The following is a 72,089-nucleotide window of genomic DNA, read 5'->3' as shown; positions in this document are numbered from 1 at the left end:
TCAAAATAGACAGAATTTCACTCTTCTACATGCATAATGCTTGTCATTTGAACCAATTTCTGTTTGAAATAAATATAAAATAACTCTTTGTTAAGGATCACCTTCCTTTGTTACTTGCTATGGCTTAGGATAGCTAGAATCTATGAATTTATGTGGAGTGTTTCTGTAAATGAAGTAATATATTTGTAGTGTAGTAAAATATAAATATATGCTCACTATTGGTAACATTTGAGCCACAGTGTAACTGACAATTGTCAGAGTAAGAAGCTCATTGTAATTCTAATCACATACAAAGCTTGTTACATTCTCCAAACAATGTGTGAATTGAGCAGTAACATTTGTACAATCTGTGACCAATAAGTAACAGCTGATCAATGTTCTGGGCACATTACATTAACCATTCAGGGATTTGTTATTTCTTTTACATTATTCTTTGATCTCCATGACACATAAGACCATGAAGAGAGAAAAAAAAAACCTTTGAGAACAGTTGGCATAGATATGTCATTAAGAAGACATATGATACAAATCCCTAATTGCACAGTAATGATCTTATACAACAATCAGAATATACAGTTCTCTTTTCTTGTTAAGTGACAGGAAAGATTTAATTGGATTCTAAATTTTGGTTTTGATTACTAAAAAGTTGAAGAAAAAAGTAAAAATTTTTTAAAGTGAATGACTTTTTCATCTTTGCTCCAGAGCTTAGTTTTTTTCTTGGATTATTTGTGAGTACATGCTACTTTTAGTTTCAATCAAGTCTGTGTAATTTTCTTGGGGGTTCATTCTTTGACAAAATTTGCTGACAAGTCCTCATCCAAAACCCCTCCCCCCCAAAAAAAAATATTATTCATAAAATTCAGTTCCAGATATTCAAGTGATATTCATTTAAAATAATTTCCAGATATTTTGTCATTCAAGAGAATCAAGACTTTTGATAAGAAATAAGATGAAATCAAACTCAGGATTCAGGAACCATTCTCAATAACTACAGACCCCTGTTAATAATGTAAAATGGAAGAGAAGAAATGAAGGATTCCACGAACCAATAATTTTATGAGAAAAATATTGTTAAAATCGTCTGTGATGAACAACATTGGGGAAAAACACATTTATAAAAATTACAGTAACAGATTTATTGAATATGCATTTCTAATTATGTTAATCCAAGTTGATTAAAAACACACAACAAAATTCCTTAATTCTTTGAGACACACAAGCAAGACGTCATTGCATCAAATTATTTGGCAGGAGAGCAGGGATTATCGATGAGGAAAGTCAACATATTTAACTGGAAGTTGCCAATTTCTTAAAGTCAGTCCAGGTATTTCACAACATCCTCTTATCATCTTTGACCACATTTTCTTGTCTTGGTCCATTGTCTTGAGGGGTTGTTATCCTCCCATTCCTGCTGGTTCTCATTGATCAACCCAAACCGCATCATGGTGCTCAATCTGCAGAGTCATGTCAGGGTGTATCAATGAAGAGATGACCCGTCAGTATACCTGGGGAGTTTTTCATGGAGCACATTGCTCGTTACAAGCTACTGAAATCCTTTCATCTGATTGGCTGATTAATGAAGAGATGACCTATCAGTTATACTTGGGGAGTTTTTCATGGAGCACATTGTCAGTTACAAGCTTCTGAAGTCCTGTTCTGATTAATGAAGAGTTGGCCTGTCAGTTATGCCTTATGACTTATAAGCTACTGAAATCTATACACATGATTGGTTGAGAGCAAACTTGTCAGTGAAAATAATTGACATGTTTCAGGAAACACTTAGTCCTGAAAGGAAGGTATTTGTTGGAGACTTGACGTGACTGTCTGCTTCAAACCTGCTGGAGGTCACTATCCCCTTTCTACCCTACCTGTCTATCTTGACCTCAACATCATAACGTATACCATGTTCTGGTTGTGAATAAAAATCCTCTTTTGCCTGTCAGAATCAGATTGTTCATTTGGGCGATTTAAACTTTATCCTCCTATAACTATATCCTTAAATTTTGTCTAATCATATTCATTTATTTATCTATTTAGTATTTATGTATTTATTTTATTTGTATCATTTTTATGGGGGAAGGGGGTGACAGACACCAAATTGCATTACACTAAGATGAAGGTCTATCTAGCTGGAACATGAAGTTGATGCAACTGTACTATTTCAATTCTTGAGAACATTTAGTATTCAGTATAACCAGATCACTCTTATAATCTTGGAAATGAATTGGTAAAATCTAAAGAAAAGGCTTAGCATCTTCTTCAATAAAAGTCATTGATGATAGCTAAAATACAATCTCAACTTGTTGAAAGTGTAGCAAGGTCTTTTTGCCCTGGCCAGGCTGAAGTCGCAGGGGAACATATGTACTAATGTGATAAAAACCAGAGGCAGAAAAACAATTCAACCTGGACATCTTCCAAAAGCTGGCATTCAATCATGTAAACATGTCTTACAGCACCAAACTTTTGGGAAACTTCTTCAGTCTTTAAGAAGATGACGCTGATGCTCTCTGATGAATCATGGAGTTTACTTCAACCAACTGTGCACTCAGCATGGTCATGTGGGTGTGATCATGTGACACATCACATGACCTCACAAACCACAGACCTGTGCTTTGACAATTGACTACTGGGAAGCTTAACAGGTGAATTAGGTAGATGATCAACCAATCAGGTGACTCGATGTGAAAGCAGAAGAGAGAGGTTACCATGACAAATCTGTGGTCAACCACAAACAGCATTGAAAAAGAGGGGTTTTCATCAAAAATTTCAATCAACAGGGAGGCCTACACATGTACATCATCTAGTTAAACACTTAGGGAGAGGTCATGTAAAGACTGATGTCATGGTAATTGGTGATGCATCAAACCACAATAGATGTCCAGAAGAAGGTTGAGGGAATTGTCCAGGAGGGGTCTCCTAACAAGGGCAAGACAGAGACAATGAGCTCAAGGATTTTAGAACAATCACTGTTACCATCATCATAGTCATCATCATAATCATCATAGTCATCATCATCATCGAGTATTGATCTCTCTTTCATTCTTATAACAGATATTAAAGGAAGATGAATTTTTGTCAACAATACATAAAATATAGGACATATTGTTTCACCTCTAAGGCCAATCAAGAACTAAATAAGTAACATGAAAACATTGAAATTGTGTCATGTGAGAGTCAAAAAACCTTTTCCTGATTTTGGAGGAATGTGACTTGTAACTTCAGTATGAGAGGGCATCAACTTAATTTGCCTCTTGATACTCTGAGCTGTTGTACAGTCATCATATCATAAATGGTTTATTAGAGGTTTTTCATTGCATGATTAACCACCTAATGGAATTTACAGTTCCCCTTTCTCTGATTTAATATTCAGAGTGACAGCAATGCTGTAGGCCAATTGACTTTCTGCCAACATACCTACATGGCAAAGAGATATTATTCCAGACTTGAGTATGATCAATTCAAAGACAAATTTATTGGGCCTGAATATTGGCCTTATTTTCTCAATCTTTGAGGAGCAAGACCAAACTGATCTCATTTTGGAGAGAATATATACCATTAACTTCCTACTGCACCCTTTCCATTGTTCATCTCATTCAAACCAGCTTTAGAACTTTCAATTAATTAATCACTCTTTATTGGCATCTCAACTAAGCATTGCATTCAAACAAGCTTTAGAACTTTCAATTTTGCATAGATATGACATTCAGACATAAGTTATTATGTTTCTCTATAAAGGTACTTCTATTTACCAAAATAAAAAAGAGGTTCAAATACAAGCTCCTAAGACAATATGCTTAGTTGAGATGCCAACAAAGAGTGATTAATTAATACAATTTTACGGAACATTATTTCAAAAGACCTTTCTCCTTCATCTTCCCTTCTTGACTAACTTAAAGGAGAATGAAACTCTTGGAGCAAGTTAGCTTTTGTGAAAGCAGAAAAATCAAAGAATAAGATCAACAAAAGTTTAAGTAAAATAGGACTAGCAATAGAGGAGTTATGAGCATTTGAATGTCGAGATCACTAATGCTATGGAGATCCTCCCATTGGCAATGCGACCAAGATCTATGATGTCACAGATGAACAACTCTCCCCTTTTGGACACTGAAAATATACCTCAAACCATCTCTTTTTGCTCATTCTAATCATATGACAAACGATTCATCAATGATATAATTTTGTGAAACCTCTGTACTTGTCCTCTCATAAAGAGAACACCTCACCTTGTGATAGACTATAAAAGTGAGAATATAAGTAAAATAAGTATTAAAGTAATGAGGGAGTTGTACGTGTGTGACATCACAGATATTGGTCGCATTGCCAATGGGAGGATCTACATGGCATTAGTGATCTCAATATTCAAATGCTTATAACTTTCTTATTATTCATTCAATCTTCCTCAAACTTTCAACAATATGTTTCTTTGAGTTTTCTCTTTGATATGGATTCAGCTGGTTTCAAGGGTTTCATTCTCCTTTAACCTGGTCAGCAATATGTTTTGCACCTCAAACTGCTAACAGACATGTACCTCTCTATTTCTATGGTTGCAACACTTTCAAAGCACAATATATTACAAGAAACATGGTTGTGGTAGTAAAACAGGTTATATTGATGAAATGTAGGCTAAAAATCGTAATTAATATCAACAAGAATTTCAAGAATTGAAATGACTCGACCCCTCCTACTGCACCGAATCATTTATCTAAGCTTGGTCAGACTGTCTGGGTTTGGCACCATGAAACTACTAACAGACAAGGGGCCGGTCGCAAAAGGAGTTGCAATCAATTACAACACCAGAAATCAATTGTAACTTGATTTCCACCCAATCAGAAGTGAGTATTTGGGACTTGCAACTGATTTCTAACACCAATCTCTCTTCAAGGGGGCCCAAGACTTGCTCCATTTCTCGGGATGCAGTCTGAGATATCTCTCTCAGACCACAATTAAAACATGGATGCGGTCAGAAAGGAGTTTCATTTCACAAGATATCACTCAAGACTTCCTCCATGTTCACCCTGATCTTGTATGACTAAACCTCAGTGAGGTCTACCGTACTATGAAAGATCCACTCCTACAAGAAGGTGTGAAGACCAACAACCAAACAGCTAGAAACTCTTTAGTTTTTCATTCTCACATTTTCCATTTCTTAAATGTCAAATTGCATCTAAATTTTAGATGTTCTGAATAGTATTTTTCTACATATATATTCAGTGTATATCAAAAAAGAAAGGATTAGTAAAGAATAATGTAAAGCAAAGTTTAGTAAGATATTTTCTTGCAAAGTACTAAGAGAAAGACAGACAAAAATTTGGCAGAAACAAAGGTTCACTTTGAGAGACATCAATGTAAATGTAGCATCTTTAGAAAATCACACTTTTGACTGAGCAATCAGTATATAGTGCCTTTTATTTACATTTAATTATGTTTTCATGTAATTTTACCAAGTGATTTTCGATTACCAATGAAGTAAAAATTATTCATTTGTATCATACATGTCCTACTATTATTTTCATATCTGAATTCTATAACTGTACATTCTCCTCATATCTCAGGGGCTTAAAACTGCAAGCTCATGACAGGCCTGTCCAATTAATAATTAAAGAGTTATTTCAGTCTCAAGATCATCTGGGTTTACAGGACCCTTGCATGCCTTGATGATTCACCCCATACAGTCAGGGAATCCCCTAACCCTACCCAACCACATATGTCTCACATAACACGATCACACCTAAGCTTGTTAACCACAGGTTGTGGGGTGTGAAACACTGGCCATGTCTGAACAACCTGCTGAAATATCAGATCACGGTTTGTGGTCAGGTTTAAAGTCTTCTTTGATTTGAAGTTGGACTTATGAATTCTTGGATATTGCTTTGTTTGTATTAATCTGTTACACTCAAAATCCTAGTTAAGTTTTGATGTCTATGAAATAAGTGTGTGTTAAATTAAAGCCGAGAAAAACCAATTTCGCAGCAAAAGGACAACAGAATTGACCGATAATGACGTATATGTCAAATATGCTTGTGGAATTATAGACTGCAACTGCAAGTATTTAATTTGTTTTCAAAGAAAAAAAACATTATAAAAGAGGATAATAGCAACACATTTGATAATTAAATCCCATTTTAAAATACATATCTTTGAGGGATAAGTGACATTTTGTATATCTGATTTTTGGTAGCTACAATTTTCAGTAGCTATTTAACTTCAAAGGGAAAAGCAAAAGGAATGAATAACTAGGAACTATTATAATTTTTTTTTCATAACTGACCTTGGTGGGGATATATTTGTAAACCTATACAAAGTAGAAGAGGTCCTGTCAAAACTCCACAAAGATATCTTGCAAATATAAATTTTTGCTTTATTTCTTTTAACAAGTGACTGTATCATCAAAATATTCCAGCTGCTTCAAGTATTTCTGCCCACTGACTGACCGATATATTGGTCTGCCAACTGATTGACCAATGTATTGGTCATCTACCACTTCAGCCCCTCAACGGCACCAGTAACCTGCCTCTGTCTTTACGGTGACATACACACTTCCTGATCTTGGTCCAGCACGGAAATTACCTTAAACTTTTTGCCAGGTTTCCTTACGTTTTCAGCAGAATTATAACTGGGTGGTTTTACTTAAATTGGTTAACGAGTTTGTTATTCACTTACATCTTGAAATTGCCGATGTAATCAGAGAGAGGTGTACTCTGAAATGATGCTCTTTTCTTATTCAAAGAAATGACGTAAAAATCTCAAGTGTTGCATATCATTAGATTCACCTCAACTTCTGGTATACCTTTCCTTTTACTGAAAACAACTTGATTTTGCTGACTGTGAAAATACTGATAAGAGTCTTTTTGAGGAAAAATAAAATTAAGAGCAACTCCTTTTTCGACTGAAGGATTTGTATCTTAACCAATATTGAAGTTAAATCTTACGCAAATGATGATCAAATGGACTTTACTTGGGTATTGACACTTCTGAAAGTGAATTATGTTTTAATTAAAACAAAACCATCATATGAGAGTCTTCCAAGAATTCCTCTTATGTATCTTTCAGTCCTGTAATCATAATAACCAACATAAAAAATTCTATTTTAACAAATGGTAAATCAGTTTAAATTTTTATATTCATTTAAATGCTATTTATTTAATTTTTCTACTTTTATTCCATCCATTTTGTTTGAGGGGATGTGTTACAAACCTATCACATTCTTGGCTCGTTGACCCATGTTGATTGCACTGACATGGTTGACATTTATATGTTACATCGTACTGTGTTCTACATGGACATCTGAATGACGTACTGTTACATGATGTGTAGTTTAGTGTGTCTGAGTAACATGGGCAACCTGTAAAATACAAAAGAAAAGAAAAGAATAAGTGAATATTGTAAAATTTACATCTATCATTCATGATGTGCTCATATGCAAGAGTTAACATCCCGACAGGTTACATTTTTGTGGCAGCTGTGGGATTTTTTACAATTCAAATTTATTTTTCATACTTTATATGTGGCAGCGGTGGGATATGAACTCTACAGAATGTAGTGCTTGACTTTCCTTCTTACAAAATGGTGTACTTATTATCCGCTTTTATTATAAATAGTAATATCACTGAATAAACATTATTACTTAATACAAATAATGAAACAAAAAACAATATATGAATTCAAATGGACAAAACTAAGAGGTTAATATATTTCTTTAAAAATTTAAATTCATGTTCAAATCACATGTTCGTGTTGGCCTTGCCTTCATACCCATTCAGAAGTATGCAATGAATTGAGGAATGGAGAAAGAATATAGAGTGTAATCTAAGATGTACTGTTTCAGATTAAGATGGATTGAACCTGAAAGAATATGACTGGAATCTTCCAAAGATACCGGCATGTATGAATTATCATCAAGCCGATGAGTCTTGGCATCGGCCAACCGAAATGCACCCAAAAAGAGGGAACTCTATCTTCATACCTTTCATCCATTCACCCAAACATCCAGTAAATTGCATTGTTATGAGCAGATAGATTTAGTTTCATTACAACAGGGCAACTTCCATATTTCACAATCCTTGCTACATTCATTCCCAGTAATGAATCCTGCTTGCTGTAATTTAAGTTCTTCCCCAGATTCTTGCCTTACGGTCTTGTCTTTGCTCCAACTCTCATCATCTTCATAAGATTTATTTTTCCATCCAATGATCCAATCTCAGACTTCTTTACAGAGTGATTTTCAACCCTGCATATTCAATTTGCTTATTTACTGATTGTAAATCTTCATTCACTGAAGGTAATATAGTATATTGCCCAGAGCATGGAGCTTTGGCCCTTCAGGACTTCTTAATCAAGCTATTGTTTGTCTATGTTTCCTCATTTAGCTTCTTACAAAGAGCAAGTTATTCTTTAAAATATAATTCCCTGCTTAATCTCTAATAAACTTTCATTCTTTACAAGATATTGCAATTTTTTTGTCTTATTGCCATCTCTTAAAAAAAATCATCTTTCATTCATTTCATTTCAAATAATCATATTTTTGTTTACTCAAGTATTGTTCATCACTTTTACCTTGTTCTGTTTAATTCCTTATCTTCTCCCATATCTCTCTCCATCTCCCTCCCCCACTCTCTCTCTCTTACAATTATTATTGTTACAATTCCCCCTTCCTTAAATTCAAGTCTAACACATGATCTCTCCTATTTCTTCTTCTGCTTTACTCATCCTCTTTTTTTTTTTTTATCTATTTTTACCATTTCAAAGCTTCTATCTCTCTCTCTACCCTTCCTTGGTGTCACAGCATCCCATCATTCTGGGAAATGGGATTATATCTTGAAACAAGATTTAAGAGACGTCTTGCGTACGACATTCTCTACCAGCATTTTAGCACTGGGTGCATACTCTGTTCAATTCATTATGCATATTGTCTGGCTATAGAGTAAGCCTGAAATTCAGACATGCTGGCACTCATCACTATTTTGCTACTTTATGGATTAGTAGAGAGCATATATATTCAATCTTTCATTTGATACATCAGGAATGCAGGTTAATGTAAGATATTATGAAAGTGGCAATGAAAATCATGATTTAATACACTCCACAATCAACCCTTGATGGACTAGGCAAAATTTAACACTCAGGTCCTGGGCCAAAGGAAAAATTACAAATGTTTGAAAATCGACTGCATTGACAATGTTCTGCCTTCAATCCTTTCAATTATATTGACCACTTCTTGCCACGTCAGAAGTACCTTTTTTCTGTCTGCTTCTTTCTTGAACTCAGATTAATCTTAGTAATATAACCAAGACAGCAGGTTACCATCAAATAGCGACCATGATGATCAACTTCATAGACAATTACCCTGATCCCTTGATCCCCTAATGACCACGTAGGATTAAATATTTAATGTGAATGGCACCATCATTGCCAGGACTGTGGTTTAGACCCTGTTTCATCCCATTTAAATGAAACCTCAATCAAAGTGTTGGATAATTGTCAAAATTTGTGACCACAAAAACAGAATATGTCGAGAAAAAATGTAACTAGTAAATAACTTTGGGTTTGGTGAAATATTACAAGAATTCTGGCATGCATGTTTGCTTCAGTGTGGATTTGAAGTGCATGTAAGGAACAGGGGGCCGTTTCATAAAGCTATTCGTAAGTTAAGAGCGACTTTAAGAATGACTGGTGAACCTTTCTTACGCGGTAACCATCGCCAATGAATATACCATTACCACAAGAAAGGATCACCGGTCATTCTTAAAGTAACTTACGAACAGCTTCATGAAACACCCACCAGGAGTATTAGATTTTCATGCAAGGATCCTTCACTCAACAATGACACCAGAAAACTAGCAATAAGATTGATTGACAAAGGATATTGTCAAAAAAGGAACATAAAATTCATTAAAATGAATCCTGAACATATTCTCATTGACTATACAAAGCAAAATTATTTGTGTCAAACTTTGGTAAATGGTAATACAAATTGCTGTTTTTGGTAGCATTTTAGCCTACAGTATTTACAATTTGGGTCCTATGTCACTTTAAAAATTTGTGTTAACGTAGGCCCAGCTTACGACCCCCTCCCCCCATCTTTCTGCCATACAAACATTAGAGATGTTTAAACATATAAATTCATGTAAGTTGTACTAGATATCCTAATGATGGTCGATAAAAATGCAGAACATCTCTCTTTGGTTTCCGCTCCATGTCAAATGGGATATCTTAAATGGAATTGGTTGTCATGTTCTTTGAAAGCATTGAAGTGAGATCTTGGGGGTTGTTAATATGTGGTTTTGCAGTATGTACTTTAGATGGAACATGTAAGCCTAGTTGGTTTATAGGGATATGAGAAAAGTTCATTAATCATCCTGTAGACTGTAACATCTCAATTTATTATCATATGTTTTTATCAAATTAGTAAATTTCTTTTAGTAAGGTTGACAAAACATGGTAGGAAAAAACAATTATATATACACAACCATTTACAATTCATCCTCGATTTTTGTGTGTGCAATACTGTCAAATATTTGCATCTTTCTCTAGATTTATCAATCATAAGTAAATCTATTTTGCTGCTTGACTAGAAAGTTTAATGTAGTACTGCTGACAACAAAAATATAGGTCCTACTACTTTTAAGCTGACGTGAAGCACTTGGCAACAGAATTATGTTAATAATGGGCACACATGAAAACATTCATCAAGCATAACCGGCCAAAGATGCAGCAGCTATGTACTGTATTTTCAAGTTGTTTTAATTAATGTGAAGAGGTGATTTTAAAATGTTTTGTATTCTATTTTCATTTCATTTTCAGTTTTCTACTCCACCGGTTCTGAATGTTAATGCCACTGAAGATGCCACCGAAGTATCGTCGTAAGACATACACCAAGATAGAGAAACAAATCCTCATGGAGCTGATTGAACCAAACCTTCCAGCCATCACCGACAAACGCCGCGAAGGAAAGGTCCTCTTCAACCACGACCGAGCCTGGCGAGAGATCGCGCTCCTCTTCAATGCTCATCGCGACACGGTGACGGTGAGGACAGCCACTGATCTGAGAGGGGCATGGAAGTATGTGACCCAGGTTCAGTTCCCAAAGCTACCTCCTATGCAGATTGTGATGGAGTATTTGAATGGTAGAAAGAGATTGGTGAACTATCGGGCGCTTCTTCTGGATGCTTCACACTGGAAGATGGAAGATGGAGCAGGTAGGATACCTCTAAAACCTCTTATTACCCATTCCCTTGTCCATAAAGACCACCTATCTCAATAAAGATCATGGGGGAGGGTCCCTTGAATATAATTTCTTATTGGATCACATGCTGACAAACTTGTGGAACCTTGCAGATTTATGTTTACGTCTGGGACAATTTTTCACCAAATGAAATCATCCATAAAAATACTGATTGCCTATTTATGGTTCAATACTTTGGAAGCTCATGTTAAACATGAATTAGAAAAAATATGGGTTTGTTGGGGAACATTGGATGATTTTGTGTAACTGATTAGTAAGATCAATCATATGATCATCAGATCATGTTGTTGGCCCTTCTGCTTGTGAATGTGTTGCATGAAATATCCATCCCATGCTTTCATGACATCTGGGGCTGTGTCATGAATCTGTTTGTTAATTTACGCATGACTTTACAAATGACAAGAGTATGAAGTGCCACAATCTAAGCAAAAAGTATTTTTTATTTACTGATTGATGAACACAGTAAGACACTTGTAATAATCTTATGTAAATTGTGGCAAATGATATACTTGCATGAGCAATGTGTTTGATTGTTATTAATTATATATTTGATTCAACTTTTAAAAGGTAATGTGATTCAAATGATTGAAACCCTGCCTAGCTTGCCATATATTCCAATCAATCATAAAGTCATGCATTCATTTTACTAACAGCTTGTGATACAGCTCCTTGTTCTTATTTTTTTCATTTCTATGAAATTATTATAAGTAGTCTTTTTAATAGAATGTTCATTTCAAGCATTTTATAATAGACTTTTTGAATCAAACATTACTGAAATATATTCATCAAATCATTGATAGATCAACCTGCAACATTTTTCCTTTGTAATCTTAAACAAATAATAAGAAATTGCTTCCAGAAATGAATATGCTCTATTATTCATAATCAAATCAATGCTTTTATTTCAATTCTAGATCCACTAAATAGAAATATCCATTCATTCGATTTGAGTACGAAAATGTATTAAAAAAAATAAGTAATTTTAATTTGTAGTTTTAAGACACCTTAATGGATACAATAATCCCTGTATAAGTGAAAAATTACACAAGTTTAAAATTATATTAAGATCCCTCTGCCTAGTGACTTTAAATCAGTTTGATTAATTTTCTCAATCCTAATTAAAAATCACTTATAATAATAATCTGAAAGAATTATTTATAAATAGAATTTGTATTACCTGGGGCTGTTTTCCATTTCCATTTATGATTTGTCATATTTTGTTTAACATGCATGAATTCACCCTGCCCTTAACTTCCCCCTTGACTATCCTGAATTCAGGAGTGTCTATGCCTCTCACAGACCTCCCACCGGTCAAGGTACGAGGGAAACGCACCGTCTACAAACTCTACGAGAAGGAACTACTTCTGGAGCTGGTCACCAACCGTTGGTCAGATGTGATGTTGACTGGTCCAGAGCTGACCTGTGAGCTGCGTCGAGATGGAGCATGGCAAGAGATTCATGATAACTATAATGAGGACCCAAGAGCTGTTACTCAAAGGTAGGGGGATTCTTTTAAATCTTATTCAACTGTAAGGGATATTCATCACCAGATTCTAGTTTCTTTCATCTTTCAAATATACAGCTATATATATTTATATTTAAAAAATTTCCTGCAAATTAGAAATAATAACCCACTGCCTGTGTAAAATACTCATTCACTCTGTTCTGAAAGCTACCATTCGATTTCAGCTGTTCTGATAATTAGGAATAAATAAATTTCATTCAAGATATTAAAGAATTTCATGCTAAATTATGTCATCACTAGATAATGTATATCTCAATTCATATCTTTCATTTTTAGAACCATCTCAGATTTGTGTTACAGCTGAAAGATGAAACATGAAATGCCATCACTAAATAAGTTTGATCACGATTCCTATCTGCCATATTTAGAACCAACCCAGATTTTTGTTTCTGAAGGAATAAGAAATGTGAAATGTCATCATTAAACAAGTCTGATCTTTAAATCCTACTTTCCACTTTTAGAACCATCCGAGATCTGCGTTACTGTTGGAAGTACATGGTGCAGCAGGGCCGTCAGGTAGAGGCTAAACTGAAGGCACAACAACCTGGCGATCCTCCTTTCATTCCTTCTCCTACCGAGGCTGTCTACCTGAGGGTTCGTCAACTAGAACTGGACTGTGGCAGTCGATTCCTACCCTTCTACCTGCAGAGCCCTCCTCATCAGCCAGATGACATGTCACCAAACCCTGATGAAAGTCCATCTGGGCAAGGTCAACCACTGCAGAGCCCACAGCAAGGACAGGGTCGTGGGAGAGGGCGCCGCAGCAATGCAGCCAGACAGGAGGCTGCAAGGCAGGAGGCAGCAAGACAAGAGCAGGCCAGACAAGAAGCAAGACAGGCTGCACAACAGGCTGTCCAGATGCATCAGGATGCTGCTGCAGCTGCTGTACAACAACAACAGCAACAGCAGCAGCAACAACAACAGCAGCAGCAGCAACAACAACAGCAGCAGCAGCAACAACAGCCACAACAACAGCAACAACAGCAGCAACAACAACAGCAGCAACAGCAATCACAGCATCAGGAAACCCAAGCACCACACCAGGGATCAGCTCTCCAGCACCAAGGAACTACAGGACAACAGCCACACCAATCTCCTGTAGTCTCTCAACACCAACCCCCAGTGGTGTCCCAGCATCAGGAGCAGACTCCACAACAACCACATCCGGCCCTCGCACTCCTCCACCAGGGTCAAGCACCTCAGCCAGGACTTCATCATGGATCATCACCTCACCAAGTTCCTGTGCCACACCAAGGGCAGAGTCCTCAAGCTCTGCAGCATCCTGGACCGCTGCAGGTTCCGCTGGCTCAGCAAGGTCTGGCTCTTATCCAAGGTCTTGCCCTACACCATGCTACTAGACCTCAACACACTGGATCCTAAAGCCTTATTCTCTTCCTTCTCTTCTCTCTTTCTCTCTATTCTCTCCTGTCCACCTTTTGCTGTAGTTGTACAGTGAGTATCACAACATTCTTCTATTCCTCTTCCAGTTGGTTTGTTTGTTTTGTTTTTTAGTTCAAAGACCTTGATAATATTGATCCCTGGGCATCAAATGATGCCACATGCCCACATCCCTTTGTGTTTATTCTTAGATAACAAATGTTTCTTGCCTGTATTCTTGCTTTTTATATGTTTCTTAGTAGAATATACAATAGTGTAGGAAATAAGATGACTCCAATAATTACATGGAGTGTAATGATCACACTAAATCATTTGATCAGAAACCAGATTTTATCAAAAGAAAATTTTTATTAATTTTTACACTGCCTTTAAGACATATCACTGACCCCCTCCCATGCACTATTGTTTTTGTCAAGTTTTGAGGTAGGTTGTGATCTTTTAAATTTGTAAGAATAAAAATCACAATAAAAATAACCTCCATGTTATTGCCAGAGGGTGATGTCAATGTCATAGGAATCAGCAGGTGATGACTCCATGATGGTGATTTCTTTTGATTATAAATGTATTGTATATATTTATATGGTGCTTTTTAGCTGCTGTACATATATGCTAAGAAGCTTGTAGGAGTAGAAGCTGTGACCTTGTAAACTGCTGTATCATAGCTAATTATGATCAAACAGTTGAAATACTACTCAATGTTATCATGACATTAATTAAATGTCTTTTAAGTTTTTGTATGTTTGTAGCATTGTGTACATGTAGTTCACTTAAGTGCCAAAAAGTTTCTGGCATATTCCATTTATGTCAATTATATCATGTTTTAGTGTATAATTTTGATGATTCTTTAACAAGTTATGACAACCATGTCTTATGAATGGTTGGTAGATTAGAACAGTTGATAATTTTGTACCATATTTATGTTTTTATTGATCAGAGGGATAATGCAACTCCATAATCAAAAGCTTTTACCTCTGTTTATATTGCATTGTGAAACATTTGCCATGTTTTAATGTAAAAAAAATAATGAACATCTCATCTTAAATTTGCCTCCTTTTACAAAAGCAATTGTTATGTTGTTATAGTAAGCATAGGATAGAGCCTTGCTGTACTTAATGTGTAACCATTTCAAATATTTGTTCTGCAACATTTAATAAGTTATATGGTACATCTATCTTTTCTGCAGTTGAGATATATATTCCATCATGTGTATAATGTGGTAGTTGACATGTACAGTCAATATTGAAAGAATGGACATGGTATTAGTCTATTTGTTAGTTTGTTTTGCTGAAATTCTGAAAGATGGCTCTGTGAAAGTTTTGATGGAAGAAAATGTAAATATTATTCAAATAATCAACCAAAGAAAGCAATTAATATTCCTAGATTAAAAAAAAAAACTAAACCCCCTCTGCATATCATGTATTAATGTATACACGTATCTATTCGTTGTTGTTACTAAATCAACATATATGCGATGTTAATATAGCTGGAAAATCCTTTATATATTCCATTTTATTGTGGTGCCATAAGCAATCATGAAGTGCATGGAGGACAGGAATATTGGGCTAAGTAAAAGAAAAAAAATACCATATTGCAAAATCAAATTCATTCAAAATGCTATCTCAAATGCAGAATTACCCATTGATTACACCAGTTTCTAATAATATCAATCTCAAGTATTATACCATGCAAGATAATAGTGCCAAAACATAAAAATTACAATTTTTCGAGACATTTATATACACTTACAAAAACTTTTTTGTCTGCATGGTTCTATTATCAATATTTAAAAAAAGAGGTAAAGTTTGTAGGTTCACTGTGAGCATGAAGGTAGACATGCTGTGAGGCTCTTGCTAAAAATTGTTACTGAGGGCCTTTAGGATCCATTCTCATGAAAACTCTGCAATTACCAATACCACTGATTTATGATGAGATGCTGTATGAGGCATCATTTGTAATTTATTACCAATCTATTGGCAAATTCTATTATTCATTCATAATTCATATAAACTTCTAAATTTATTTATAGATCGAGATCAGAATATGAAATTTGCAAATATTTAAAATAATGGTTTGCATAAATTAATAATTGTAGAAGTTAATGATAAATTTACAGAATAAAATTTTATTCAGCATATCGATGTAAATCAGGGATGTAAGAGTTGGTTCTTACAAAGACCATTTCATGAAACTAGGTAGGCCTACTGATGCTCTATGCTAGGGCATTATCTCTGGTTATATAAGTAAGAAAGCAACTGGTTCTCTATATCTGAAACACCTAAATCACTTCTGATTTGAATTGTAACTAACTTCATACATGTAAATCATAATGTACATGAAGGGGAATTTAGGCAGAGTTTTTAAGGATATATTTGTAATCATTTCAAGATGTTCGGGAAGAGCTACACCATCAATGATATCCCCAAAATAGGTGATCATTGATGACCTTTCTACATTTTCTCCTCAAAATGTTACAACAATTTTTGTAGTACTTCTAAACCACATCTGATTATCATGTGTAAAGAAATTTGTTCACAGCATCCTTTTGCTCACCCAAGTTCCTCCCATACCATTCTATATTCTTGATTTCTTCTGGCATTAGATAGGGGTTTTTTATATTTCAAATATTCCATAAGTACCATTGTATTAAATCAAAGTTGTGAAAATATATTTACATAAAACTGATCAGTGTTTTCCCATTACAATATAGTTCTCGAGTTATTGTTGATAACTTTTGGTATGTTAGCTTGAAAAGCCTTCCTATCATGTTTTCCAAGGGAACATATATGGAGATTTTCAGTGTTCTTAACCTGACTATATAACATTAGGTCAATGTTTATAATTATTGAAAAGTTGTTGTTGTTGTTGTTGTTGTAAGCCATTTTAAAGTTCATAATTCTTGACCATTAGTAAACTTTCATCTTGTGAGTTTCATGTATGCAGTAAAATTCTAACTACATACGATTAGCATGTGGACACATGTAAAAAGTGTTAGAAAGAAATAAAATATAGAAAACAAAAAAATGGAGTGTATTGGATTATTCACTAGTCTTCTTTCTCATGATGAATCACATTTCATGAATATGATTCTTAGAAATATATAAAAGAACAGTAGAAACTCATAATACATTTATCGTTTGGGTTATTGAAAATCGATGACAGAATAACTGATTTCTTGTTTTGAAAGATTTCATTTTGTGACATTACATGCAAGCAATCCCTTATACTGTACATGCATGCATGACATATTATAGAACATCCATCATAAATAAAGTGTCACTTTTTGGAAAATCACTAGATATAGGCCTACCTATTCGGACAGTTTTGTACATACATGTCTAATTTTCTATGAAAAATATTGCCCAGAAGATAATGGAAGGGTTCTATTGGAAATTATATATGGGGAAGCTGCTCTTATTTGGTGTTACAAAATGAAAGATTCACAACTCTCGTTATTCTTTCATGAAATTTATGCAATTTTCAACTAATTTCTCTCATTTCTCATTACATGTACATCTTGGCATGATGGTAGACTTCCCCTAGAACTGCTAGATATATTTAATATCAAGCACTTGCCCCCCCTCCCGGGGGGGCCCTCACATATATTGGTGGTACAGGGATATGCCGCTTTGATGACCCCCTTTTTTCAGACCTTATATTCAGTTTTCTAGATACTCCGAATAACAAAAGTTCAGTTCAGAAGCCGCCCAGCCCCACTCGCAAGACCCCCAGTTACGAGACATCTCAGTTCCCCAGCCCTGCCAAAATTGTCAAGCGCAAGCACCGCATGCGAGAGATGCACGTATGGCTTCGCAACTCCCTATATATAACTAGTAGCAGTGGCATACCTAGGATTTTCCACAGGGGGGGGGGGAACCGTCCGCCAAAAAAATTGACAAGCAAAAAAAAAAAAAAGGTCTTCTATCACAAATGAAGGATTTCGTACCATAAAAAAATTTGACAAGCAAAAAAAAAAAAAAAAAAAGAGCTTCAAGCTCGTCAGGGGGGGCAAAAAAGGTCTTTGAAGCTCGTCAGGGGGGGCAGGGATACGTCCTTTGCATGGGTTGTGGCTCGTCAGGGGGGGGCAGACTGCCCCCTCTGCCCCCCCCCGGTAGGTACGCTAGTGACTAGTAGCCACTCTATGCATTCACAGCGCTATGGTGCACCATACCTACAGTGCCGCGATCCCATTCCATACACCGTTTTTCCACCCCGCAGTATATATTTAGTTCCCAAGACCCCATTACTTTACCCTTTTAGTAAGTTCCTTAGACCCCCAATTCAGAGTTTCGTGAGGCACATCCCCATCAAAAAATAATTTGAGTGCCCCCCCCCCCTACTTGATTCGGGTTCACATGAGCCTTTCCTCCTGTATAAAGTTGATATTGAAAGGTGCAAATACCCTTCAAATTTATTAAACATTTAAAATCAGAGGTATATCTCATTACAATATCCCTGCTTAAACCACAGACACAAACCTAATTTGCTTAAGAAATTGATACATTTTGTATAACACCCTAACACATTTATCCCATGAATTAATGCCAGGGATTCGGGTTTAATGCACACGGCTGACACCCAGTAATGGAAGCAATTTTTTAGATGATTTTGCCCGCCCTTCTGATTGCCTAACCAGCTGCATTAGAAAGTACGTTGACATGATACACTGCTACTAAGGTTGATATGCCGTCCCGTCATAACAAAGCCGAAATGCATGTAACACATCTGTCAATTCTACAGGTAAAATTAAAGATAATATTCTTCACTCCAAGCTCTTATTTCCCTTTAAAGTTGTAAATCTATGAAAAGATATTGTGTATGACACCACAACACACACACACACAAATACTTTGCTTTCATACCCAGGGTTTCATACATACTTTTCGTCTTGGTTTAAGCATAATCTATGGGACTAAATAAAACCATATTAGAATTTTTGTTTTGTGTTAGCTAGTTTGAGCATTGGGATTACAAATATTAGAATCGTACAACAATATCAGACATTATTTGGTGCATAACATATATATTCTATAATCTTCAGATGGCTATGCAGTATATTCCAAGTTCCATTTCTCACCTAGACAATTATAGGGGCTTTTTGTTCATTTAAAAACAAAGTTCTTTTTAGCATAGTTCAGTTGAGTTCATTTTTCTTTCTATTTTCATTTTTTACTAAATTCATTGCATAAACAAATTTGATGAAAAATAGAATTTACAATTAACTTCATGGAAGAAAAGCAGCATTTTATAAAGTATGAAGGATAGATGATGAGTATCTGTTTTTTTTTCCAACATATTCAGACAATGGTTAGGCCTAACTACCAAAAACATATATTCCCAGAAATTCAGAAAATTAATGAACACAACTTCAAAGAGCATATTATTTATGTGCTCCGTTATGTACATGAAAAGGAAAGATCTTTAATGCCAAAGTCCTGAATAGCTGGAAAATGGTGTCTCGAGTTACGGCAACTAATCGAACAAAGTCCAAAGAAAAAAAATCAACATACACATGCTATTACAACATTCTTGATGACATACAATCTTTCATGAAAGCAATTAAAACTAACAGTGGCAAAGAATTCATGTGTAAATAGAATCATAATTGCTAACGAGGTAATATTTACACAATAGTTAAATTCCTATCATGTATAGTTGGCACAGCATTTGTGTATTCAATTCAATTTGTATGGCTAATTGACATTGCTTTGATCTTGAGATTTGATTACTAAGACTTCTGTGATATTTTTTGTAAACAATTTTGTGAACTTTGCCTTTCCAAAGTGATATGAGAAACAGATATACAAAAGTTCTTATTACAACTGACTTTGCTGACAAATATGTAAGTTTGCATAATTATCAATCATGATAAGTTCCCAAGGTTTTTTCAATTTAGGTTTCCTCTTCGATGTTTCTTTAACCATTTATCTTCATTTCACTTTGCCTTGTCACCATTTCACAATTCCAATTATCTGACTTCTTTAGCCTTGGTATGTATTCCCCACTGCAATTTCCACTTTTAGTTCATGCACTTCACTCTAAATTTCTGGTTTCCAATTTATACCATTCTGCCATATTTCACCCCCTCACTTTCTCCCTCTTCCATCTCTTATTCTTTCTCCTTTTTAATCTATATCTATCTTTCCTCCTCTCTCCCTCTCTTTTCTCTCTGTTATCTATCTATCTTTCTATCTATCTCTCTATCTATCTATCTATCTATCTATCTATCTACCTATCTATCTATCTACACTTCTTAATATTTACCCCCCCCCCCACCCAGAAAAAAAAACAATCAACCATGAACTTGTGCACTACATGTACATCAAATAAAGGCACAAACTTGACTCCTGGTTGACTTCTTGTCTCAAGACTCCACTATCCTTCATTCACCATAGAATCAATCTAGCAACAAGCACTACCGCATCTTGCCCAATTGTTACTACCTCGTGCGGTTCATTTGTGCAACTTATTGCCAATTTGCGGAGCAAATGAACTGTGTCACGAAGAAGCCAGCTATCAGGCCAATACAGCATAAGTACATTGAACCATGTCCCATACGAGACACCTATTTCTACCTTTAATATCTCCCCACAGACCCTAATTCATTTCCCCCTTCTGGTGAAACGTCCGGCAACCTGTTTACTGATAAACAGAAAAAAACACAACTTTGAAATCAAATATCTCTATATCTAGCTCTTAATTTCATATCCGAACTTTCCCAAATTATAATCTTATTCCTGCATACTACATTAATTAGATGATAAACACACGACAAGTCTTAGCTCTGTTCTATCATAAACCATTTGTTTTGATATATTTCTTGATTTTTCAATCATGCATTCACATATACCATGCAGTACTTATAAATTTAAAATATCAATGAAAAGAAATAAACAGAATTTAAATTGTAGAATCATGAATAAAAAAAGTTAAAAATTAAAATTAAATTTTACACAATGATCATATTCTGCAAGTTTTCAGTCTATTTGTTAAAAATAAATTTGAACACTATCTTCAAATTAAGATTGCAGCAAAAAAATTCTAAGCCAAGACCATGGGGTTACAATACAGAAAATACTGTTTAAAATCTTATTCAAATATAGGAGCATAGAATAAGAATACTGTCCTCTTCTTTTTGAAATTTATACAGATAAGCAGTGCACTTTGGGACATGATAATTAGCTTTCCCCTGCTATGCTTGAACAGTAATAAGAGACCTACAAATTTGATGAACTGGAATAGAATAAATTAAACCTTGAGAACAGTTCAATTCAATAACATTCATGCCTCCTTGACTGCTCCATAATTACTTGGTCTTAAAATCAATATGGCAACCTTCATTGTCAGTAAAGTCACCTGGACAAATGTCAGTGGCCTGAATGTAGATTGGACATAATATTACTGATTGGGAATTCTAACTGGATATTGTATTTTTAAACGAATTGGTGTAAACTCTACAGGAGTTTGTGACTCATATACAGATATGTAAAGAACTATAAAAATACCAAAAAAATCTATAAAGTACAAAGAAGGAGATAGAACTATAGAACCTGTTTCTTTTCAGTTAAAATACTTCAAACTGGATTGTGACTTGTTTGCAAACATTACAAACTACATCACATCTTACACTAGACAGAGATTCACCAAACTATACATTGCATTCCTTTAGTTTACAGGCAAACAGTGGTGAACAGATGGGCTTGGGGCGCTTCCCCCCCCCCCCCTAAAAAAAAAAAGAATAAAAGTTTCACGACCAAAAAAAAAAACGAGAAAAGGAATGAAAGAAGAGTGAAATATATTATTTTCTGAATATCATTTCAAAATTGGATTTTTGTAATAAAAACTCTGAAATTTTCACTCACTTGCAACTCATTTTGTCGGGTATGCCATATCTAGCCCCCTCAAATTTTTGGCTCATTACGCCACTGTAGGCAAAGACAGAGTAGAACTAATACAGGATATCAACATAGTCTTTGACATCATGATATAATTTCTAATACCCATTAATTAAAGATTTGCAATCCTACACTCAGTGTCAATGAACAGTAATCTTATAATAATAATAATATACAAAATTTATAGAGCGCTTTATACAAAAGTTTCAAAGCGCTAAGAAAGAAGGGGGGAAATACAAGATATCTCAGAAAAAGAACAACAAAGGAACTGAAAGTGAAAACAAAATTACGAAAAATTAATTATACGTACAAATAAAGAGATAATCGGTGAATACACAACTTAAATATAACGGGTCGATAATCATGTATGTAAATCTAAATAATCCTAATAACTAAGCTTACAATCCGACTTAAAAATCTGAACACAATATGATAATGCCAATTAACTAAGGGGGATAATTTCATACAGAACAAAAGAAGCGAAAAATAGGCAAGTGAAACTTATTAAAAGAGGTGGGTTTTAAGGAGAGACTTAAACAGATCTAACGATGATGCCTCACGTACATTAATGGGGAGATTGCATGTGCATTTTGTTTGAGATCCAGAACAAGAAAATATGATTTGTTTCCAAGCCTTGGTGATATAGGGCTCTGATCAGAATATTTAGAATGTCAAGTTTAACCATCTGGTTTGGTGTCAAGTTTAAAGTGTCCAATTTTTTTTATACCATCTCACAACCTTCCATTACATCTCTTGGAGGAAACAAAATATGATCAATCTTTGACTCCATCAACAAGATTAGAAATGTAAATCCCTCTAACCGCCACCACCCTTCCTCTCACGTCTCAAGGATTACAACCGCCTGCTTTCTGACTTCTCCAAGACAATAGATAGAAAATTAAAATTGGATTCAGTGTTAAGCCTTGATTAATGATCTTTCTTGTTCATATTCTCCATGACAATGGATAGAAATAGAACTGGAGAAATCATTCAATTTTGAAGCTCGACTGAAATCTGTTCTAAGAATCTCCATGACCACGGCTTGAAATTAACTAAAATAAGGACAAAATATTCAGTAATGAAGCCTTACTACATTTATATGACTTCTTTGAGGATTTCAAGACATCAGGCTATTGATGGTAATCTGAAAAATAATTGAGAACCAAATGCTTGCAGAATATAAGGAGATTCTGAATTCTCAAAGTAGTAATTCTTAGACTAATACTTTAGAGATGTGTTTAATGCTTTCGAAAGCTTTGAACTTGGAGACAACTTGAACCTAGCCTTTTGACAAGGCCTCGCGACTTAGCTCTATACCTCGTCAAGCGGTGGCTGAGACGAAACTAGCGGCCAACAAAGAGAACTGGCGATACCCGAATGAGCGCGAGAGTGATCACGAGGCCTTTTGGAATCTGGAGAAGATGTGAATATATGAATTATTCATAAGCATGCTGATGCGCCTATCCTCGCACTCCAGTCGGTAGGTATGTGATATAAATATCACAACAGACACAGGGCCTTATTTAAAGGCTAACTTAAACCCTACCCTACGCCTGCGGATTCTATTCCAATATGATATTAACATACAGAAATCTGAATATTATGAAGGTACTCATATTCTTAACTTGGAAAACTAAGTCTAGCCACAAAGCTCCTTGCTGAAAAAGAACTCCTTTTAAACTAACTTTACCATGCCCTTCAAGGGGGGCTTAAACCAAGGGATAAAGTATCATCTTCTATAAATTAATTAGTATGTATCTTAAGTGGATGTCAAAAATAGGAACTCATTGAATATGGAGAAGAAGAAACGAAAAGGGGTAAACATAAGTGAATCAAGTCTAAGTAATAACAATAATCCAGATTGACCTGTTAAATTGGAATTTCATCATTTCGTGGTGTACAGGTGAGAAGCGCCACGTCTGGAGATGGAAGCATCCTAATCCTAGATAATCTCCATAGTAATTGAGAGAAAAAGTGACATAGCCGCTATTAATCACTCCATCTGTATGAACGATCAAGTCAAATTATACCAATTAGCAGTTATGCCCACAGGCTAATACTCTTAATTATGACTTTGCATCAGTTTGACCCATGCAGGAGAGAAAGAAGAGACTGATATTAATTTTAAACAGGTGAGAATTAGAGCGGGTGTTCTTATTGATCCTTAGCTATATGGCTATCTTGTCGTATATGACCTGAGCCATGCTGTATAAAATTTATTATTATTGCAAATTTTGCCATCAAATTGTAACTTTTTCTGAAACCCTTCATTTTTATTGGCTGCTATGCATTGCTGCCATGCTAGTTACTTACCATTAAATGAGTGAATGAATCTAGATGAGTAGATGAATCTAGATGAATAAATGAATGATAAATAATTAACATGAAACCTGTATTTCATAGATTCTAAAGGCCTAATCAAAAATTGGTCAATATATTTTGGATAACATTTTTTTTCTTACCTCTTTCCTATTCCTCATGCTATTTTTCCTAATCTCTTAAAAAATGGATCATAAGAACTGGATTCAACAAACTGCTTGCACTTTTATTCAATCAAAACCACAATACATGCTCATTATGTCTTCTATGATTTAATTGGAAGTACTACCACATCACTCATTTGCTCAGCAGCCTGCCACACGTTTATCCATTTTTTATCAACATAACTGGTTTTAAAATTACATATTGCCATGGTGATAGCCATGCTTGGCAATGGCCATGCTGCCTTGATAAACTTGCTTTTACCTCAAATGCTAATCACCATCTGTTTATTCCATCAAGCATGTTTGGTATTATCTTCCTGTTATTTTCCAGTCTTCATCATAATGATGTAAGGATAGGAGACACTATCTTGTAATCATGTTATGATTATAATATCACATTTTCCAGAACATGATATATTGAATGATATACAACAATGACTTTTTTCATTAAAATGATTTTGAGACAAACGTTTTATTGAGGGTTTTCAAATCCTAATACATAAGCCTACATTTAAAAAAATGTTTATTTCCCTCCATTTACAAAACAAAATGTGCATAGTACTCTGATTTTTTTTTCAGGACAAAAACTTAGGCACATATTTTAAAGGGATTAGTGAGGTGAAATATCTTAAACCTTAGACATATTAAATAAAACCTTTTGCTAGCAATGACCCACTCTATTTGGTTTACGCTAATTTGTAGAATTTTCCCTAATCATAGTATCTGCATATAAACTTTAATTAATAACCTAGAATCTTAACATCCTGAAAGTAAAACAATTATTAAAATGAAATAAATAAGTAAAAGAAGAGGGAGAGTTACAAATATCTAAAATGTGAATTCATCGTGCTCAAACTAGCAACTTGGTTGTGTTAATTATAACATATGTAGCTCATTTTTTTAAGTACTAAATTCATGGGGATATATTTGTTTCCTTCTGTATTTAGACTGCTAAAATAATTATTTTTAATAAGCACAAATTAGTAGGCCCAACCAAGTTAGAAAAAAATGAGCAAGAAAAATTACCCTTCTTTGTGGTATGGAATGCTCTTTTAACCACAAATCGTAATATATGAGCCATTATCTCTATAAGGCCTAGCTAAGGAATAGATAATATTCTCTCCTTGGAAACATTAATTATTTACCATCTAATCATCATATAGAAAGTCACGTTCCCTATATTATCATGAATTTTCGTCATGAACAGGAATTGAGAGATCACATGTTTATCTGCAGATTCCAAGATGTACCGAACTGAAACTCGCTTTCTTCAAAACTTATGAATAAATTATCAGTCTGAGAGGGCATTAACTGAAATGCATCATATATTCTCATACAATCAGGACTTTATTCTGCCGATGGAAGTCTGTAATGATGGATAAGGGATCACAAACATCAACTAATGATTCTTCACAAGATTAGGGAATTGGAAAGGAAAAATAGTATACAAAAGAGTTATTTCATGCAGTTAAAGTTTAAAACCAAAAGAGGAAGGGGGTGAATATTAAAGATAGCAAGGTACAAACAGGAAGGGAATGACTTATAAAAGATACAAAAATTTACCAGGTATACAATTTTTTTGTGTGTGTGTCCTTTGCAAACAAAGTTTAAGAGCATTTCTTTTACATGGCATCACAAAAATAATATGCTAAAATAAATATATAAATAATAATACTGATAGTGAGTTTGTATAATTATACACTTTACGACATGACACTCTTGGCACTCCATAATTATTACCCCAGCTTTAGCACAACTGCCAATAATAAAATTTTGTATTACAGAGAATAATAACCCATAAAAAATAACAACGTCATAAGTATGCTCAGAGAGGACCACACCCTTAAGTGTTAAAAATACACCATGCATGGGGTTTTAACATAACACCAAATGGGGATAAATATCAATCAGAATGTGTTATAATCACACCAACACATGTGATTAAATAATAATCATAACACCATAAGTTCTTAAACTGGTGTAAAATACTTGGAGTAGTCCTCCTATAACATTGACTGGTGTATGTTTACACCCTAACATCCACAGTTGGTGTAGTATACAAATATTGACACAATGTACAAAGAAAGAATCCAATAAAGGTGATGGAGAGGGGTGTGATTTAAAAGGTTATGAAAAAAAAACAAAGGAAGGATGTTAGGATAACAGGATCTCTGTGGAATGAATTTTTTTAAATATCACATTAATGACTCCTGGTTTTTTCATCATTACCATCATTTCTGACAGTTGACGTCCAAATTATGATAAATTGCCAACTGTTTTACCATAGGTTTCCTTCATAACAAACTAAATGCATTCATCATCTGGCCCAACTAACAAAACCAGCATTGTGATATTGAATAACGTGGACCATCAGCTAAGTATGTAAAATAATTCAATATGCTAAAGTGTTCTTGTAGCTTTGATTTGAATTAATCTAATAAAGAGAAATGGGTCCTCATGCAAAATTGATTTATACAATATCCATCTTAATAGACTAAGATGGTAGGCACTAGCTTTGCTATACTGTAAAATGCCAATGTAAAATTAAGCAAGCTCAGCTAATTTGTAAAGTGGGAAATCATATCCATACAGATGCATGTAGTATGTAATAAAGAGAAGAATAGAATAGAAATTTTAGAAAATTGAAAAATGAAAGTCTCAGAAAACAAATTTGGGGAAAAAAAGGGTGTTCCAAAAATATAAAGATGATTATGATTCTGGGGTAGATGAATAATCATTATACATAATCATTATAAAGGGAGAGGGGGGTAGAAAGAGTTTGAAAATGATTTCATGGTGTACAGTTCATTCAACTTTTAAAGAATATTTCTTGAAATTATATGAGGTCTTAGCTTGAATTAACAGGTCTTTGAATTCAACGGTGAAGTGACCATGTGACAGACAGTGACAGAGACAGCTAGATGTCATGGAGTAATCAAATCATAGGTAATGTCTCAATCTCATTCATTGTTTATTCATTGATTAGCACCAATTGTATCAATGGTCGGATGTAAGGAGAAACTTCCTTGTGACTTTGAAGCATATGGCCCGTCGTCACATTGAGGTGAGCAAGCATGAGCAGTTTCTAAATTCACAACGATACCAGTCCAGTACGATTATCCTGAAGTTCTGAGACAAGTGTCCTACAGTTGCACTTGGCACTTACATGTATGGATATTTTAAGGGCAAGATATTCAGAATTCTAAAAAGTGATATATTACGACTTTGGCTTATCAAGGTCATTTTTAAGTTTTAAGGTGAACTTTTGGCAATGAACATATATATGGATTGTTAAGTTTTTCTAAATATATATCAGTCATTTTCAATAGAGATGCCCTTGGCCCAAGACCCCACCACATAAGGCCATGCTGAAACAAAATTAATGGAGAATAGATTATTCTATTGCAAAACCATTCCCTGTTGTCTCCTCCCTGATATAATAAAATTCTTACAGCAATTCACTTTCCTGAAAACAGTATTGATTTCTTAAATTAAATTGCTTGTCAAGGTCCTCCCTGACATGGCAACAAGTCACTCCCTTCTTACAAATGAATACAGGTACTGCAACTGACTCATACACTACCTTTCATTAGCTGCATTACATGATCAAGGAGGGCTTTGGCTTCACCATTTTTCAGAACTAAAAAAAGGAAAATAATATTATCATGACTAAAGAAGTTAACTGTCATGGTCAAGCCTATTTCTCCTTCGACCAGATGACAATGTCCAGTAATTAGCACCGAGTGTCAAACTGATTAAGGGTAAGGAGAAACTTCCCCATCACTTTGACAGTTATAAAAGTGAGGTCATATTCAGTAAGTCTGATTAATGATCCAAGAAAATCAACGACTGCTATGAAATTATATTCATATTGATTTGCCCCTCTATTCTGTCTGGAATTTCTGCAAAGACCCTTGGAAGTTGGAATCATAGAAGTTCCTGACCTGGAAATTTGGACGATCACCCACATACCCCTGGAATGGGAAGCCTGGAATCCTAACAATATGAGGAGAAATGGATTTTAACAGGTCAATGAAAGTTTTGATTCTGATTTAAAATAGGCATGAATTTTAGTTAGAATGAAATTCATTTGTTCAAATTAATCAATTTCATTTATTCATCATCAAGCTAAAAATAAACAGATTGTTATAAATATACAAAACATTTAATAATCACATTCTAGAGATGGAATAAAATGACTTCAGGCTTTATAGGCATCATTATTTGTATGAGCACATTTTCCTAATCCAATCACTTTACAACTCTTTTATCAATAAGATTATGAGATTTAATGAGACTTGAAGAAGAATAGGCGGTGCTGCACCATCCCGATTTTGCTCAATCTCGAGATTTTAGCCCGATCGGCCCACTTCGCGATTAATCTCGAGATTCAAGAAACCCCGTCTGCACCATCGCAAGACAGCGATTCATGCTCGAGTGAGGCAACAAACCCGATATTCCGAGCATGCGCACTTTCGGATCTTGGAGTTTCAGCGGCCCGCGCTTTTGAATAACTTCCCGCGATATGCAAGCAATGTACTCCTTTCACTAGCACTTTCGCCGAATTCGACCGGTGTTATGCAACAATCCTCTCAGCTCAGCGAGTGAAGAAGTGATGTATTCTTCGTTAATAAAATATGATGGCGGAGTAGGAGGCAACGACAGAGAGAGAGGGAGAGAAGGAGGAAAGAAATGCTATTTGCTCACATTTTGCGAAGGAATAAGACGACACTGCTGTCAGTGTTGTTATTGAATATGACCATCGTCGATGAGCGCCTCCCCCTTCGGTCTGGTCTCTCCCAAAATCCATTCACTGGTGGGACACCATCGTTGCTGATTAGGCAATTGATGAACGCTATTCGCGATAAATCTATTCGCATGTATAAAGTTGACTTTCCCACGTGTTTATGTTTTGACCAAGGCGGAAGTGGAACGCGTATTGCATTATGGACTGACGTCATGAATAAATTACCCCGAGTCCAATCTCGAGTGCGTCTGCACCTACGAATTAGCGGGATAATTCGTAAAATAGCGCGCTATTTTGCAAATAAACCCGAGTTGACTTGGGATTGCAATCTCGAGATTAATCCTACGAACTAGCGCGATAATTGCGTCTCCACTGCAAACTATCTCAAGATTTTTCAGATCGGGATAATTTGCCGGATCAGAAATAGCGTGCTAATTTGAAAACTCGGGATGGTGCAGACGGCCCTAAAGAGAGGTTCATGAAATGCCAATTTCACTTTTATGTCCCTAAGTTGTTAAAAAACCTGCTGCTCTCATTGACTATTACTTAGTATTTCCAAATATATCAACCTGGGTGGTAGATTACCCCCAACGATAGTGGTACAGGTAGGACCCCTATATGGGTACAGGTAGGACCCCTATATGGGTACAGGTAGGACCCCTATATGGGTACAGGTAGGTATTGGTATACAGGTGCAGGAGGTGATTAAACCTTGGTCTTTCTGGTCTCAGAGACATCGGTGTTACCTGTGACTCATAGAAACATTGTCACTCAGGAACCTGTTCTTGGTTCCTCCTCTAATATTAAAAATAGAAACATCTAGGCACTTTGGAAACAGTCTCTAAGACATGAAAGTCAAATATATTACAATCACAGAAGAATTGAGAGTACAAATGGTCAACAAGGATGTGATGAAATGTGAGTAATCATATCAAATTCAATTGCGAACAAATGGGATTCATAAATCAATTTGGCAAGTCATTGTTTGGTGATGATTGTTTTCTTGATTGTTATAGAAAGTGTAGTATGCTCCAAGTAAATAAATTGGACTAATGACCATCAGGACCACTAAGACACTCTGTTTCTTTATTGTTTTTAATGTCATCAAAACACATAAGAGGTAGACCCACAAATTCATAAGGGGCAATTGAAAAGTGAAAAAAAGACATTATATACTTTCCAAGTTCAAAAGGGGGCCCAGTCACTTCCACAAGTGGGACGTTACAGGGGGAGGGGGCAAATGGGTTACATTACAGATAGGGCCAAGGGATTATCTGTTCAGTGCTAGAGGGGCATAAACTAATTTAGAAAATAAATCGTAGTGAAAGTTGAAACCCTCACTATAAACATGTACATTCTATTTTTAATTATTTAGGTGTAATACTTCCCCAACAAAGAAAACCCTGTCATGAAACATAAGTTTAGAACAATGACTCTTTTGGGAACATTAGGGGATTGTTTGGCTAAGAAAGGTCTTATCATTATGTAAGGTGGGTACATAAATGAACAGCAATCTGCCAATCTAGGTGATGGTTATTATCTTGTGCTTTATACTAGGCAGACAATAATTTGTTGTGGAATATATTATCTACTAGGACTAAAACTTCAAAAGGAAATGAGAGAAAGAGCAGGCATTTGTTGAGAGTTCAAAAGACAAAGATGTCCTCTAAATACTTAAAATAAATTAAGAAATTCATCTACATAGTTTCCAGTCATTTAACTATCCCTTTTCATGTCTGATTGTTATATTGTTCATACCTGAGACAAGTCACAATACAAAAGCAGTTGAAGGAAAATTGATTTTTTTTTTTAAGTAGGAAAGCAGAAAGCTGGAGAGTGGGGTTGCTGAAATGGTGAAACCATTGCAATATATGAGGGCAATGTAATCGATCGTGTTGACATTTGGTTTATTCCTGGAGGTGATTGGGGTTTTTTTCTTCACAAGCAAAGGGATAGACTATCAAAATGATAATGATTCAAATTCAAAACAGATGTAAGAATAGACAGGAATACTGTCTGCTCTGGGTATTCAATTCTAAATTTCTGACTTAAGTTGAACTAATAATAGGAAAGGTTGCAAGTTGAGACAATCAAGGTGCATGTAGCTCAGTGGAGAACTGATGGTACAGAGACTGAAGCCTTTCGTCTAATACTAGTATAAGATGAGGATGTCAGAAATTCCAAAGACATAGGAGTATTCAAACTCAAACTTGAACGTTTGCATATCAACACCCTTGTCTCAAAAGCACACTACCAAAATTAATTGTGTTTAGCGCTTGACCCCTAAACCCAAATGTACACGACAACCAGATGCTGGTGATTGTACGTCAATGGACAGACAGACAGATAGATATTCCTAAACCTAAATAAATGAATATTTTGTTTTTCTTCAAGACACGATGAACTTAAAATCTGTCTTTTCTGACTTTCGGTACCATAGGAAAGAAGAAATCATCAGAGAGTGTCGTCTGCTTGATGATTCGAAGCTAGAATGTTTATCAGCGGAACTTTTGTGACTAAATTAACTTGGGGTGAGTCAAAGTGAGAGCCCTATGGGAAGGACTATGGCCCGGATGATGGTTGAGTAAAGAGGTTTAATCTTCAGATTAGATCTATCAACAGTCTTGAGACAGTCCAATCAATACACTCACATAGAACAAGAAATTAAAGAAAGTAGTCATCTAAAATAAAAGCCTGGATAAGTTATTTTTGGAGGAGGAGGGGGTTCACTTTGCAATATTCTGGTTCATATTTAAATATTAACCATTGAGGTAGGAAGGGTCAATATCAGTTTCCTCAACAACAAAATTGACAAACAAAAAAATGGTGATTATCCCTCCCAAAGTCCAAATCCAGCATAAATTTTCATCTTTTTTTTGGGGGGGTTGTTTTATTTCCTAGTGTTGGGGTGACAGGAGGGGGGGGGTTGACTGAAAGGAATCCACATTATCAAACATGCATTACTCTATAAAATTTAAGGGCAATTTCCGTTCCAAAATGTCAAGTATTCGCCGTTATTTTCTGTTCACATAGCAACTGTTCATCTAATCCATTAAAGGATTAGATGATAAAGGATTACATGGTTGGTTTTCATAAGTTCAAGTGAGTTTATTCAAAGCTTGATCAGTGTTTTACAGAATAACTCTTGAGGTCAGCTGCCGGATAAACTTGTCACTTGACCATGGTTTTAATTACAACTGATGAGTGATTCCAATATTGCCATGCAGAGCTCATAGGCCCACACTTTCAAATAATACATTTACCATATGGAGGTCCTTTTTTTAACCTCCATGGTATAACTTGTAAAGTTTGTTTTCCTTTCTAAAATTGCTACACTCTAAAAATAAACTAGTTTAATTGACTAGATTGATAGAAACAAGCAGATACCGTACTGATATAGGTCTTGCCATATATTTTACTATATATTCTAGACAGAAATGACTGTGTTGTAGTTAAATGTGAAAACATAACTGAAATATCAGCTGACCCTTTCATTTGAAATATGATCAAGATTATGAAGGAAACTATGATGCAAACTCTGTAAACAGATTGAAATGATTTTTAGACGGTTTAATATAATTTTGAAATTATTTCGATCAAAAGAATATATGAAAAATCATGACTTTTTTTACAATTGTTAAGAAGACCTTGAGTCACAAGAGATACTAAGAATCTGATCAACTTGTCAACATGATTGTTTTAGCAACTCCCAAATCATTGTTTCTCAAGCGGGGGAGGGGTTACATATAAAAGGGGAATTGGAAAATGTCCGCCCAAAATGTCATTCAAAAACTGATTGCTGACAGTAAGGCCTAATGACTTGGCAAAAATTAAGCATTGTCTACATTGTTTTATTAGTTAGATCACAATGGATAAGCAAAGAAAAGATGAGCAAATGCATAGGAATTTTTATTGTACATAGCTTTCTTTCTCTTTCTGTCAGACGTTTACATGCATATCTCTTAGTTAAACAGTAGAAGATATTGCTTATCCATTTGAACGACATGAAGTACATTTAATCCTTCCAACTATTGGTTCTTGAAAAACTCCATAATTATGGGAGAGAAACACATGATCCTATTAGATCAGGGCTCTGTAACACAAGGCTTAGCAATTGATCATAAAACATATTTCGACTATTAATTGCATAAATCACAATGTACAGTCATGTATATCAACTGCACTATCAGTCGCTATTAAGTTTTGTGATACAGGACCCATGCCTGCCTAAATAAATAATCCCTCAAATGGAATGATTCCTTACAAGTGATAACATTATCCCATGCAGTCTTTCTTTCTTTCTCTTCTCATCACAATCATTGTCCTCCAACTGCATCTCTTCTACCTTACCCCCAATAAGAAAAAGGGAACTTGGTCTAATTCCTCTTCATAATTCCTCTTTGTTATACATGTAGATCCTATCACTATAAGATTGCACAGTTAACCATTCTTCTGCACGGCTTGAGAGAAAATTAAAAAGGTAAAAATGTATAGGATTGTAAAAATAGAGGTTCTAAATGGTTTTAGCTCAACTTTAAATGCAACATTATAACCTGTTACTATGGCCTATGTACTCTAATGTTGACTGACCCTTATTTGGTTTCATATCATCATATACATTACTTCACTCTTTTTAAAAACCAGAACATTAAAATTGTACAAAGTAAAAATGCATAGATCTGAAAAGGATCTGTATCTCTTTAATAGACGTAACCTAAAAAGTCTCTGACCCAAATGAAATTATGCACAGCTAGTATTTTTATTCATACTGATTCTGAAATTCTCCATCACATAAGAATTCATGAGGTTCAAATATACAAGTCCCTTGCCAAGATTTCCTTAATCAGAGCCTTCTCAAATATCTATGAAAGTTTGACCAGCCCTGTCACGGTTCTTGGGTGATCTAATCAAAATCTTGAGAAACTTTTTCCTCCCTCAATTTCCTTTTTGAGGTACCTTCATTACCTCCATAATTTCATTGAGATAAATACTCTAGAATTTATTAAATAAACCTTTCCTATAGGAAAGATATTGACATTGAACTGCCTTCAACATTAATTCAATTACATGACCCGAACATTTGATGCTGAAGTTGATGAGAATTCATGTTACCAAGAATGAGCTATATCAATATTATCTGCATTTTAATTTTCTATGCAAATATAGGCAACCAAAGGGCCACAAATACAAAACATTATTTCAAATTGAGCATTTCAACATCAAAACTATTGAAGGAGAAAGACAAATATATGAAAATTAAATTTTAGAAGAGAAAAATTATTCTTCTTTTCTCCTCCTTTTTCTCCTCCTTCTTTTCTTTCTCCTTCTTAATCTCCTTCTCCTTTTCTTCTCCCTCCCTCTCTCCATTCATTATGTTCGAAATGTATTTAGCCTTAATAAGTAATACATTCATAACAGTTAAGTTTATGAAAGACAAATGTCAAGCATAACACAATAACACATTTATCTGTGATTGTTTGATCCATCCTATGCATTTCAATTTTCAAGGATTAAGAGAAATCCCAGCAGGAAATTACAGATTATGGATAAAAACGATTGTAACTAATAGAAACAGAACACTATTTCATATCTAGCACAGAAATGCCAGACAGATCAATATGTTCATCTAAATCCCTGAAGTCAAAGTTAGTCTTGAAATCCAGACAAAAACTGTTTTTATGATTATATCATTCATTCTCTCTTTATGAAAAATGAAATAATTAAATGCTTCCAATAAATTCAAAGGCAAAATTTAAATATTCCACAACAAAAACTCCTACTTTTACAAGTTTCTCCAGCAAATGAGTTTGGAAAATCAAGCTGCAAGCTCCCCAGGAAGTGGAGAGAGTGCATACAGTGTATACAGTAGTGAGCCAAACATTTTGAGGTGGCACAACGTGGTATATGGGTCAAAAAAAAAAATACAAGGTAATGAGAGAGAAAGCATTTTGACATTTTTCTAAATGAAAAATATCCCATTTAAAGTTGAATTAAGAAGGGGGTGAGTTTCCATAAATATAGGTTCTACATACAATATATAGTATATATAAGTTGTTCAAACACATAGCATGTCACAATAATCCTCTGCCTTCTCGATATTTTGCTTTGAAAGTCTATGAAATTAGCCACCTGTCAGAGCCCGAGAGACGAGTGTACAGAAAAGTCACTCGGAGTGTGACGTCACCGGGGGGAATTTAGTATAAGAGGTGCCTGAATGTCATACAGAAATGCTATGCAGAGAGAGAAAGATATTTTACAATTTTTTTTCAAAGCAACTCAAATCAAACAAATAGGACTGATATGTACAAATCTTTACTTTCCCTGTATAAAAAACAGTATGAATAACCACCATGAACTCTTCAATCATGATGTAAGATAGCAAACAGTGAGTTATTGAATGATATTTTCACTATTTCTCATTTATTTTATCACGATGTTCAATCAAGTGAGTAGCTGGAAAGTAATTCCGGCGGCTAGCTCAGCGTGCGCTGAACGCATAATACTAGTACACACAACACCCAGGCATTGAGTGTACTGTTATGGTCTGGTATGTCGACTTAGTTCATGGCCGTGCAGCGATCCCCTGGCGTTTTTTCTTCTTTTCTTTTGTCTTTGACTCCACTTTTATATCCTCTGGATCATTTCCACTCATAGCTCATTCCACAGAACAATCTTGAACCAAACGTATAGTATTCTTTCTCGGCCTTCTGAGTTGTTTTCTATATTTAATTACGCTAGGGGTCACCGTCACACATACAAACGCAATTCGGAAGTGAGTTGAAGACAGAAAGATATATAGTAATTAGTATACATCTCTATGGTTGAAGACAACAAGAACGGTACGGTAGCTCGACAGCTAGCTGCGCCGGAGCGGGCGGCCGGTCGGCACAAAGCAATTCCGCAACCAACTGTGTTTTTTTGCAAGAGCCGCGTCACACGCGGATAAATATGTCATAATAACACGTCTGCTACGTTATCGACTGGTGAGAAGATCTCGATCAAATTTCATATTATTCACCTTGAAATTATTCCTTTAGGGTCTATGGTATCATTCTGAGGGAATTCACATATTTGGAATAATAGTACGGCCACAAATATTTTAATCATTTCCTCTTTGCAAGTTCTATGGCTCGCAGATACAACTTCAACTGCAGTTATTCCATATGAAGGAGTACGTGCATAGTACACAAAACGGCACTGCCTTGTTTACTGCACCGGGACCGAATACCCCCCGGTGACGTCACACTCAAAGAACACCCGTCTCGGTAGGCATTGCAGGAGCGAACTCAGGGAAAATGGGTAGGGATAAATCGTTCAAATTCACTATTTTGAAAAAAGAAAATGGGGGGTCGAATCACCTATTAGTGTTTGGGGGGCTGTAAGGTTGCTATTAATGTAAATATCTCAATATTTAGAATCGTCTTCTTAATTCAACTTTAATGATAGATTCAGTAAACTATTATATTCCACCCCTTTTCCTATTTTTCTCTTTTTTTCTCTTTCGCAGAATTATTTGGTGTCAAGTGCCCCCCCCCCCCCCATCTCCATATACAGGCCGATAATTGTGCATTTCACATAAAATTTTAGATCTCTCACACCACACAATTTCAGAAAACAAATTAACGGATTCAAGATTTCTCTCGCAAAGATATTTTGTTCTACTTCTTGGGAGTTAAATCATACAACTATTTGGTTGTTCTGAACATCACTCCTGATGTACAAACAGGAAAGGCCTACTTGAAAGTCACATAAACCAGTATGATGCACACACCTTGTATAAGCCAAAGCCTCGTCTGACACATTCCATATCCAGGACCATTTATTATTCCAGCATATATTTATGACAATAAAGTGAGTGATAAGGTGTATCTCCTAAGAGTTGTCAGGGCATGAAGGTCAGTTACTGGAATAAGGGATGCATTGTCCAGTTGAAGTTGTGTTCACATCGGTCAGCTAGAACTTAACATGACACTGTTCAGTCCAATGGAATGTATTTATTATGCAGTATAAAAAACAATCTCTGGGATGTGGAATGTCTCATAATTGATGAAAAGCAGAATTTTCATATTTTTTGTGATGTACATGTAATACCTTTAAGACTATCAAGGTCCTAACCCCCCCCCCCCCCCCCCCCCCGGGAAAATAATATCTTTCTTTCCACTGATCCAATCTAATCCACTGAGTAGGCCTATATGGTATGTAGGCCTAATATTTTCCTTGCAGTATATAATTTGTAGTTATTTTCATAATCTGGTGATTTTCCCCCCGAAAAATTGATTTTCATGTATTTCGTAATGTATTTTAATTCACTCTCTGTCAATCTCAGAACCAAGAGAATAATGAATCATGGACATTTACATGAATAATTATTTCAAGTAGGTCCTTTAATTGGCCCTATAATCTATGTCTTTACTTTGGTCAAATCCATGGTCATATGCAACAAACTCAATGATATCAAACTCCTTGATGATATCCACAAATGCAGCAGCTACATGTAATAGTAGCTCACTTTAACTTGTAGAGCTGCAAACTAAGACACTGTGAGCAGAATTCATGCTGTGTTTGTGTGGTTTGATTACAGAACACAGAATAATAACGAAAGACTTTAATTGGCCTGCTAGAACGATTGTAAACCCTGGGAAAAAAGTTGGCATTTAAGAATCTCAGAGCCATGGCTATCAAGAAGTGAGAAAAGGAACACGGAGCTACCATAAGGAGAAATTACACCGTCTATACCTGCACAATTTTGAGAGGAGGAAGAGGAATATTTGGAGAAATACAATTTTAAAGAGGGAAATAAAACTCCGAAAGAAAGTGATTACTGACACCCCCTCAAAGCAAACATCCTCATACATCAGTTTGGCAGAGTTCAAATTAGATTAAATTTTCTGATATAATTGTTTAGTTTTTTTTAACAAAGTAACAACTATCATCACTTGCATACCAATTTCTTCTCCACAATTAAGACAGATACATATTATGTACACAGAGAGTCAATGTATATATGAAGAATTCAGCAAAATACCTAGACAGATGGGAAACCTGCTTTTCAACTGTAAGGCCTAAGGTGAATCCAATTTTAGCCACAAACAGTATATTCATAATTTTGTTCCTTTTATAATACATGCCCTACGGCAAGACCTATATTCCATGCAATTGTAATCAAATTAATATGGGCTTCGAGGAAATGGTGAAGAATTTTTCAATTTGAGGTTAGAATCGTTTTCAAAGAAAACAGATTCAATTCACAGAATTTGCACAAGCATGCCGTGTAATTACTCTCATGATTATTTTTGCAAATTAGTAAGTTCTTCATAAAAAATGTCTGAAAGACGAATTACTATGATATGGTACATGCCCCAAAAATTAATAATCAGCATAGAAATTTAAAAATATTTGAGAGATGTGTTGAGATGAGTAATAGAAAGATATATGCCTAATGAAGAGATAGAAAAGCGAATATTATAGATGGATGGATGGATGGACGGATGGATGGATAGATGGATAGATAGATAGATAGTGCCTATAAAAGAGAAAGATATTTCATTTGTCCTGCTTATGAATCAAACTTAATAAGACAAAGGAATCTGTGAAGATTAATAAAATACATTTTTGCCATCGTCATTTCTTATTGATTTTTGGGTTTTTTTTAGAGAGAGAGAGAGAAAGAGGCAGGCTGGCAGACAGTCTGAATTTAGATACACGGATGACAAATGAATTATCTGGCCAAGTAAAACCTGGGGCCCGCAAAACAAAGCTTAGCAATGATCTTAGAATATTTTTCTACAATTGATTCCATTGACTACAATATACAATCCATCGTGAAAATCAAGCGTACGATCAATCGCTTACCTTTGTGTTACGGGACCCTGGTCAGGCTTTGAAGACTTCATAATCATGTTACATAATGTATACACAACCAGACTAATGAATAATCAGCTGCCTTTCAATTAGCCTGAATATGATTAGAGTACACTCTTGTCTTGATGAAAGTCAATATACAGAGTAATCAGTGAACACACTATTACAGGCTACTGTGTAAACAAGAGAGAGCCGAAGCAAGGACAAGAGCGTGTGACTGAATACTTATGGACATTCAAACATTATGTAGCATAATGAGAATGAGATGTTCTATTCTTGATAAGAAGTATATGAATAGGCCTATCCAAGAAAACAATTATTCTGGACAATGGAAATGGTGATGGTGGTGGTGATAATGATGGTGGTGGTGATGATGATGATGATGATGATGGTGGTGATGATGATGATGGTGTTGGTGGTGATGATAATGATGATTGTGCACAGTGGTGGTAATGATGGTATATGGTGATGATGTTGACGATGATGATGATATGATGATAATGGAAAGGTGATGATGATGGTGGTGGTAGTGATGATAATGAGGATTGTGGTGATGATGATGATGTGATAATCATAACAATAAAAACTGGAAGGAAATCATGGCATTGTCTGAAATTAAATTAATTAATTTTCAAGATTTATCTTGGGATCTAAACATCATCTCTGAATTCAATTTAACTTTCCTCTTAGAGTCTTAGCAAGGAAGTTTAAAAAGATGTGCTTAATATTTTTTTGTAATTCATGTTAATTCATTTGATGTTATTCCACATCTAGTACCCTTATCCCTCCCCTCCCACTTAGTTTTTCAACCCTACCCTCCCCCATCTTTAATTCATAAAACCATAAAGAATGTTCACTCTCATGGAGTCATGTACATGGCGAATATGCACCTCATTCTGTCAAAACAATAGCCCATTGTATCGAATGGAGAACACGCTGAAGCCTCGGTGATCGTGAGACTCCATTTCACCAAGGAGCTTCAAGAATGCATGCACACGATTTGATTTTTAAAAAATCTATATGCTTACCCATATTTGACAAATTCTGTGCTGTGATTACAATTTGCAGAGAAGAAAACACGATGTATATTAATGATACCATGAAATATCCTCTTCTTGTCTTACAAAATATTCCCATAGCTGAATAATCCATTTCGAAGTCTCTAAGAACGAAGCTTCCTAGCACTGAAATCGTCGAGCAAAGAGGTTCTCCGAATAATCTCACCACACAGTCGAGTCGAGTCTCGTCAATGAAGACGAAGCTGTCGATTTCCCTCTCACATGTTCTATGTTGTTATGGTGACGTCACTATCGATTCGTTTATAAATATTCATGATGTGGGCGGGTTTAATCTCTCCTGGAATGTACGAGGGATTACCCCTCAAATATGTTTCTCTGTACTCTCTCTTCTTCTTCTTCTATTTTTTTTGTTCATTCTAAGCATGAGCCAGTCGAATGCTCTAATAACTGAGCATGGATATAACAGGGAAGTTAGTTAAAAAACGCAACACTTTTGATCTTATTCACTGTGCATGAAAATTCAGTGAAAAAAATTGTAATAAGCACAGACAAAAGTGGGAATTCGTACAAGACGTACTTCAATTAAAACATTTGGAAGGAAAAAAGGCGAAAATAAAAGAAGGAAATGGAGGAGAAGGAGGGGTGGTTATTGATTGAGTTATTTTTATACCTGCATACGAGTTTAAAAAGTAATGCCAAATCATAGGAATGAAAAGGGACTTCCCTGGAATAAGTCAACAAATCTTTGAACAACAAACGAAATGAACAAACAAAGTTTTTGACGATTTCAGGTCTGAATACATAAAAAGAAAGGTACATAGGCATACTATATTCGTAAATATATTAAAATCATAATAAAGGAATAAACATAATACATATTTTTAGGGCTGGATATTTTGTTTTAAACATAAAGATCAGCGTCACAGATTGTACGTCAGGAGGCCACCGCCCACTATGATTTTTTTTTCCAGAAGTGTAAAAGGGGGGGGGGGGATAGAAGAAAGAGAAGAAGACTAGAGAGAGGAAAGGCAGTATTGAAAGGAGGAAATATCTGCGGTAATTCAATTGATGACGTCACAATCAGGTCCCCCCCCTTCCTCCCGAAGTTCCCCCACCCCTTCCCCTCATCTTTGCACCGTCCCTTCAAAAGGATGGTCCAGACTGGAAACATTTATATCTCAATAAATAAAATAAAATTCACAAAGCGAAATGCTGAAAATTTGATGAAAATCGGATAACAAATAACAAAGTTATTGAATTTTAAAGATTTGCATTATTCCGGTGAATTAGTTCTAGGCATGACTTCATGAATTTTCATTAAGTGGGCTGATGATGTTATATATCCCACACTAGTTCTTTTGTATTTTATTATATGAAATTAGTTTTATTCAAAATTTTTCTAACAAGAACCAAAACAATTGGATTGACAACTGACTGAGTGCATTAGTTTTTTATTGCCGCAACTTATTTTATCAAAATGGAGACACATCATTTACACATGTATGAAAAATGAAACAATTATGATTTCCTGTAATAACATAAGAAAAATGAAAGTGGGGGATGTGACATCATCAGCTCACCTAATGAATATTCATGACGATGTGCATATAACTGTTTTCACAAAATATTGATAAACTTTCAAATTCATTAACTTCGTTATCCGATTTTGATGACATTTTCAGCATTTTGCTTTGTGAATTTCACACTATTTATTTAGATATGAATATTTTCAGCCCGCACCATCCCTTTAAAGATGATTGTTCAGGGGCCTCGGGAATGGTGGAGTGGGCTGGAAGGCTTCTGCCCCCACTTTTTTCCAAAACCGTGTAAAATTCGTAAAAATTACCATCTGATTGTGATTTTTCTTTTTTGCATAGTCAGCCACCCCCCCCCCCCACTTTCAAAACAGTTCCGCGGCCCCTGTTAATTCTTAATAAATTCTGGTTTATTAGGCCGCTTGCGAGCAGCTTTCTTGTTTTATTATACCTGTCAATATCAATTTCACAAACTGCAGGGTTTTATTCAAATGCATAGGGCTACTTTTTTTTTTTTAATAGAAAGGTGTACGAGATAAAGTATATGATTTTGTATTTCATGCACAAGCAAAATTCTTTTTCCCTGAAAAGGGCTCTTTGTGGAAATTATCTTTTAAGGCATATATAGGCTTAATGTCATATCAAAATGACTTATGAAAATGCGAGCGCTCTTCGTACGTGAAGGAAAAGATAAATCCACTGTTGGATGAAAAAAAAAGGAAACTTGTGACAGTTCTTGGTGCTGATATGGAGGTACTCATTGATCGTTTGTGTAATAGCGCCATCTCTCGACTTGTAATGTACATTGTAGTCATAGGAGTCATGGTAGTTGTCAGTTGCCCATATTTTTGTTGAAGCTTAGTTCTGTCATTACAGTGGTAGCTCCCTTTTACCAACCCATCGTTATTAAAATCATAATTGCAAATTTTATGATCCATTAACCATTAATACCTTGAGACATATCACGTGTAAAAGAAAACGAGCGAATGAATTTGAATAACCATCGGATAACCATTTGAACTCTTCACTTATATTTCTTACTAACTTTATTACAGTGTTGCTATATATTTGAAAATAACGCATCGCGTCTCTCCTGCCAACTTAGCTTTTATCTAAAGGTCTGCTATCGCAATTCTAAATTAATGGTGTAATAAACTTATGTTATTATCGAGAGAGTGAGAGAGAGCAAGTAACGGGCATTCAGAGAATCTCAAAGATCAATGGCAACGCTGCTGTGATCATGGGTGCACTAGCGCCACCTATATCTGTCAGCAAGTGCAACTGATAAAAATGAATATCTTCTGATGTAGAATGGTTCTCCCCTCACAATGGCGGTGGGCAGGTGCCCCCTCCCTCTGTACAAAGAAAGAAAGAAAAAAGAACGAAAGGAAAGAAAGAAAGAAAGAAAGAGAGAGAGAGGGGGAGAGAGAGAGAAAGAAAGAAAGAAAATGATGATCATTTTGATTAATGTCTTACCAAATGACGTGACTTTAAAAAATGAATTTACTTCCTCATTACACCTATAATAATAATATTCCGCATTTATATAGCGCTTAACACATCGGAACGACGTCTCTAAGCCATAATAATATGGTAACAATCGTATTAATAGGGCCTATCTAACAGCTGTTATTTAGATAGCATTTAACATCGTGTTTACCTTTCTTCCTTTTAGGAGATGTAAAGAAATAAAAATACATGCACAGCATTCAGGGATGACAACATCTTGACAAAGTTGTTATCATTTTCGTTTTAGAATGATATAGCAAACTCCCACATAGGGTCTTCAGTTTCGCTTGCAATTTAATATTACATTTTTATTGTGATTTATACGATTAATATTTCTATAATTTAATATGTAGCATCAATACTTTGATAGAATAGATCAAAGACTGAAAGAGGGCATAACATGGGCTGGAGTTGTATTAGTGAGCAATATGGACAGGGGTGGATCCAGAATTTTTCAAGGGGGGGGGGGCATTTTAGAGGATAAGTTTGGCAAGCAAAAAAAAACGTCTTCACTATCAAAGTGAGGTCATTTTGTTCCGGTAAAAATTGACAAGCAAAAAATATCGAGGTCATTTTGTGGCAAGAAAATTTTGACAAAAAAAAGGGGGGGGGGCCTCACCAACGTCTGTATGATATATATTTCCCTGAAATATTGTCTGTACCTCTGCGGCCTACCTGGATCCGCCAGTGAATATGGAAATAATCAAAATTGTTAAAAGGATATCCTGTTTGACACGATGACGAAATTGGTCCGCTTTTCAAGTTAAATGGTAACTCTATTTCCTTTTATACTTCTTATTTTTCTCATACGATGCCCTTCCCCCTTATGATTTGAACCAAACACTACCAGGAAGCTGACATCAAAATAAAATTCCAAACTGAGTTTCCTCGTTGAAATATATTTTGGTGCGTGTGGTTTGTATTTTTAATTTAAAAACGTTTCTTCCTAGTTTCATTAGGATATCACATTGCTATATAAATTGGTAAACAGTCAGAATCGACTTAGTAAAGCTTCTGACTGATTATTGTTCCTATACTCATCATCATGGTCGTCACCGATATCAATGAACACGACAATGTGTCGACTACTACCCCGTATAATCCATACAGTGGTCTGCGGATCGACCACCAACCGACGTCATTGGTGGCCATCGTCGAGGGTTTGACGATGATCATCATCTTTCTCGGGTCGTTGATCATCAACCTCATCGCTTTGGTGGCCATCCTCCGTGATAAGAAACTGAGGAGGAATGTTCACAATTGGCTCATCATCAATCTGATCATCAACGATCTCGGTATCACGATCACCAGTATGTTTTTCTCTATCATATCCGTCTTCGATCACGGGTATATTCTGGTTCATAGTGATATCTTGTGTTTAGTGAGTATATCTTGATCTTTGTTTATAACTAATACAGGTAGGATTTTAGACCTGTTTGGCATAATCTGTCCAATTCAAGACTCAAAGAAATATATATTTATTTTCATCCATTTTCACAAAATATATTTTAACCTATATTATACAGGATCATTTGTCATAAAAGAATAAAGATATATAATAGATTTGTAAACGAAAGAAGGCGTAATTCCGTAAAAGCTCAAGCTTGTGGCAGGATATGCGCCTGTGACAATTGACCTATTACTGTGACACAATTACAGGATACAAACGCAAAAACTACATCAACAGTAAAAGCAACAAAAAGATACTCAATTCAATTCAATACTCGAAATATATTGCGGAACTAAATTTGTACTGTACATAGCCTACATTAGCTTCATTATGGAAAACAAACGATGTCATTTAAGTCTTTATGTAAGGAGATAGTGGATATAATATTGCAGAACAGTGAAAGATGTAGAAAATTCATGAAATACAAATAATGACATTTGGGTCAGAATTATGTTTTCCTCAGCGTCAAGAAACACTTATTTCCAGGTTCATGATTATTACCCGACATTTGTCTGTTTGTCTCTGCAGATAAACGGGGCTGGTGGAACTGGTTTCTCGTTCGGTAACTTCGCCACTGTCCTGGCCATATCTTTAGATCGTTTTCTGTCCGTCGTCTTGCCGAGCCGCTTCCCTCCATCAAAGACCCGCATCATCATCTATATCGTTTTCTGCTGGGTGGTTCCCATCGCCAATATTATCCCACCTTCCTTCGAGTTAATTTCTGACTTCAAATACCATCCTTTCACCCATCATTGTTCCCCAATCTGGCAAGCCTGTCTCTATTACATCATCTGCGTCATCATCCTGTTCGGCATCACCGTTCCCGTCATGGTCTTCTGCTATATTGGTGTCTTCTGGACCTTGAGGCGTCAGCAGCAGGTCCTTCGATCTTACACCAAGGGCCGCGCCGACGATCCCGACGACGACTCCCTCGATAACGCCGGGGAAACCGATGACAGCCTACAGGTGACCAATCCAACAACCAATACAGGTTTGTCTTTGGACGACCTGCCAAGCCGCGAAGGCAAGGTTTCCGAGACCGTGGAAGAATCCTCAACTTCCAACCTTGATCGTCATGGCATATGCAAGTTTGATGAAGGCAACTCGAATCAAGAGAAGATTGACAAGAAGATGATGAAGCAGAGGAGCAAGCGAAGATCCTTGCAGAAGAAACTCACCACTGATAAAAGAATTGCTATGACAGGTACGTCCAGGCGCGGATCCAAGATTTCGTGGGGAGGGGGGGCCCAAATTTGACCTGATTTTTGGCGCCCATGTGTACTTTTCGAAAAATGGCGCCCCCTCCCTCCCGGCCTTAAATGTATTTTGAATTATCTTATTACATAATCACATTTTAAAAAAAGGCAATTAAAGACCACTTTTTTAATGTGTTCTTGAAAAAAATCCATGAATATATAATGTAATATCAATGGGAGTGTTAAGCGCGAGCGATTTTTGGGGGTCTCAATTTGGTTTAACTTCTCACCAGAGTAGGCCCTACTAGGAATATTGTGTGAACGGGAGCTGTAGTTTCTTTACTAGATGTTTAGAATAGCCTTCAATAATATCAATGATAACCTCTTGGGAATAATGCAATCTCGAAGCAATCGACTCAATCTCCTCATCAGTGGCGAAGCTGTGATTTATTCAGCAGGGTTGCACGGGGGGGGGGTGGGCTTGTTGAACTTTTGTAGAGGGCACCAAGATAAAAAAAAAAAAAAAAAATGGGGGGTAGAAGTTAAAGAAATTCCGAAATTTTATTCTTAAAAACACATTGAGGTATCTCACAAGGCCTAAATAAATAATAATAATAATAATATAGGGTATTTATATTGCGCACATATCCACCTTGTTAGGTGCTCAAGGCGCTCCTATATTACCCGGCTAAGCTAGGCGTTTATAGCGCACACAGCTTTTTAAGGAATTACTTCCTACCGGTACCCATTTACCTCACCTGGGTTGAGTGCAGCACATTATGGATCAGTTTCTTGCTGAAGGAAATTACGCCATGGCTGGGACTCGAACCCACGACCATCTGTTTCAAATTCCGGGGACTGATCCACTGGGCCACAACACTCCAATGATAACGATAATGATAACGCGAAGTGCGATATATTTGACATAATATTTGGAAAATAACATTATATTTCACCATAATCCCTTTCCTTTTCTCTCTTTTTTTTCTTGGTCGTGATTTTTTTTTTTTTTTTTTGGGGGGGGGGCAAAACGCCCATTTCCTAACAGTCATTTCCTAGCTTTACTTTATAAACAACATTAATGTGCAATAATCTCATAAGCCCTATGCGAGATAAAAAGAATAATTAAATTTCATGTATTTTGACCTGAAAATTGAACATTCTGGGCAATGTTTGTGAACCTGAACAAGATGCGTATGTAATTAGATAATTACTACGAGCGCGAAGCGCGAGCAGAAATTTTTAATGTGCGTTCTGGCCTAGTCGAAAAGGGACCTGTTAAGGACGTTTTGAATTAGCCATTAAGACGATACATATTTCAACGATTAAATAATGCGAGCGCGAAGCGCGAGCTGAGCATTTTTGATATTCCAACCTAAAAAATTAGATTTCAAACCCCCAACGGGACACTCGATTCATGTTTTGTCACTCATGAAAAATGATGGGTAGTGTTTTGTATCTTCCTACATTAATAATGCGAGCGCAAAGCGCGAGCAGAAAATTTTCGATATTCTGATCTGAAACTGGAAAATTTTACCACGTTTTTGATAAGATCAAGATGCGTATCTCAATAAACATGCGTGCACGTGTTTTAGAGTTAGACAGAATCTGGGCATTCTGAATACATTTAATTTTTCATCATGAAAATCAATAATGCGAGCGCGGATCGCGAGCTGGAAATGATATTTGAAATTCCGATATGAAATGGGTCAATTTAAGCAATATTTAAAGCACTGTGTATATAGGGTAATTGTGAAGTGGATGTGGAAAGCACTTAATAAATGATGCGAGCGAAGCGCGAGCTGATATTTTATTATTATTTTAAACTAGGATCGAGACATTTTAGGCCTAAGGACATTTTGTCATTATATAAAAATGATGCCTATCTTCTATTCCTCTTCCTAAAACTTGTCGATATATTTTTCTGAAAAAGGGACAATTTAGTTATGAATTCATAAAAAAAAATATTTCATATTTATTAATCTAATAAGCCTAATGAGTGCGTGAAATTTGTTGACAGTGCATGAGGCCTGAAAAACTGGATATTTTATATTTTTTGTAATCATGAACAGCATTCATGGGTTGATACATTTATAGCAAATAATGCGAGCGCAAATCGCGATCCGAAATTTTAAAATGGGGGGGAATTCAAGTAGTTTGTTATAGAATATATAGGTACATTGGCGTACCGTGTGTCACGGCATTGGGGGGGGGGGGCACCACCACAAATTTGGTGTCACTTAGGGAGCGCGCTCAGTTGCCAGGTATGCTGGCCTAATAGAGAAATTTTAAGTACATGCAATGCCATTAAACGGATAAGTATCTCACTGATTAAATAATGCGAGCGCGAAGCGCGAGCTAAATTTTTTTGATATTCAGACCTAAAAGGGACATTATAAGCAAATTTTTTTGTAATCGTGATACGTACCTGTCTCGCTAAACAAACAATGCGAGCGCGAAACGCGAGCTGAAATTTTTGTATATATTGACCCCAAACAGGGACATTTTAAGGACTATATTTTAGGTATCCATTAAGAGTATAAATATATCTCAGCATAGTCATCTAATGATAGTGGCATCCTTTGCTGATTTTGTTAGAATTACATCTAAACATATGAAGCACTTTTTGTAGTCATTGTAATCATGATTATCATACGCATCTCACTAATCAAATACTGCGAGCGCGAAGCGCGAGCTGAAAATGTATGAAATTCAGACCTGAAGAGGGGCATTCTAAGGCTTGTTTGTAGGAATTCACTAAGTCCTTATGTATTTCACTAACCAAATGATGCGAGCACGAAGCACGAGCTAAAAATTTTTGATATTCAGATCAGAAAAATTGACATTTTAAGGACTGATTTTAGGAATTCATGAAGAGCAGACATCTCACCAATCAACTAATGCGAACGTTAGCACGGACAGGAAATGTTTTAAATTAAGACCTTAAAATTGGGCAATCACTTAAAGGGGAATGAAACCTTTGGAATAAGTAGGCTTGTGTCGAAACAGAAAAATCAAAGAATAAGAACAAAGAAAGTTTGAGAAAAATCGGATAAATAATAAGAAAGTTATGAGCATTTGAATATTGCAATCCCTAGTGCTATGGAGATCCTCCCATTGGCAATGCGACAAGGATGTGTGATGTCACAAGTGAACAACTTTCCCTTTGATGGACTATAAAATACCCTCAAAATGTCTCTTTCTGCTTTTTCTTGTGGTGATACAAACTTTTAACCATGATGTATTCTTTAAAAAAAATCTGTATTACATGCCCTCCTATAGAAAGAACACATGATCTACTGATAGATGTGATAAAAGCGGCAATTCAAGTGAAATATATACTAAAGAAATGGGGAGAGTTGTTCACAAGTGACATCACACATCTTTGTCGCATTGCTAATAGCATTAGTGATCACAATATTCAAATGCTCATAACTTTCTCATTATTTGTCTGATTTTTCTCAAACTTTCGTTAATCTGTTTCTTTGATTTTTCTGTTTTCACACAAGCTATCTTGTTCCAAAGTTTTCATTCTCCTTTAAGTAGTCATGAAAAAGAAGAAAATGTCACTACATAAAACAATAATAACTCCAATTGCGAGGAAATATATGTGGTGTATATTGATTTGAAAACGGGAGGTTTTAGTACAACAGGATTATACATCTCGTTAAACAGTCTATGCGAGCACCAGGAACAATGAAGACCTAGGCCCTGAGGAAACTGTTTCATAAAGTCATGAAAAAAAAAAGCTTCTTATGTAACATGATTATAATATAGTGTAACATTATAATAAACAATAATTTCTTGTTTCCCCATTACGTTTCTCTTCCTTTCTCCCTCTTTTTCTCCTTTTCCCCGTTTTTTTTTTCTTTTTTTTTTTGGGGGGGGGGGGGCAGCCGATGGGGGGGGGGGGGGGGGGGGGGCAAGTGCCCATCATGCCCCTGGTAGTTACGCCACTGTGTAGGTATACAGAACTCACCAATCAAACTGCGAGCGCACAGCGCTAGCTCATAGGCCTTCATTTTTGACAATCGAGACACCTGAAAAGGAATATTTTGAGAATCTCATATGAAATACACAAAGATAATAGGTAGGCCTACAACATTTTAAAGTTTCGCTTAATTTCACAAACCAGTTATATTCACATCCTTGTCGGTATGCAAATGAGGAGACTGATGACTCACTCACTCACTACTTCATTTTGTATTTTAGTATATGAAATATGAAATATTCCATTTTTCTCCATTTTCGTGTGAAACAACGATTAATTGCTCCCTGAACATGAGCAATTAGCATTGTTTAATACTAAATGGTTCAATCAAGTTGGTCCATATTGTAAAATCTGTAAAAAATGAAATATTGTACAATTCTAACAATAAAAAACAAAGGAATTAGTGAGGGACATCATCGACTGTCTCATTTGCATGTCACTGAGTTGTGCATATCACTGTTTTTTGAAAAATAAGCAAATTTTTTTTTTTTAATGTCATAATTTTTTATTTTACATCCGATTTTGATGAAATTTTCAGCATAATACTTGTTTGATTTTTCTCTATTTACTCAAATCAACATTTTTTGGGGGGATGGACTTGTCCTTTAAGAAATGAATGCGAGCGCGAAGTGCTAGCTGAAAACTTTTTTAATGATGAAATGACAAGGACATTTTCAGTTTTTGGATTAGAATATAAATTATTTTCAGCTTGTGCTTCTAGTTCGCATAACAAAAACTGTGAGGTCGGGATGCGTATGTAACTAAACAGTGATGCGAGCGCGAAGCGCGAGCTCAATTTTTGTATATACTGACTTAAGAAGGACTCTTTTAAGGTATAATTCCTATTCTAAAAGTTCTTCCTTTTTCTCTTCGTCTTTTCTTTCTTTTTCTTTCCTTTTTTTTGCGCCACCATGGGGGGGGGGGGGCAAAAACTTTGCCCCCTGGATCGGCCTATGTATATTGACTTGAAAAACACTAACATTTTAAGGACTTATGTACGTGTGATCGATGGAGAGGATACACACCTCACTAATCAAATATTGCGAGCGCGTAGCGCCAGCTGAATTTGATATTAACCCCTTTTCTGACCCTGAACAGGATACCTATCTCGCCAAACAAACTTCAAACTCGAGCACATTGATTTTTGTCTATTATCGTAAAAACGGATTATTTTAAATCAGCCGCATTAATGTAACCTTTTTGGGCAGGAAATAAATTTCACTATAAACAGGCAATACGAGCAATGTTGCACCCCCGGTCGAACATGAATTTGCATGGAGCCCCCTAAGTTCAAGGTCAATTTGGCGCCCTCGGTTGAACATGAATTTGGCGCCATGTGAAATATCACTTTGCCCTCCCCCTTCTGAAACATGTATTTGTCGCCTTATGATCAAACATCAAATTAGCGCTCCCTTAGTTCGAACATCAATTTGGCGCCCCGCTAGTTTGAACATAAATTCGGCGCTCCCCTAGTTCGAACATCAATTTGGCGCCCCCCCCCCCAGTTCAAACATCAATTTGACGCCCCCATCTAGTTCGAAAATCAATTCGCCCCCTCCCCTTGTTCAAACATCAATTCGGAGCCCCATAATTCGAAAGTCATTTTGGCGCCGCCTAGTTCTAACATCAATTTGGCGCCCCCCTCGTTCGAACATCAATTTGGCGCCCCTAGTTCGAATATCATTTCGGCCCCCCCCCCCCCTAGCTCGAGTATCAATTTGGCGCCCCCTAGTTCCAGCATCAATTTGGAGCCCCCTAGTTCGAACATCAATTTGGCGCCTCTACGTCGAACATCAATTCGCCCCCCCCCCCGTTCGAACATCAATTCGGCCCCCAGTTCGAACATCATTTTGACATTCGTTCGAACATCATTTCGGCGCCCTTTTGGTTCGAACATCATTTTCTTTCCTCCTCTTCCTCTTTTTTTCTTCTCGTCCTTCCCCCTCTTCCTCTCCCCTTTTATTATTTTCTTTCCCCCGTTCTCTCTCTTTTTCTTCTCTTCTTTCTTCCCTCTTCCTCTTTCTCCTTTTCCTTTTCCCCTCTTCCTCTCTCTTTTCCCCTCTTCTTTCCCCTCTTCATCTTTTTTCTCCCCCCCTCCCCTCCCTTTTCTTCTCTTCCTTCCCCCTTTTCCTCTTTTTTTCTCTTTCTTTCCCCTCTTCTCCTTTTTTTTTCTTTTCTTTCCCCTCTTCTTTTTTCTTTTCTTTCCCCTCTCTTTTTTTTCCTCTTCTTTCTTCCCTCTTCCTCTCTCTCCTTTTTCTCCTTTTCCTTTTCCCCTCTTCCTCTCTCTTCCCCCCTCTTCTTTCCCCGCTTCCGCTTTTTTCTTCCCCCTCCCTTTTTCTTCTCTTCTTTCCCCCTCTTCCTCTTTTTTCTCTTTCTTTCCCCTCTTCTTTTTTCTTGTTTTCTTTCCCCTCTTCTTTTTTCTTCTTTTCTTTCCCCTCTCTTTTTTCTTCTCTTCTTTCCTCCTTCTTCCTCTCTCTCCCTTTTTTCCTTTTCTTTTCACCTCTTCCTCTTTTTTCTTCCCCCTCTCCCACCCCCTCCCTTTTCTTCTCTTCCTCTTTTTTCTCCTTTTCTTTCCTCTTTTTGCTCTCTCTCTTTTTCTTCTCTTCATTTCCCCTCTTCCCCTCTCTCTCTTTCTTCCCCTTTTCCTCTCCCTTTTCCTTCCCTTCCTTCCCCTCTTACCTTTTTCTTCTTTTCTTTCCCCCTTTCCTCTCTCTTTTTTCTCCTCTTCTTCCTTTCCCCCACTTCCTATCTCTTTTCCCCTTTCTCTCTCTTCTCTTCTTTCCTCCTTCTTCCTCTCTCTTTTTTTCTCCTTTTCCTTTCCCCCTCTCCCTCTCTCCTTTCCTCTTTTCTTCCCCCCTTTTCCTCTCTCTTTTTTCTTCCCTTCTTCCCCCTCTTCCTTTCTTCTTTTCTTTCCCCTCTCTTCCCCTCTTTTTTCTCTTTCTTTCCCTCTCTTCTTTTTTTTTAGCTGAAGGGGGGGGGGGCCAAGGCCCCCTCGGCCCCCCCCCCATGGATCCGCGCCTGGGTACGTCACATCTGCGGTGCCACACCTACATATACCTCCCCTATATCATTCCCATTTTCGAGTGCATGCGTCAGTATAAACCTTGATGATAATCAACCATATTTCTCACATAGATCATCAAAGGAACAATCATTCCTGAGATCAAATACTTAGAATTGTTTTACCTGATCCAAAATCTTGTTATACTTTAGATTTCTGTTTAAATATGCAGTGTACCTGAACTACCGCATTTTGACATCGTCCCGCTTCAAAACCTTTGAATAGGGGCAGACTACCAACTGGCACCTTTCCTGACAAGTGGAATATGACCAAAATGTGGGCAGGCACGTAGCCAGGGGGGCGGTGGGGGCGGTCGCCCCCCCCAAAAAAAAAACGTCCCCAAAAAGAAAAAAAAAGGAGAAAAAAGAGAGGAGAAAAGGAAAAGGGAAGGGAGGAAAGGGAAGAAAGGTAGCTTTGTGTTTTTTTATTCTTTATTTTTTTCTCAAAAGAGAAACTCCTAAACTCTTGCTCTAAATTTATATATGAATTTTTCTTCCGCGCTGCGCGCGGTCAAATGACAATACTGAAGTTCTCCATTGTTTCCCAACCCTGTTTTTCCACCTCAGCTATATGTGTTTCTTGCGAGTTAAAGTTCAAATGTATACATTAGGGCATGGAATTAGAGTAAGGATAGGCCGAAATATATTTTTTTTTAATTGATCGCGCAACTTCTGGTCGGGTCGGCTCCGGGCGGGTAAAATCTTTATATCAATTTTTGCCGTCACCTCCATAAAGTCAACTTCTCCCGCTTTTCAGCTCATTACTAAACAACCATAATTTGGGGGCAAACAGGTACCTAATTTTAAAAGAGGAAGGTATAAAATTCGTATCGTATTAAATGAAAAAGTACAATATTTTTTATCAAATTCTGTTAAACTTCATGTCATTTCCCTGCACATTCATCTCCTGTCCTGTTTTGCGCCCTCATTTTGAATGACACTTAAGTTTCTTTATAATTCAAAATGAAGCGCTTCAGGATAAGTCAAAGAAATTAGGCATCCTTTTTTTATATAATTTCAATAAATCACAGAAGTTTCAACTTTTTGCGCACTATTTTCCTTGTAATGAAATTCAATAATCTTAGAAAATCAATTGAATTAGAGCCGATAGGGTATTAGAGATATCTGCATTTGATGAAACGTCCGCTCTTTGAAATTCCAGAGTTTCATTACTCTGCGCGGGGAGGAATATCTTCCTCCCGGCATATACACTTCTTCTCCTCTGTTTTGCGAGTTAAAGATATACACTGTCGCTAAATTGTTTGTAATCAAATCTGATCTTTCCAAGGGAAATATTGAATATATCATTGAGAATACCCTTTTCTCGGGACCCTTTTCATGGCCAAAAAAATTGATAAAACGCTTCAACTCCCGCGCTTCGCGCGGGGTTATTATTAGGCTCCATTGTATTCCTTTTTTGTGCGTTCACAATCACTTTTGAAAACAAGGTTCATGAAAACAAGGTTCAAAATCACAATATAGTCAACTGAATTGGAGCTGATATAGGTACTAGAGACAAGAGAGACGGCTCCTTTTCATTTTAATTTATGAAACACCAAAAGCTTTGCGCTTCGCGCTGGAGGGGGAAACTCCCCCTCCCTGCACCCACCCCCTAGGGAGCGCGCTCTGTAAGTGTTTGCACGCTTCGCGTGCATTTACCGCCCCCTCCAAAATGAAATCCTGGCTACGCGGTTGAATGTGGGAGGAAATGGAAAGGAAAGATGGCCATTCATCCCTCCCCCTCCCTCCTTCCGAACTGCCCTTCGGTTTTCCTAATAAACTAATGATTACTGATGCCCTCCAATACCTTCTCCCATTTAAAGGGTTGCTCCGGATAATATTTATATCTAAATAAAAAGAAGTAAAATTCACAGAGCAAAATGCTGAAAATTTCATCAAAATCGGATAACAAACAACGAAGTTATTGAATTTTAAAGTTTAGCAATATTTTGTGAAAAGAGTTATATGCACGTTGTCATGAATATCCATTAGGCATGTTAGGTGGGCTGATGATGTCACACTCCCACATCCTATTACATGAAATCATTATTGTTTCATTTTTTCATAAATGTGTAATGATGTGTCTCCATTATGATGAAATAAGTTGCAGCAATAAATAACTAATGCACTTAATCAGTTGTCAATCCAATTGTTTTATTTGCCTCCGACGAAGATTCTGCTAGGATCGAAAGCTTAGGCCCCTTTTTGACTTTCTAATTTACTCCATTGGCTCTCTTTTATTAGATAAGCAGTTTTCAGCAGCTTCTTTTTGCCATTGTTTTATTTCTTAGTAGAAAAAACGTGAAATAATCTAATTTCATATAGTAAAATACAAAAGAACAATCGGGGACATGACATACTTAGCCCACCTAATGAATATTCATGAAGACATGCCTACAAGCGTTTCACCGGAATAATGCAAATCTTTAAAGTTCAATAACTTTGTTATTTGTTATCCGATTTTGATCAAATTTTCACCATTTTGCTTTGTAAACTTTACTCTATTTATTTAAGGATAAATATCTTCAGCCTGGAGTATCCCTTTACCTCTATGACTTTTTCGTTACGGTTAATACGAAATACCGGTACTAATGTAAGTGATGAATGTGCAGACACTTTCTTCGAAGAATGAAATGAAAATTAACTTAATATTTTTTTCTTGTCTTCTTCTTCTTCCTCGTTCCATCCAGGCACCCTTCTGGTAATGACTACCGTGGTCTGTTGGGCGCCTTACTGTATCGTCCATTCTTGTTTTATTCCTATCCATGTGACTCATTCATTGGGTGTGTTCACAATGTGGCTCGCTTACATCAACTCCCTCCTCGATCCAATCATTTATTCATTCATGAATAGAAGAGTTCGTGCTCGATACCATGCCATGATGTCTAGCTTCAGAATGACTGTATGTAAGAAAAAGTGAATCGTGTTCACATGGGACCGTCGATGATTAAAATTGTTTAGTGTTAAATGTAATTTCGCACAAAATTAAAGAGAAAGTCAAAAGGGGCCTAAGCTTTTTTTTTTTTTTGCCTCCGACGAAGATTCTGCTAGGATCGAAAGCTTAGGCCCCTTTTGACTTTCTAATTTACTCCATTGGCTCTCTTTTATCATATAAGAAGTTTTCAGCAGCTTCTTTTGGCCAAAATTAAAGAGAGCAACACTTTCTTGGCTGCAATGTAAAAATCACCATTCTACTTAATCCTCTAATCATAATTTCAAACTTTTACGTCAGACAGGAATCACCTTAGTCTTACCCTTAGTGTCTTACAGACCCAGTAGTCTAATATCAAGATATTACGATAGGAAACTCATGTCTCAATAGCGTATGACCCTATCATTATTGATTCTTCAGCCAGTAGACATAGTTTTTAATTAGCTATACCATAATTGTTATCACATTCAAACACTGATTATTTTTAAGTAGGGAACTAAATAAAAAAAATTTAAAAAAAGAAGATAACCCGTGCCTATGAACCCGGAATAGGACATTAACCAGTTGGTTTTAATTATCCGCACCTTGAACATGTATATATACAGTTTATATAACAATTTGTCTTATGTAAGTTATATGATTAAAATATTAACCAGGAAATTACTATTCTTTGTACATTTATGTCATTTTTGGCCCTTTGTATTTAATATCATGTACGATCTCCGTCATGCAGTAGGCCTTTGTATAACTACTTATCATGCTTATGGGGTTATCATAATGCGATTTAAACAATATGATGTAGGCATCACGAAACTTTTTATCCCTTATAGCTTGACGACTAATATATACAATACCTACTTAAGAATGACATGTATGAGTGTAAGCCTTTAAGGAGAAGAAGTCTTTATTTTGCAGAAGAAGGGGGAAATTTATCATGTAAAAAACGGAACAATAATGACATTTACAAGTACTATGAACGACGATAAAAACTGAAGTGGATTCCTGTCAGGAAATGAGTGATTGAAGTATCAGTGTTGGTTTACAAATATCATATAACTGAAATTATATCTTTATAAAAATAATTATCCCATATTATAAGACTACTTACTTACAATTAAATGAACAGAAGTGGTTTTATATTTCATAGTAAACCAATAGGTCTACGAACGGTTTATCAGTTGATGCTAAGTTTTCGACCTATTTTCTCATAAGTATCAATTGTTCGGATCATACTACCATCATGACCATGATGACCATATAGCTACTGCGGACGTAAATACAAAAAGCAAAACAAAGTAGGGATAATGGGAGGGGGAAATTAAGGGTGAAGGGGGAGAATTATGAGTAAGAGTATGACAAGTTACTCTATGATATACTTCTATATTTCACCTTTAGATAGGTCACCCCAACAAAATACCCACACACAGCCCATGGTAAAATGAACATGACAGAAATCTTCCATTTAGTTGCTTCCACTTCTCATTTCATTTCATGGTTTATTTATTTTCAGTAAAACAATCATACACATACTGCAGCTAAATAAGCTGAAATGTATTTATTTACAAAGGTATAACAATTGCACATGTAGCATACAACAATAATGTTATAATGGTAAAACTAATGGTACTTTATGAAAAATCCAGTATACAAAATGAATGTATGATGAAAATATGCACTTCACGAGTTATTAAGGAGATTGATAAAATACGGTATTGCACTGTGTTTAAAACGGGAGGTCCTGCATTTGTATTGCATATACTTTTGTTTATTGCGTAAAGTCATGCAAACAACGTTCCTTTCCGGTAACCAGTTTTTACAATGTGGATTCTTGCTCACAGATACTGCAAATTCACGTCTATCAATCTCTAAATAAATCTTTATAAATAGGATAAATAAGAAACCTTCGTATTGTCGTTTATGATTCTTTTCAAAATAAACTGTATATCATTTTTATCGTCGATGGATTGCGAAGTATATTCATTGGTGTCATTTGGTCATCCCCCTCCCCCATAGCCTCTTGTCGAGGCCCTGGCGGCTGCTTCCCGAGCGAAGCGAGGGATTCCCTAATTCGCGAAGCGAATTAGGCCTGGCGCGAGCCAGGGCCTCTTGACATCTGAACTGAATTATATATTCATGAGGAACGTCTTCCTAATGAATATACATGAATCATGATATTACCGGTCACCGAGTAAACCAATGAAATGTCAGAGCTGTTTCGTTTTGGGTTCGGAATACTATATAGTATAGTAGTCCATTATTCTGCAGGGGATTCATTTAATTGCGGGACACTAAAGGGGATATAACCAGCAAAATGCTACAAGTAGTGGTACTACTACTACTACTACTACTGGCCGTAACAGACCCATCACCGCCCCGAAACTTCCCGGGAGATACTGCTCAGCCGCTGGTCAGACTCGAGTCAACTACCAGCAACTCCACCCCAGCTTCCCTCACTGCACTGCACAGCGGAGATCGATAATCGACGCCACGGTTCGACCGGTGGAATCGCATGAAATATTACATTTTTTCCATATCCTGTGGGTAGATTTACAAAGACATCTCTTTGATATTTCGTCGTCACTCTTCGCCAAGAATCCAAGGGTCGCCATTCAAGATGAGCTCATGAATATTTAATATGACGTCATAGCAGCTCGCGCTCTCATTGGATGATTTTCACCGACCAGTTTTTGGTCGGTGAATTGGTAAAAACAATAAAAAACAAAAGAAAGTCGGTGAAATTCGGGTCAGATGTCAAGAGGCCCTGTCTCGCGGCGCTCTGCTTCGCTCTGCTTCGCTCTCTCCCTTGCTTTGCCATGTTCGCTCGGAAAGCAGCCGACAGGGCCTCGACAAGAGGCTACCTCCCCCATTGATGTTCACAGTGGGGAACAAAGAGAGAATCACCATCACATTCTTGAATTTTTTTGAGCATTTCATCACTGTACGGATCACATCTTCACTCCCCCCGATCTGCCACTGCTCAAAATGATGAAAATCCATATTTTATTGTTCGAAAAAACCTACCCAATGCCCTGATATTTTTCTAATAAGAGAGAAACAGACACAAAAGAAAAGAGAAGAACAACATTTGAGATATTCTCATTTGAATTTTTCCCCCTATCCATATTCTTATCCTTATCATTTTGTGCAATAAAAGATAAGTCTCTTTTATTGCACTGTGAGCATGGTGAGTCTGGTTTCCTTTGTCATTTCATTTTGGGGACTCCATCAACTCCAAGCCCCAAGCCTAAGATGGCGGTCTCCAACATTTCAAATGTATCATGTGGTCATATATCATCTGCTCAATCATGTTTCAAAACATAAAAAAAGTAAATTTTCAAGTATAATTATATCTTATGTAGAATAAAATTATGTGTGTATAAGTTAATCATTGTGTTGTTTGTTTAATTATGTTATGTTAAAAAAAAGTGATTAATTTTCTAAACTTTTGTTATTGGAATGTGGAAATCAACTGCGCATGCCTAGAATATCAAGGGACATGTACGTTTTTGATAACTACTTATCGATCATCGAACAACATTTAAAGAATATTTATCGAAAATGTAAATTTTATTCACAATGTATATTTCCCCCTATACTTTGGCTTACATGAGAGTGTACACTATTAGTTTAAGGGCAACAAAATATCCCTCTAGCGAATATTATTTGAATACTATCTGTAAAAGACATACAATCACCATAGTTATGAAAGCATGAAAGCAAGATAGATGTTACGCATATAATGGGGTCAATAACCTTATAAAACATTGTTACCTTTAAATGTTTATTATTTTTATTATTTGATTTAGTTTACGGTATTGATTTTGTTTTGTTTTGATAATCTAATGTATATATGTGGTTTCGTGTACATTGTAGGCCTAAATTACATATGATTTTTCCTAATTGTTAATCCCAAGTCTTTCCGTTAAAAAGAGTTTAGTTTCGCTTACGATTCTTACAATAATAATGTACAATAAACAATGAGTAATAATGAACATTTGTATCAATTAGATGATTATATAATCTATGCACATGCATAATTGAATAACTGTTGAGTGTCTCCATTGGGAGAGGGGTCACATAATAAGGGGACGGTAAAAGAAAGGTATATGTGAACCTATTAAAGTTAATCCACTGTCATAATGAATGTAAAGCTATATGCTCATTTCATGATAACTTTAAAGGGCAAATCCACCCAAGAAAAAGTGATTTTAATCGATAGAGATAAATCCAACAAGAATAACACTGAAAATTTCATCAAAATCGGATGTAAAATAAGAAAGTTACGACATTTTAAAGTTTCGCATATTTTTCACATAACAGTTATATGCACAACTCGGTGATATGCAAATGAGAGAATTGATGATGTCACTCACTCACTATTTCTTTTGTTTTTTATTGTTTGAAATATAGAATATTTCAATTTTCTCTTTTTATTCAAATCAACTTTTTGTTGGAGTGGACTTGTCCTTTATTAACAGCATTTGTCGTTATGGCATGCGCCTGTAGTCCAAGCCACATTAAGACAAGATGCAGAGCCCTGGTCACGTCTTTCGGATGGTGACGTTAATATTGTCGGTCCCAGACGCAAATAATCATATCTGATTAATACACGTTTGCTAAAAGAAAAGCACACACATGCATGTGCACCTCTACATCCACACGCACGCATACCTACACCCACACACAATAGGGAATTAAACGTTTGATCAATTTGATCAACAGCTACAGCTCCCCCCGCCCCAACTGGGCTCGTGCCATACACCCGATTCACCATTCGTGTCCCTCTTGCCATCGGGAAGTTGATTTTTAAAGTAATGCTTCCTGATTTGCCTCATTTAATGCTCAATAACTCATTTTTCCATGTGAAATAAAGATTTTGTTGTTATTGTGTGTTGTGGTTGGGGTTAATGTAAAATTGTTTTCTTGATTCGAATCACATTCATTTACAACCTGGTATAAATCACCTAGTCTCATCGACTTCGGCTTCATTTCAAACATCAGTGTCGACACCGCGATCGACCACGGTATGATGTCCAGCATGAATTCATCTACAACCCCATACAGCGGTCTGCAGATCGACCACCAACCGACATCATTGGTGGCAATCGTCGAGGGATTGACGATGATCATCATCTTTCTCGGGTCGTTGATCGTTAATCTCGTCGCCTTGGTGACCATCCTCCGTGATAAGATACTGAGGAGGAATGTTCATAATTGGCTAATCATCAACCTGATCATCAACGATCTCGGGATTACGATCACCAGTATGTCGTTCTCTATTATATCTGTCTTTGACAACGGTTATTTTCTGATTCACAGTGAAGTCATGTGTTTGGTGAGTGTATTTTTATTTGATTATCACAAAAAAAAATAAAAAGTAAGTCGAGCCGAAGATAAGCCTAAAGTAAATTGACATGATCTTGCATGTGCCCAAGGCCGTACGCAGATTTTTTTGCTGAGGGGGGGGGGGGGGTAGGACGCGTAAACATTTTCGGAAAAAAAATCGAAAGCGAGGGAGCGCTTTTGCATTTGGTAATGTGAAATTTAACAATTTCTTGCATACCTTGGGTGAATTTTGTAAAAATTTCAGTAAAAAAATGTAAGCTTTCAAAATTTCTGGGGGGCAACTGCCATGCATGTACAAATGAAAAATCAGTGAAACTTAATACAATCACAAAAGTTAGGAACAAGTACAACTACTGGGACTAAATTAACTTATAAATTGATTTGTTGTATTTCTTGACAGATTAAGCAACAATCAAAAGGTCAGAAATTGTATTTCACAAATCGTTTGAGAAATGCTTGATAAAACAAGGTATACATTTAAATGGGGACCTATGCAGTTTAATGAAAATATTTTGTCCAACCCAGAAGCACATGTACTTTTGAAGAAAAGTAATTCTCATAGCGTTGATTCCCCATCAGAATATATTTTTTCTATCTAATATATTTATTCAGGAGAACATATTACGATCAGTATAAAAACACTGTTTTACATCAATGTCCTGAAAAGGTTAAGAATTTTCATAAAAATCAAAACCGATAAATGAATGCGACCAGCTGCATATGATAAGATAAAGAAGAATGACACTGGGCTGGCAAATCATTATTTACGCAATTTATTAAAAACTATTATTTACAATTTTTTTTAAAGAGGTACCTGAAACCACTTGCAAGATTCGTCACCCATTAGAGAAGCAAACACTACGCATCCATCCATGCACCCAACACACCTTCACACACAATTAATCATCGCTCAAACAACCCCACCCCACATCACTCATATTAACTGCCAGCATACTGTCATTGTTGTGAAAGAAACCACAAAGAAATAATATCATTGAACCGAATCGGTTGGAGGTAAATTTTGATTGTCGATAAAGGACCATAAATATATATCCGGAAGAAGTTAACGAAATTGTTGAGAATTTGTCATAATAAATTACAATCACATGACCATTCAGATCAAGACCGCATTGAATAAACGTTATCGTAACATGACTTCATCTTCATTGTTTTATTTAATGAGTGTATTATTATTATTATTATTATTTGTTTGGCGTCACCTGTGCCTGGGAGGCGAAAAGCGAACTGAATCACTATGACCCGCAGGTCTCTCCTCCCGATATAACTGGTTGGGGGAGTGCAGGTGGACCACTACACCGGGGTTTCCCCCACTCTTATACGAATAGTGCAGTGGGTTCTTGACGTGCAAAGGTGGTGACTTTCCTGTACGCGGGGCTTTCATTTAACGTCCTATCCGAGGGACGGAGTGTTTTCCACTGTAACATAGCCTGCATCTATGGAACAGAGGAGAGACGTTTACACACAACGCAGGCTTCGGTCATCCGCCCGGGTGGACTCGAACCCACGACCTTTCGTTCGACAGGCACACGCTTTACCAACTCAGCCAACAACTTAAGAGCGGGCTTAAGAGTCACATGAATTAAAATTATTGTAATTAAAGCATAGCTCATGCTTTACTTTAATTCAATTATTCTGAGTTTTATTTTTATGTTTTATCAGTCATTCCTAGTTAATTCCAATTAGAGTAGTTTTAAATTCTTATAAATCTCTTGGATAAAATACATACACATATATATACAGTGCGTCCCCCAAAAAAACTATACACTTTTTAAGTGGCTGCCAAATAAAATAATATATCACTTTGGGGGGAGAGACTTATATATATGGAAAGCCAATAAAGTCAACTTCAAATGACACCAAAAAGTTTGAAAACTATTCATGCTTGAGCGAGCACTGCCCACTGAAACAAAGGGTATTAAATTAGGCTGGGCCGGAATTAGCCTTCCAATTTCTTTCAGGTTTTTTGTTTGTTTGGAACTTGCAAAGTTGAGGGTTTTGTGATGAATTAATGATCAATTGTGATCAGTTTGTTGTTTGAGAAAATTTCATGAGTTATTAAATTGAAATTTAATGCATGAGTGATCATGAATTGCAAGTTTTAGTGCAGCATTTTTACTTATCATGCGGATCTCAGCATGGACCTACTACGATCTCAGCAATGTGTTCATGATAGTCAGGAGAATAGGGGGTAAGATAGGTACGTTGATGGGATAAAGGTCAGCAGAACATTTAGCAACCCCTCCCTCCATCTCTACCCCCCTCCCACTTCTTTCCTCCTGAGAGACTAAGCTTGGCGAGGCTGGGCAGGAATTAGCCATACAGAATTTTGAGAGGTCAGTCCTTTGGAACTTGCAAAGCTAAGGGTGTGATGCTAAATTAATGAGTGAGAGAAGTTTTTGTTTTTTTAGGCAAATTTCATGAGTTACTAAATTGAAATTTAATGCATGAGTGAACAGTATATAATTGTAATTTTAGTGTAGCATATTCATCTTGTGGACCTCAGCAGTTAGTTCGTGAGAGTGAGAGTAATGTGATGGTACCCGTTACAAGCAAGAGGGCGAGATATGATAAGACTTGGTTAAAAGGTAATTCCTCTTCTTTGTGTTCTTTTACAAATTAAAATTCATATGTACCCCCTCCACCTCCATTTCCCCGGCTCCTTCTCTCCCCCTCTCTCTCTCTCTCTCACTTCCTGGATTTTAGCCTATTCAAAACTTAACTGCCAAGTGACCGGTGGCTGATGGTCAGTTTTTTTTCTTCATTGAATGATTACCAAGAAATTGACTGATTATGAATATTTATTAAATGATTTATTGAAAAAAAAACTGAATGTTTGATTGATCACATTGTACATTGAATGAGTTGATTTATTGATAAATTGCTGATTAAATGATTGATAGGGGAAAAAATGATGCCCCAATTCAGAATTTATCATTAAATCAACATTCTGCTCTGGACTTCACGCGTACATGACAATAGCAATTAGTCTCTCAACAGGAGGGGAGGGCGGGAGAGAGGGAGGGGGAGGGGGATAAATGTTCTGTTGACCCTTTTTGCATCAACCTACTTCTCCCACTTAAGTCCTATCTCACCCCCTAATCTCCTGACTCACATGAACACATTGCTGAGAGCCACATGATAAAGTTGAAATGCTGCTCAAAAAGTGTAATTTGTGTTCATTCATGCCTTAAAGTTCAATTTAATAATTTATGAAATTTGCTTAAACAACCAAAATTAGTCGCGGTTGATCATTAATTTATCACAACACCCTTAACTTAGCAAGTTTCAAAGGATTTTCCTATCAAAAACTGACAGAAATTGGAAGGCTAATTCCGGCCCAGCCTAATTTTCATACCCTTTGTTTCAGTGGGCAGTGATCGCTCATGCATGAATAGTTTTCCAACTTTTTGTTGTCATTTGAAAGTTGACTTTATTGGCTTCCATGTATGTAAGTGTTTTCTCAAAAAGTGAAATATTTTTTTATTTGGCAGCCATTTCAAAAGTGTATAGTTTTTGTTGGGACGCACTGTATATACAGTGCGAGTCCGTAAAAAATTTACACTTTTTAAATTAAGTATTTTTTAAAGAAAATGTGGGATTCAGAGAGAATTTCTAGCAAAAAAAAGATTGTCCGCTGTTCAGTCATGCGTGCAGGGGATCAAATGAAATAGGTACCTGAATGTACTGGGAGGATACCTCTATCAAGACATATCATGAAACGAATGATTATATATTCATATTTTAAACAATTCAACTTTACAAAAGTGGGACATTTTTTCTGACTCACTCTGTATATATACAGTGCGTCCCAGAAAAAACGAAACCGAAATTTATCGATGACTTATCATAATTTTATCACAAATACAATAGACAAATGACCTACCATTGTAAAGCATAGAATCTCCTCTTTCATCTGAAATTACTTAGATTATTTCACATTCACGCATAAGTGAGCAAAAACAATTTGAAGAGGGGATACCAAAAAGTCATTTGGCGGGCTGTATCTGGGTTTCAAAAAGAAAACCACATTTCTAAAAAGTTCAATATCTGCTCTTTAATTTGATACCTCAATTACAGAAAATGGTAAAAAAATAACAAAGTTCTGGTTATTTGAAATAAGGCTTGAATTTCAATAATTTCATAAAATGAAGAGGTTTTACAGGCTAGCGTTCAAACTCACTCGACACTCCTTTTTGTTGAGGATCAGCCATGCATGAAGTCTTTTGTTAACCATGCGATAGCTTCTGTGGGAAACCGGTGAAAACACGTTTATTTAATGAAATTATGGAAATACAAGCATTGTTTCGAGAGAACATAACTTTTTTACTTCTTGACCATTTTTTGTGATTAAGGTATCAAATTAAAGAGCAGATATTGAACTTTTTAGGCATGTGATTTTCTTTTTAAAATTCAGATACCCCCCGCCAAATGAGTTTTTGGTATCCTTTCTTCAAATTGTTTTTGCTCACTCATGCGTGAATGAGGAATAATCTAAGTAATATCAGATGAAAGAGGGGATTCTAAGCTTTACATTGGTAGGTCATTTGTCTATTGTATTTGTGATTAAGTTATGATAAATCATCGCTAAATCTCGGTTTCGTTTTTTCTGGGACGCACTGTATAAACCCCTCAAAAAAAGTTCGGAAATCTGAGTTTGGCCATTAATTTCTCCCAACTCCCAATTTTACACAATGCATATTTGACATCGTTCAAAAGATCATTTACTTCTCTTTAAAATGATACCATGCTTGTTATGATCATGCCATCACGAAAAGAGCAGGATTCAAAAGTGTTGGATGAGGTCTGAATTGAAAAGCTGCAAAACGAGCAGAAATCATCACGAAGGGTCAATACAGAACATGATTCTTTTGTCGGTGTCAATAGAGATGAAAATCCATTCAAATCAAGCCCCTGCTTCTTCATTTTTTAACGTTTTGTTGTTGTTTATGTAGTGATGGTTCTGTGAGATAACATGGTTTGAAATACCCATGCATGCTTGTTTGTTATGTATTTGCTTAGGCAGAGGTGTTTTGATTCCATGAAAACAAAATAAACCGCTGAGAAACTCATTCATCACCACGGAAAAAAGAACAGTGACTTTCAATATTGTGTCGTTTTGCAACCATTGAATTTTGACCTTGCCTCACATTTTAAGGCACTGCACCTCCATGTGAACCATAATCATATCATGTAGGGTATCATTTTAAAGAGGATTAAATGATCTATTTATTGATATTGATTACACATTGATATTTACTAAAACCAAGGAGGGATTATCGATCAAAGTCAACAGAAACCACTGAGAAACTCACTCATCACCATGGAAAAAAGATTAGTGACTTTCTATATTGTGTTATTTTGCAACATTTGAATTTTGACCTTGCCCCACGTTTCAAGGCACTGCACCTCCATGTGAACCATTATCATATCATGTAGGGTATAATTTTAAAGAGAATTAAATGATATATTCATTTATATTAATTACACATTGATATTTACTAAAACCGATGAGGGATTATCGATCAAAGTCAGATTTTCAAACTTTTTTTAGTTTATATATATATATATATATATATATATGGGTGGGTGTGTGTCTTACTCTATAGAGCGCACAGAGAGGTGTTTTATTTATTATGCGCCTAACAAATAATAATCTTTATCATTATTTTTTATTAATGACAATAGTTCCTTGTCTTTCTGATGTTGTGCTTCAAGCTGTTTGAAAATGACTCAACTCGACCATCAATTTAATTCGAATAATAAAAAATCAATTTTACTTCGCATTAAATAATTAATTTAGATTATACTTATAACAAATCCCAAGTCATTGCGATATAGGCTACAGCATTTGCACAATTCCCAGGATAAGTTAAAAACACCTCAAACTACTATTTGTTTATCTTCACAGATCAACGGTATTGGTGGAACAGCTTTTTCCTTCGGAAACTTTGCCACCATTGTGGCCATATCTGTAGACCGCTATCTGACCGTCATTTGGTCCAGTCGCTTTCCTCCAACAAAGACTCGTATCATCATCTTCATCATTCTCTGTTGGGCATTTTCCGTGTTCAACATCATCCCGCCTTCCTTTGAGTTAATCTCTGATTACAAATATCACCCTTTCACCCATCACTGCTCCCCAATCTGGCAAGTATGCCTCTATTACTTCATCTGCTTCGTCATCCTGTTCGGCATCACTATTCCCGCCATGGTCTTCTGCTACATTGGTGTCTTCTGGACCTTGAGGCGTCAGCAGCAGGTCCTACGATCTCACGCCAACGGTCGAAAACCAGACGACGCTCCTGCAGACGTTATTGCAAGCGACAGCGAGAAAGTCGATGATGACAGCCTTCACGCATCCAATCCGACAACCAACTCGGGCTTGAGTTTGGAAGATCTTCCTGGTCGGTACGGAAATGTTTCTGAGACTACAGCAGAAGAATCATCATCTTCCAACCTTGACCAGCATGTGGATAGTGGTATCAAGGAAGCGACTGCTCATCCGGAGAAGAAGATGAACAAGAAAAGGAAGAGGGCATTGCAGAAGAAACTCACGACTGACAAAAGAATCGCTCTGACGGGTATCTATTTCCTTCCCATCATCATCTCAGTATGCTCTTTAGTCTAGAGATCACCCCCATGATCACAATGAAATAGAGTGGGAGGGGGTGTCCAGGATAAACCATTATAGATCACGTAGATGAATAATGTTTTGTACCAGTGTGAGAATATCTGCACAGTTTGCTGCAAAGTGTAGGTATCAAACCCGTTGTTGAGAGATTTATATTGTACGAAATTATGTGCGTATACTTTTTGGAACGAACGGAGCAAACGAGTGATTTTTCTTTCTATCCAAATACCGAGAACCATCTCTCGTTCGCCTTAGCAACATTCTTGGGATTTTGCTGCCTTCTTTGGTTTCTTATTTTCTCGTAAAATTTTATCTGACTTTGGTCATCCGGTGACACCATTTTTTTTCCAATATGAACAAGTCTAGTAGAATCAAATTTGATATTTTTGCCCTCCCACGTCCCTGCTACAACCTAAGCGAACTAAACTGAGATGCGATATGATGTGATAGATGGTGCAGATGACTATAGTGAGTTTCTATTTTCAATTAAAAACGTGAAGTGCAAGTAAAAACCATGCTCCCATGGCTAATAACATACTGGAACTAATAGGAGGTTCTAACCCTCTTTTTTTTTGGCAACTCAAGATGAAAGTCTATTATAACTTTGTTATTATTTCTATCCACTACAGGCATACTATTGGTGATGACTACGGTGATATGCTGGACACCATATTCCATCGTACATTCATGTTCCATCGATATCAATGTGGCTCATTCATTTGGTGTGTTCACTATGTGGCTCGCTTACATCAACTCCCTCCTCGATCCAATCATTTATTCCTTCATGAATAGACGAGTTCGTGCTCGATACCGTGCCATGATGTCTAGCTTCAGAATGACTGTATGTAAGAAATAGTGAATGAATCGTCTCACGTGAGCATCACTTGCATATTAATGTCAATACTGCAAAATCTGCTTTCATGAAACATGTTCACACGAGAAACTGATGGTTTTAAACCTCTGATTTACAAAGCCTGTTAAACAAATCCAAAGTCATAATTTAGTGACTATATCTTTATCAAAAGTTTACATGATATTGGAAAACTAACCAATGTGTGATTTCTTTAAAGTTTTTATAAGAACAGAAAACCCGATAATCACAATTCTTGTAGAATGATTTTAATGACCCTTGCAAAGTCTCCTCAATCATGTCAATGGTAAATATATTATAGATATAAACCGATTTACCAGTTTATACTGAATATGCTAAAATTAATTGTCTCTTTTATTTCACTTCATTTCGTTTATTTAACATTTTCAACAATTACAGTTTGTTTTACATTTTGACATACAAATAAAAAAACATATTTCAAGTATCCCTGTACAAAAATTATATTCAAGATTATTACATATCATGTTGGAAATGGAGGAGGATGCTAAAAAGCGGAGCTTGTAGAGTGCAGCCTCCTAATAAATATTCTTGTGGTTACATACTTTACATAGCATATACAAATCAAAGTAACAAGTTTTTAATATGTGCATATCTCTTGTGTTATGCATGTTTTTAGTATTTTCTTCATTTTTATTGTCCTGTATCATGTTCGTTCAGAACTCGTGATCTGGGCTCATTGTTTTGTTTCCCTTTTGATCAATAAAAGATTGAAGTGATTTATAGGAAAAAATGAAATGAGGAAGATCCATTGTAATAAAAACCGAAACAACAATACTGAGAAAAACAATCATCCACAAAAACTGTATCAAATGATCCATATTAGATAAAAACACGCAATTAATGGTGAATGCTAGAATCGTCATTATCTCCTGTATTAATTTGATCAGTTTGAACATGATAGTCATAACATTTATTGTTTTAGCGTTACTGTACTTTATGATGTAGTTGGAAATCGGTGTTTAGTGTGTAATTACTGATGTATGTTGTATAGCTTGTGAAATCAATAAAATAGTTTATAATTTTGTTTTAATGAATATACCTAATTGGCTACTTTATAGTTTCTTCTAATATTTTGGTCGTAATAATATGAGTAAGAATAAAATGTAAAATATATGCAGTACAAGTATAGAAAAAAAATGCTCAAACTTATAAGTAACTTTTGATAATCTTCGCTACTGTTGCTATAAGTATAAACCTTTCTAATCATTTTATTTTCATCTTTTTAGACTGTATTATACATTTAAAATATATTATAATGCTTCAGTATCAAATATTATGTTAATGAATAATGCGGAATACGAAAATGTGTAATATATTTTAGTGTTCATGTTTCTCCTTCTCTTCTAAAATATTGGGTAAAAATGCTCCATTGGGGTAATTATGTGCCCAACCAACTTCGGGTATTTCTTTTGGGCATTTTTATTTATCCAGTGTGATGAAAAATTTGCCCATTCTTAAGTAATTACTGCTTATTTTTAACCTTACTGGATAAAATGCTTCTCGCATTGTGTAAAATACTGCGCAAAATTGGTTGGACACATAATTACCCTCGTGGTGGTAAAAAATTTTACCCAATATTTTTTACAGTGTAAATATTATATTCATCAACTCTTTGTTTTCTTCAATGTTTGTAGTAGCATTAAATTGAGGTGGTTATCTTGTGACCAGGGTGATATTGCATGTGAGTGGATTTATATTATTTTGCGTCACATGGGGAACGTTTCATAAAAGGACTTGTTACCATAGGAACTAAGCATCTCGGCCAATCAAAATGAAGGAAAGATATCGGATGTGACAACTTGTAAGACGATAAATGTTGATGAAACATTCTCCTATGCCCTCTTGCATAAAAGTTAAAGGACAAGTCCACCCCAAAAAATAGGATGTAAAATAAGAAAAAAATATGACATTTTAGAGTTTCGCTTAATTTCACAAAACAGTTAAATGAACATCCTTCACTCTAAAAAATGAAATGTTAAATCAACAATTGAAAAGTTGGAGGAGTGACAATATTTTCGAAATGTTGCATTTACCATTTTAATTGGTTCGACCCAACACTTAAATTGTGGTACAAATCTTTATACAAGATATGATATTACATTTGGAAGGTTGTCACTCTTAAAAAAAAAACTTTTTGATGTAAACATTTCATTTTTTGGGTGTTGTCAATATGCAAATAAAGAGATTGATGACATTACTCACTCACCATTTCTTTTGTATTTCATTATATGAAATATGAAATAATTTAATGTAATCATTTTCATGTAATCATTTAATCAAATATGAAATTTCATGTAATCAAATATGAAATAATTTAATGTAATCATTTTCATGTGGAACAAAGATTTATTCCTCCCTGAATATGTGGAATTAACATTGTTTTCCCTTTGTTGTTCAGTCAAGTTGGTCCTTATTGTCAAATTTGTAAAAATTGAAATATTCTACAATTCAAACAATAAAAAACAAAAGAAATAATGAGGTACGTCACCGCCTCTCTCATTTGTATATCACTGAGTTGTGCATATAAAACAAACTAATTCAACTCTGTAAACAAAGAAGATTGATAGATATTTGGAGAAAGACCCATTTAAATACGAAACAATTTACGTGGAGAAATTTGTTTTTGAGAGTTGCATCAAGACTTGATTATTGGTTAATAAGTGAAAGCCTGCAAGCAAAGGTCACATCAACTGATATAAGACCCTGCTTTAAAGCAGACCATAATGCTATTTCTCTCAAATTGGCAACATCAAATATTTTAAAAGGAAGAGGATGTTGGAAAATGAATACAGAGGTGTTAAAAGAAAAATGTTATCAAGAAAAATGAGATTATTAATTAATGATATTTAGAAAGTACAAATTTATCTCCTATGCATATGTGGGAAAATATAAAGATTAAAGCACTTGAATTCACACATAGGTATTGTAGAAGCAAGGCCTGCAAAAAGAAAGATACAAAGACTATTTTAGAAAAAAGATTCGCTCCAAAGAAAAATTGATGTTGACATTGATTTCAGTGAACAGAAAGAATACATCTGTATACAAAAAATTGGAACAAATATATGAAAGAGAGTGTAAAGGTGCTGCTATTAGAGCAAGAGTCAGGTGGTTAGAAAAAGGTGAAAAGTGCACAAGTTATTTTTTAGGTTTAGAGAAATATAATTCAGAAAGAAAAAAATTACCCAATTGCTATCTGTAAACAAAGATAAATATTGTACTAAACAAACAGAGATATTACAGGAAGTCGTAAAGTTTTATTCATTGTTATATAGAAAATCTGATAAAACTGAGAGAAATAATTACATCAACTCAGTTCATGTTCCAAAGCTGAGTGATGAGGGAAGAAATAAATGTGAAGG

General features: G+C 35.9%; 4 protein-coding genes across 5 annotated transcripts in view; 3 read left to right on the top strand and 1 right to left on the bottom strand.

Annotated features, from left to right (window-relative positions):
- Window positions 1-7,341, bottom strand: part of LOC129278057 (uncharacterized) — a 20,177-nt gene extending 12,836 nt beyond the window's left edge. Inside the window, exon 1 of the mRNA XM_054914269.2 lies at window positions 7,195-7,341. The gene's annotated coding sequence lies outside the window, so the exon portion shown is untranslated. The remainder of the gene's footprint in view (window positions 1-7,194) is intronic.
- A 3,445-nt stretch (window positions 7,342-10,786) lies between these two features.
- LOC129278056 (putative uncharacterized protein DDB_G0268364) lies at window positions 10,787-17,157 on the top strand. Of its 2 annotated transcripts, none has more exons than XM_054914267.2 (3): window positions 10,787-11,195; window positions 12,521-12,740; window positions 13,229-17,157. In XM_054914267.2, the coding sequence occupies exons 1-3, from the start codon at window positions 10,823-10,825 to the stop codon at window positions 14,145-14,147; spliced, it is 1,512 nt and encodes a 503-aa protein (XP_054770242.2). In that variant the 5' UTR covers window positions 10,787-10,822; the 3' UTR covers window positions 14,148-17,157. The 2 variants fall into 2 exon arrangements, with proteins under 2 accessions (XP_054770242.2, XP_054770243.2); XM_054914268.2 differs by having other exon boundaries at window positions 10,803-11,195; window positions 12,542-12,740.
- A 27,028-nt stretch (window positions 17,158-44,185) lies between these two features.
- Window positions 44,186-57,792, top strand: LOC129277558 (5-hydroxytryptamine receptor 1-like). Its single transcript, XM_064110704.1, has 3 exons — window positions 44,186-44,592; window positions 45,190-45,865; window positions 55,599-57,792. The coding sequence occupies exons 1-3, from the start codon at window positions 44,257-44,259 to the stop codon at window positions 55,826-55,828; spliced, it is 1,242 nt and encodes a 413-aa protein (XP_063966774.1). The 5' UTR covers window positions 44,186-44,256; the 3' UTR covers window positions 55,829-57,792.
- A 2,891-nt stretch (window positions 57,793-60,683) lies between these two features.
- Window positions 60,684-70,982, top strand: LOC129277556 (5-hydroxytryptamine receptor 1-like). Its single transcript, XM_054913716.2, has 3 exons — window positions 60,684-61,175; window positions 67,116-67,788; window positions 68,468-70,982. Exons 1-3 carry the CDS (start codon window positions 60,867-60,869, stop codon window positions 68,692-68,694), a joined length of 1,209 nt encoding a protein of 402 aa, XP_054769691.2. The 5' UTR covers window positions 60,684-60,866; the 3' UTR covers window positions 68,695-70,982.
- The last annotated feature ends 1,107 nt before the right edge of the window (window positions 70,983-72,089 follow it).

The sequence above is a fragment of the Lytechinus pictus genome, chromosome 15, assembly GCF_037042905.1.
Source record: "Lytechinus pictus isolate F3 Inbred chromosome 15, Lp3.0, whole genome shotgun sequence".
Taxonomy (NCBI): Eukaryota; Metazoa; Echinodermata; class Echinoidea; order Temnopleuroida; family Toxopneustidae; genus Lytechinus; species Lytechinus pictus.
Note: the sequence above shows the minus strand (reverse complement) of the source record. Positions and strands in the feature narration are given on the sequence as shown.

Coding starts and splice junctions, on each gene's coding strand:
- LOC129277558 (XM_064110704.1), top strand. CDS start 44,257: ATGGTCGTCACCGATATCAATGAACACGACAATGTGTCGACTACTACC. Junction 44,593..45,189: donor ATAGTGATATCTTGTGTTTA/GTGAGTATATCT, acceptor TTGTCTCTGCAG/ATAAACGGGGCTGGTGGAAC. Junction 45,866..55,598: donor TAAAAGAATTGCTATGACAG/GTACGTCCAGGC, acceptor CGTTCCATCCAG/GCACCCTTCTGGTAATGACT.
- LOC129277556 (XM_054913716.2), top strand. CDS start 60,867: ATGATGTCCAGCATGAATTCATCTACAACCCCATACAGCGGTCTGCAG. Junction 61,176..67,115: donor ACAGTGAAGTCATGTGTTTG/GTGAGTGTATTT, acceptor TTATCTTCACAG/ATCAACGGTATTGGTGGAAC. Junction 67,789..68,467: donor CAAAAGAATCGCTCTGACGG/GTATCTATTTCC, acceptor TATCCACTACAG/GCATACTATTGGTGATGACT.
- LOC129278056 (XM_054914267.2), top strand. CDS start 10,823: ATGTTAATGCCACTGAAGATGCCACCGAAGTATCGTCGTAAGACATAC. Junction 11,196..12,520: donor GAAGATGGAAGATGGAGCAG/GTAGGATACCTC, acceptor TCCTGAATTCAG/GAGTGTCTATGCCTCTCACA. Junction 12,741..13,228: donor CCAAGAGCTGTTACTCAAAG/GTAGGGGGATTC, acceptor TTCCACTTTTAG/AACCATCCGAGATCTGCGTT.